Source organism: Hemicordylus capensis, chromosome 3 (assembly GCF_027244095.1).
Source record: "Hemicordylus capensis ecotype Gifberg chromosome 3, rHemCap1.1.pri, whole genome shotgun sequence".
In the NCBI taxonomy this organism is placed as follows: domain Eukaryota; kingdom Metazoa; phylum Chordata; class Lepidosauria; order Squamata; family Cordylidae; genus Hemicordylus; species Hemicordylus capensis.
The window spans coordinates 159498820-159570908 of NC_069659.1; the positions used below are offsets into that span (position 1 = coordinate 159498820).

The following is a 72089-nucleotide window of genomic DNA, read 5'->3' on the forward strand; positions in this document are numbered from 1 at the left end:
CCCAAGTCCTTGGGAAGGACTCGATGTCTGGATAAAACAAATCAGTCAATAACACCTGTCTGACTGTGTAAAATAATAATAATAATTATTATTATACAAATCAACAGCAATCAATCATCCAATCCCAATAAAATTCAGTAATCAAAAAACTTTTGGTATAAAATGAGAGTTTAGATTAGTGGTGTGCACAAATCATTTTTTGCTATTTGACTCATTAGCAAAAAAAACCTGAATTGATGCATCAAACCAGCCAGCCACAGCTGTCCGATTCCACATATTGAATTGGAAATGTGTGGAGATTTCATGAATTGCCCCATAAGGAACTATAGGAATATGAATCAACCGATTGTTCCCCATGGGTAGGCTCTAGGGACATCAAAGTTGGTTGGTTGGTAAGGCATGACCCAAGCTGCCTATCACCCAACCCACAAAATAATCGGTCATTTGGGTGATTTTTAATGAATTTTTGAATGTTATCAAGAACAGCTGGACCCTGTTGGGAATTCTCTCTGGAAAGAGAATCCCTTTTTTATTACAGCAGAGTGCACAGAGGCACAACACAGCGGAATTTGGTTAGGCATGCGTGTATGCTGAGAGTAAAGTAACTTGGAGCCAGTTCATAGTTTCAATCAATATAAGGAGTATTTATTAGAGAACTCCATTCTAGATAGGAAAGTGAGGATATAGGATCTCTAATCTACCTATCTAGCTGGATGCAGATGGATTCTGCATCACTGCACACATGGTGCAGGGGAGAGGTGCTTGCATGTTGCAAGGGAGGAGGAACAGGAAGAGAGAAGGGATTGAGGAAGTGAGTGGCTGGAAGGAAGGAAGTCCCTAAGATTAGCCATCTACCTTCCAAAGGGATAGTGTCAGAGCAGTAGAGAAGGGATGACCAATGTCTTGACCCTCCAGCCCTCTGACTCACTTGTCTGTCCTCCTATGTCACTGAGACAAGAGACAGTGCACAGTCCTTCACTTCCAACACCCAGGCTCCTTCACTGGGGAAGATCTTCTCAGTCCAGCTCAATAGCACAAGTCTGCTTTGCACTTCCAACCACTGCTGGTCTGTTGGCTACAGAAGGAGCAAATGCATGTGGTTGGACGGAGCTAGGAGTAGGGATGTGCATGGTCTGGACCGGTCTGCTCCAGCACCTAGGGGGGTCTACCTTTAAGGGCGCAGGGGTAGAACTTACCCCTCCTGCCACTCTTCCCCCTCCAGCGCTGTAGTTTAAAACGAAGTTTTGGGGGCGGCAGCGTTCCTCGCTGCCGCCCCTGCCCCCGTCATCGCCTGGAACACTCCGTAATAGCAACACGCATGCGCGCGTGGCAGTGCATGCATGCCTGCCGCCGATGTGCGCGCGTGTGCCGCCTATGTCCGCCACGCACGCATGCGTGTTGCTATTACGGAGCGTTCCAGGTGACGATGGGGGCAGGGGCGGCAGCGAGGAACGCTGCCACCCCAAAAACTTCGTTTTAACCTACAGGGGGAAGAGCGGCGGGAGAGGTAAGTTCTACCCCCCCGCCCTTAAAGGTAGACCCCCCTCAGTGCTGGACCGCCAGACTGGTCCGGCTCCGGACCTGTCTGGAGGCCTCCAACATGGCCTCCGGACCGGTTCGTGCATGTCCCTAGCTAGGAGGAGCACCTCCACCAGTAAAGCCTTTCCCAGCCAGGCTTTACCCTTTAAGTCTGTTACCTGCCTTCAGCCACACCCTGTCAGTGTTGGCTGGGGAGGGAGAACATTTATGTGGTTGGGCTGGGCTTGGAAGGGCTTTGCTGGTGAAGGCACTCCTCCCAGCCTGGGCCAACCGTGTGAGTCTGCTCCACCCCATCAGCTGCTGCTGGTCTATGTTGGCTAGGCAGGGAGCAAATGAACGTGGTTGGACCAAACTGGGAAGAGCATCTCCACTGGTTAAACCATTCCTATCCCAGCCCAATCATGCAGGTCTGCTCCCTGCCTCTAGCTGCAGCTACAGCCAGCACCAGCTATGCACAAAGCAGGGGGAGGAGAGGGCAGAAAAGGAAACAGTGGCTGTGCTCCAGGGGCTCAGCGAGGGTAACAGCCAGTTGCCATATTGTTTGTGGGCAGCGTTGTGGGCACCTAGAATGTAAAAATTACTACTGCACAAACTGTTTTCTCTTCTTAGTGTCAAAGATGCATTTTTTTCTGCCTAGAAATTAATAACTTTGGGGAGCAATTGTAAAACACCGATTCTGAAGGGCCTGGCAAGTTATATAAAGGGCACTTCTCTGGCATGCACTCTAAAGGCTGAAACTGTTGAAATGGATTACAAAATCATTTAAATGCCACTTCTTCCATCCGAATAAACATCACTAGGAGCACCTATTGAATAAAGAAATGCTTTAAACTGCTCTTTCGAAGTCATTTTTCAACAGAGCTCCACCAAATTTGTGGCGGGGTGTGTGTGTGTGTGTATGCCTCTTGTCGCCTACGTGATGTGTGCCGATGACCAGTTGGATTTCGCAAATGGTTTTGATTTTATAAGCAATAGAATGATCAGTGCTTATAATTGTGGAACATTGAAAACACTCTCCATCTTAATATACTGACACAACTGTGCCAGTATAATTCCTTTTAAACAAACAGGGAAACAAAAAACCATTACAGGCCTGTAAAGACAAAGGCCTCTAAGCTGTTAGACAGTCACAGCATACTTCCTGCTGCAGTGATCTGATTGGCATGGATGAAAGCCTAAACTGGGACTGATGTGCACATTCAAAATAATCATATGGTGCAATAAAGCTAAAACTGCATGACTTCAGGCTAGGGGCATAGCTAGGGGAGATGGGGGCCATGTTCGCCCCTCTCCCCAGTGGCCCCTTGGAGTGAGATAATGAATAAAATAGGAAGGGGTGGAGCTGGGGGCACTCCGGAGCTGTGGGACCCAGGTTTTTTTAACCCATCCACTCAATTATAGCTACACCTCTGCTTCAGGCAGAAAGTTGGGAATTGCATACCTAAATGCCCCACACAACAAATTAGCTGCCTTTATAAATCAAGCACAATTCTGAGAAGAGTTCTGGTCCAGTCCCATCCTTGACATGTTAGAGTTTTATCTCTCTCTCTGAGTCGGTTGTGGTGTGGTGTGGTGTGGGTGTATTATCTTACATTTTGTCCAACAATCATGATCAGCGCCATTATTAAAATTTTGTAGTGAATAAAATCAGCCCTCATTGAAAGATTTTTTAAAAGTTTCTAAATTCTTAGGTGCATAATTTAAAGCCATACAAATAAATGAGAGTTCATCAATCAGTGGTTTTTCCTTTATAACAAGCCTCTCAGGTTCTATTATTATTAGATTCTCAGTCTGTGAGATACCTGAGGTAGCCTCATTTTCTATAAACTTAGTCTATACTTACTTTTCTCTCCACCAAACAATTATTCAGACTTCCAGAAAAATAAAATAATTTTCCTAAGGCAATCAAATAATCTGAAGGAATGTCCAGACATTAAAACTTGGGAAACTGAGTAGAATATTGTATGAAATCATAATAATCCATCCATTCTACATATTTATTTATTTATTTATAATTGTATTTATATACCGCCCCATCCAAATGACTCTGGGCAGTGCACAACAACAAAGGGTTTTACAACATAAAGGGTTTCACCTGTTTATACTACAAGTCCCAGCCAATTGTGAATGAGGTACAATGCATATCTTTAGGACTAAACCAACTGTAGTGCACAAAAGGGTCTTGGAACAGTATATGATTGCTAATTAACTATTAACTTCACTGGTACAGCCAAAAGCAGAGAAGAAAAACAATGGAGTCTGAGACATAAAAAATTAAAGCAGTTGCTTGACATTAACAAAGTAAAGACCAAGTTATTCTGGTAAGAACAAATCTGCCTTCTTTCCTTTCACTATAATCTCAATTGATAATTACCATCTTCACAAGTTAGCTTACTTCAGCCTTAAACATTCAAACAGCCACCATCTTGAATTGGGGTGGATTACATAATCACAAACAATACCACTGAGGTGTTCCTATGTATCCCTACAGCTGTAACAAATGTGGTTCAAACTGGTTAGGCGGTTCACAAGTTATCCCTCTTGCAACTCAAATGTTCACACATCCACCATCTTGAATTGCAGTGGATGGCATCATAATAAACTAGGCTGTTGAGATGTCCCTATGTGTCCCTACAGCTCTACCAAATATGGTCCAGATTGGTTCCCACTTGCACCTCAAATGTTCATGCATCTGCCATCTTGAATTTGGGTGGATGACATCACCACAAACTATGCCATTGAGGTGTCCCAATGTGTCACTCAGTACAACTGTACCAAATTTGGTTCAAATCTGTGAGATGGTCCACAAATTATCCAAGTTATGCCTCAAAGGTTCAAGTGCCCACCATCTTGAATTGTGGTGGATGACATCATTACAAACTACACCACTGAGTATGTGTCCCTACAGCTGTAGCAAATTTGGTTCAAATTGTTTAGGCAGTTCACACATTAGCCCAATTGCTCCTCAAATGTTAAGCATCCACTATTATTAATTTGGGTGGATGATATCATCACAAATTATGCAGTTGAAGTGTCCCTATGTATCCTTACAAATTTACCAGTCTAGTTCATATTGGTCTATGCATTGCGAAGTTGATGGGTGGGGGCACACACAGATGGACAAGCAGACACGGTCAGGTGATCTCATAAGCTTATTTTCCTTAAGGAAATTAGGTTAAAAACAAATAAGAATAAGTAGTGATGTGCATAAATTGGTTTATGCGATTCAATTCAAGCTTGAATCCAATCACAAATACACAAATCAATTCATCAAAACCACTGGCCACTGCTGGCCATTTGAACAAATTAACTCATAAACTTGAAAAAAATAATGTGTGATTCACCCATAGGAAGCAATGCGGAACTTGAATACCCCACTGTTCTCCCATAGGTAGATCCTATGGACACCAGAGTGGGTTGGGTGGTAGGGCATAATGGGAGCTACCTACCACCCAACCCGCAAAAGATGTGGGCAAGCAGGAGATTTTTAAAATGTTTTAAACCTTTCAAAAAGCCCACAAAACCATAGAATCACGGGGGGGGGGGTGCTTCTTCATCATCTAGACAGGATTTCAAATCAAACAAAACTACCCCTAGAAATTTCTCACAAATTTTGCCATGAAACAGGTTTTTTCTACACTATGCCCTTGAACTAAGATAGAATATCATGAAAATGGATCATTCATATACAGTTTTGTCAATACATCAGATAAAATAAGTCTCAGTTTATCTGTTATTCAGCTGATTTAATTGAAGAGCATCAGAGAAAGCATCCCTGATGATGACAGAAAAACAAAGAGATAAAGATAATGGGTGCATAATGAGCTGCATTAGTTGTGAAGATCATCATAAAGAATTTTTACATGATAAATAATTTCAGGAAAGCTCTCAGCACAAATGGCAAAACACTTCCTCCTTCCTAATTAATAGAGAGAACTATTGCTTTGAGGATTATTATCTGTATATTCGAATTGATCTAGCTATATTTTTATCCAAGTCATCAACTTGAACTTGCTGAAAATGGATAATGAAAGTTAAGGGGAAGCAGTGGCAGGAAACAAAAGACAAAAATTGTTTTGAATAATGTAATATGCAGTTGGTGATAACACCAGTCCTTGTATGAGAGCCAAACAGTGCAGCCTGCAGTTAACATAGCACTCATTGTTATATATCACACAGCCCACCCAGCCCTCCATCAATTTTGCAGATCAAGAAGACAACAAAAAGAGGAGGTTGACTGGATCCTTTGTGGAACACCATATATGACTGTTGGACTACATACAACTTGGTGGGTCACAAACTGTGTAGAACTGTTCTTAACTGCGTATGCTAAACAACTCTCTCTCTCTCTCTCTCTCTCTCTCTCTCTCTCTCTCTCTCAATGATCATGGCCACAAGTGCATTCATTTTGATTTATAATCCTACTCGGACAGTAAGCCTCTTCACATGAGCATCTAAATCTGGGTTATCTGCTTCTAATCCAGGATTGCATGCTCATGTGAACCAGGGCAAATCCCCCAAGCTCTGATAGGCCAAACCTGGGTAAACCTGATTCTAACCCTCAGCCTTAACCCAGGTTAGTTAAGAACATGGGCCCTGGTATCTTGGGTTGTTGATCATGTGTTCACTTTCTCCACTGTTTTCAGGTCCTGTCAGTCAACTGCCATGTTTGTGAGAAAGTGCTGCAGGCTGAGGGGCTGCTAGCTGTGAATCTGCAGATCTGCATAGCACAATTTATGGTCCCATGCTAGCAATGGCCTGAGTAGGGCTAGGACTGCCTCTTGCCCCTCATGGCCAGTCAGAGCATGCCTGCTAATGACATGGAGTTTCCTGCTTCCTGGCAGCATGGTGTATTATGGGAAGGTTCTCCCAATTTTCAGCAGACTTCCCAATTTTCAGCAGCGCTTGCTGCAGCAGCTATTGTGTGTGTGTTGGACTTGCAGAGCCCAATGGAGACTCTGCTCATCTGCTCAGTAGGCAGATCATGGAGAGATCGAACCTCCTAATCATGTAAAAGAGCCCAGTATGTTGTATGAATGTTGGGGCACTCATACATGTTTCTGTGTGAATGACTGTACCTGTGTTCATTTTAAAAGTCAGCCTGGGCACAGGTCACTCAAATGCATGGCACAGACAGGCAGGGTATTGCTGTACCAACACCTTTATGTCACGTTTATTGACCTTTCATCAGCTTCTGACTATTTATAGATCTAGATTCGAGATTGTGGGCAAAGCTTAAGAGGACTGACATTGACAGACAGCTTCTCAGGTTATTGACTGCATTCTAATCTCAACAAGGATCGCTATCCAACCCGATTTTATTGAACAGAGGAGTCAAACAGGGCTATTGGCTTTAATTTTTACATGAATGATATAGTTCAGGCCATGGAGGCCAAACTTGCATGTAATGCAGAACCATGGGTCCAATGGACTCGCAGTTCCACGTCCCTCCCCTCTCACTGTAACTGTGTACACAGTATACCGTAGCCCAGTTCAGATGCTTAAGCCCGCAACTGCTCATGGTAGCAGCTCTGAAAGTAGGAATGTGCACAAACCGGGGGGGGGGGGGATAGTTCATCTCAAATCTGAACTGGATTCGAGCCAACCCAGCCTGGTCCAGTTCCATGCACCATCAAACTGGACCCAGTTAGGCTTCGAACCAAGCTGGTTTGAAAGGTCTTGGAGGTATACTGGTAAAGGGGAATCCAGTGATGGTTCCCTTTTACCTGTAAAGGGCAAGGGAAGGCAAGGGGGCTTCTCTAAAGGTAGATCAGGCAGGAGGGTAGTGCCACCAGTAGCGGCCACAGGGAAGGGGGGCAGGGTGGGCTGGCTCCCTCCACCCTCTCTGGCCTCCCCTTGAATAGCCCGGGTCAGTTCAGGCCTGGTTTGTGCCCGGTTCAGGCCTGGGAGCAGGCAAGGAGGTCACTAAAATGGCTCTGAAATCTGTGCATATATGGAGGCCATGTTAGTGACCTCCACACATACGCAGAGGCCTGAACTGGGCCTGAATCAGCCTGGACTACTCAAGAGAGGCTGGTAGAGCTGGGGGGGAGCCCCCCCACACTGTCCCATTTTAAGATACTTTTAAACTCCCCTCCTGACCAAACTATCTTGCCCCCCTCCCTTGCATTTTACTGATAAAGGGGAATCCTCGCCAGATTCCCCTTTACCCATAGTGTTCCATGCTGGCTTGGCTCGAACCAGGTCCAGTTCAGTTCAAAGTCAGACTGGCCAAGGCTGACTCAGATTGACCCTGAACCCACACACCCCTACTGAAAGCAGGTAGGAAGTCCTTAGATAGAAGGACTCCAGCGTGTGTGTGTGTGTGTGTGTGTGTGTGTGTGAGAGAGAGAGAGAGAGAGAGAGAGAGAGAGAGAATATAACTGCTCCATTTGAAAAATAAAACTAATACTGATATTATTCTGATTGCATGGTATCCAGTGGGTTGAAAATGGTATTGAATCCCTCAGCAAATTGCTAAGTATATCCTTTATAATTCAAGAGCATTCCTTTAATGCAAACATACATTTCCATGCTAATATTATAAATAATATCTGGGAAGCCTGAAATATTTTCTAAGGAGTCTGAGAAAATCACAGATCTAGAAAATGAATCATGGTTCCTACTGAAGTTGTCAACATTCTTGAAGAACTGCAGCTGTACTTTTGAATCCCACCAACAGTTAACTTCTGACAGCTCTGAATGGTTCTTTGTGACTTCCTCTCTGAATCAAAGCTGAGCTACTGGAAAAGTTCCAAATGGCAGTATCTAGTCCTCTCCAAGTGCACATTAAGAGAGACTCAGACTTATCTAGTAACAAAATCCTGCCAAAGAATGTTTGCCTCCTCCACATATTGATGCTGGTTTTCAACCACTACCACCCCTTGCTATCTGACTGATATTTAGATTAATTTGAGTTTTAGGCAATGTGATATTAGCAATGTGCATATGTTCATATTGTATCATGGGCCTCTTCCTGTCTACTGTTTCTTCCTGCAAATGTTGCTACCCCTGCGTTATATGTGTTTCTCAGACGGTAGTTTCATCCTACATGAAAAATAGAAGTTAAAAAACAAATTTCTTCTTAAAAAACACACACCTGTTTTCTCTAGCTTTTATTTGCAAATATAAAGCCTGGCATTAATCTGAGAAGATTTTATGTTGCAGATCATGTGCACACGGATACAGACTCAGCAGTATGTTAAATAGGCTTGTCAGTCTCCTGCTAACTGATAGGGATGTGCACGAAACAGTTTGGTGGCCGCTTATGGAAGCATCAAACTGGCTTGGATACCCTCATCCAAACTGGTTCGGTAGGGAGGGGAGCAGTTCCCTTAAAAGGCAGGTAAGCAGGTCCTTACTTGCTCCTGAGCTGCCCCACCGCTTTTCCGGCTGCAGCGCTCACTCTACAAAAGGCTGCACGCAGCTGTGGCCACTACTCACTACAATTGGCGCATGGTGTCGGCACACTGCATCAGCCATGTGTGTGCCAATGCTGCGTGAAGGCTGCAGGGAGCACAGGAGCATGCAGCCTTTGGTAGAGCAAGTGCTGTGCCTGGAAATGCAGTGGGGTGGCACAGAAGCAGGTAAGGACCTGCTTACCTGCTTTTTAAGGGAACCACTCCCCGCCCCGCCCACGGCTGCCCAAGCCCATTTGTCCTTATCCCTACTAACTGAGCAAGGAGGCACGATTTTAAAGTGGTGATTCTATTTATTGAACAGGGGGAAAGCAACTGGCCCTAACCAGCCCCAGCACAGCATCCCTCCAGTGGCTGTTACTGGTGTCTTATATTTCTTTTTAGATTGTGAGCCCTTTGGTGACAGGGAACCATCTTTATTTTTATTTCTCTAGGTAAACCATTTTGGAGACTTTTGTTGAAAAGCAGAATATAAATATTTATTGTCATTGTCGCCGCCAGTCCTCCAGGAATTGGCCTGGAGTCTTGAGGAATGGGCACCAATCTCCAAGTGACTCTTGTAAGTATTTGGGAGATTTTAATGGCTTTATCTTGTGAAAAAATATTGGGGGGGGGGATATCAGGGTGGGTGAGAACTGCAGGAATTGGTCACCCTAGAATTAAACTGAAGTAAAATTCTTATTCCCCACCCTCTAAGGTATTTTGGAGAATTGGCAAGATGGGATAAAACATTTCAAAGCCAGAACCCAATTCCATTGGCCAGCGTGGTGTAGTGGTTCGAGTGCTGGACTAGGATCGGGGAGACCCGAGTTCAAATCCCCATTCAGCCATGATACTAGCTGGGTGACTCTGGGCCAGTCATGTATCTCTCAGCCTAACCTACATCACAGGGTTGTTGTGAGGAGAAACCTAAGTATATAGTACACCGCTCTGGGTTCCTTGGAGGAAGAGCGGAATATAAAATGTAAAATATAGTAATAATAGAAGAACTAGAGTTACATAAACAGTACGTGGATTCAATCCATTAAATTTGATCGTGGTATATCTTGTGGGAATCTGAGAGCAAAAAGGTAACAACGTTAAAATTGCCAATGGACCATAATTAGGCAAGGCCAGTCTTCCATGTTGGTTCAAGATGGTGGCTATTTAAAAGTATAGGCAACACTCCTTTGTAACTCAAATGCAAACCAAAATGCAAACCAAATGCAAACAGTCAAATGCAAACCAAATTCACAGCACGTTTGGGGGAGGGGCTGGGTAAGTATCACTATATTAAAAGAAATGGAAAGTAGACTTCATTAGTTCTAAACAGAACTCCATGTTTAACTTAAAATGTTAGTAATTATACATTATTTTTGCTTAAAACAATGGGATGACTTTCTATTTCACTGCTACAGAGGAAATGCCACACCCAGACCTAAGTCTAGTTTATTATATCTGATACCATTTTCTTGCATGCAGATTTTACACAGTCCAAATTAATTGATTGACTCCAGTTTTAGAAGGGTCTGTCAGGGATCAGAATTATTCTGAGCTGTGTTTTCCACAAGGCCTATGAATCATTTATATTAATGTGGGCAGAAGAAGCAAAAGACAGAAAGCATTGTGAATAGAGGGATGAAGGTTTCTGAATTATTTTACTGAGAACTTGTTCAAAATGTGCCTTTGAAACTACATGTTGCTTATGACAAAACCACTTGGTAAGGTTTTTGATGATAACAAGAAGTATGAAATTGAATATTTTGCTGATTATAATGATTTGGCCCCTATGGTGTTGGCTGTTATTAGCTCCCCAGTAATACCACAGGAATGTGAATAGAGCTTTTGAAGTTCATGAGTAATATTTGCAAGGCTGAACCCTTTGACAAATCACTTTTCTTGATTTGTTTCCTGTGGAGACATTTTGTTGGTCTTGAGGCCATTTTATTGAGTTTGCCCGTATGAAAATATTTGCAAGAAAGCTTACAAAAATTGGAAAACAGTACACCATACTGAGTTGAAATTAGCAAAGGTGATGCATATGAAATTGTGTTTGAATATTTGCTTCACTTGAAGGTCTGAAGTTCTGGACTTGCATATTTTTTATGTTAATATGACTCAATAATTGGGATAGCAACGGAGAGATCCATCTTTTTGACTGATTGCCATTTAGCTCCTTTTCTTTCAGAATTCTCTCTCTCTCTCTATTTGATGCAAGTCCACCTGGCCACAGCAGAAGGAGAGGTGACACAACAAAGCCTACTTCTTATTGGCTCAACTGGAACCACTTGCTATTTGGCTCCTCCTCTCTCAAAACTGTCTCCTCAGTGGCCATTCCACCTGGTCATAATATTACTTGAAAGTCTTACTACCTGAATTGGTTTGTTTTCCTGTTCTTTCCCCATCCCTTTCCCTTTGTATGATTTCTTATTAGATTGTGGACAGGGCTTGTGTCATTTAAATCTTTGTACAGCATCTAGACAATGTTTGGGATAACAATAGTAATAATGTATTTGTGGGCCAGTTCACACAATATCAAATCTCAAAATTCTGAAATAAATTTGTTGGGCCACACATACATCCATATAATTCTTGGCTGATGTTCTTCCACATTGTCATGAAATTGTCATGATTCCCTGTTACAACACTGAAGAAATAGAAAAATGTTATATGATTTAATTGTTAGCTGACATGAAAATTGCTTATTGTGACATAAAGATGTGATAAAGATATTTCAAATATTGTTTTAAAAAGAGTTTGCTTTTAATTTTTTTAAATGATAATTTTATTTAAATAATTTTTTAAAAAAATTTAAAATTGAGCTTTCTGCTCAAAAGTTAATCACCAGTTCATGTTAGAGGATTCTGTACTCTACAAAATTCAGTCTGTGATCTCAATGTATATCCTATTCATCAAATGGGTTTTGTGGTATGAGAGAGCTCTGGATACAGATGCTAAGAGAGCTGTAGAAGAATGCTTGTGAAATCTCACCACAATCATATTAATACAATGAAGTTAAAGCCTGCAAATATTCTGATTATATACACTGAAATAACTGAATATAGTCCTGGTTGCAGCTCCATAAGGATCAGAGAGAAGGCCATAAATTGACAGAGGCAGTTTGGTCTATAAATAATGTATGCATCATGAACCAGTATGCATCCTGATTCAGATTCCAGTTCAAGCTTTTTTGAGGAAAAACATTGTAGTTGGGACTTCATAGGCGTCATAGCATATGAGTACATTTCATGGGCGTCATAGTATATGAGTACATTTTGATCTTTCAGCACTGCTGGTTTACATGTAAATCCTCATCAGAGGAAGCTGTTATCAGAGGAAGGGGTAAAGGTTCATATGAAAATTTTAACAAACACACATAAAGACTATTTTCTCTTAAGAACCCCAAGTAACACCTGTGATTACCCAGATAGGTCACAGTTCTTACAGAATAAAAGGTTCTGTTGGTTTCATAATGGTTTCACAGTTGTATTTGCCCACAGGCAGAGTCTAAATTAGTTGTTAGCGTCCAGTAATGGGATATAGGAATCATGATGGATTGTTCCCTGAAACCATAAGCTCAATGTATGTGAGCAGTTAGAAAGGCAACAATGTTGAGAAAAATAATGCAGAAGGTATCATCATACCCATCTCTTCATACCCTTAATGAGCAGCACAGCCATGCCTTAAGTTCATGAACAACGCATCTTTTTTTTAAAAGAACAGATATCTTAGAAACAAAAGAGGATACACACAAAATATCTGGAGTGCAGGAATCTGAAAACAGATGGCTAAGGGAAGAATATGACATCTTTACATAGAATCATGAATGTGGATAAATAGGGAACAGCTGTTTACTCTTTTGTGCAGAACTACAATTAGAGGATACCTAATGACTTTATTTTATAATTCTAGCTTTATGGCAAGGGGTAACTGACTATGTGTTACATGGGCACTGTTTGAAATCAAGGTCTTTTTTCATGTAGTATAACTTATTATGAATCATTTCTCTAGCAGTTTTATTACTCTCATACTATTCCCCATTTCCCTATATCTTGCTGAGTCCTGAGAATCGACTGAAGGCTTCAGATATAATTCCATCTCGGGGCTTCGCATCAGTTCCTGGAGATTGCCTAGAAATTCCATACAATTCACACAGAGTTCATGGAAGAAGATTAAAGTATGACTATGTATGTATAGAAAGCATTCTGTGTATAGAAAGTGACTATGTATAGAAAGCATTCAGTGTAGCTAGGCTTTGGGGCCTGAGTGCAGAAAACACAGGTTTAGGAGAGAAGAGCTGGTCTTGTGGTAGCAAGCATGACTTGTCCCCTTAGCTAAGCAGGGTCCAGCCTGGTTTACATTTGAATTGGAGACTAGAAGTGTGAGCACTCTAAGATATTCCTCTCAGGGGATGGAGCCACTCTGGGAAGAGCATCTAGGTTTCAAGTTCCCTCCCTGGTATCTCCAAGACAGGGCTGAGAGAGATTCTTGCCTGAAACCTTGGAGAAGCCTCTACTAGTCTGTGTAGACAATACTGAGCTAGATAGACCAATGGTCTGTCTATGTTCTTATGCAGCTTCCTATGTTCTTAAATTGAAGCTCCTCTATGAAGCTCACTCTTCTAAGATTGTAAGCCCTTTGGGGACAGGGAACTATCTTATCTCTATATAAATGGCTCTGAAACCTTTTCATTGAAAAGCATTATATAAATTGTAGTAGTTAGGGATGTGCACAGAACCATGGTAGGGTGATTCGAAGGTGGCGGGGGTGCTGCTTTAAGAGTGGGGGAGGGTGCACTCCCCCCCCCCGCCGCTGGTGTCCTTTGATAAGAAATCTGACCAGGGTGGCAGCGTACCTCCCTACCGCCTCGTTGCCCCCATTGGCTGGATATTGCCAGAAGTCCCCAACGCGCCTGCGTGTGCCGGCAGGGTGGTAGGCCAATGGGAGCAATGGGGTGGCAGGGAGGTATGGTGCAGCCCCAATCAGGTTTCTTAACATATGACAGTGGGGGGGGGGGAAGTGGCGGGAGGGGTAAGTGCACCCTTCCCCACTCTTAAAGTGGCACCCCCACAGCCTTCGAACCGTGCACATCCCTAGTAGTAGTAGTAGTTAGTAGTAGTAGCAGCAGCAGCAGCAACAACAGCATTAGTAGTTCCATGAAACCATAAAGCTCATGCTTCATGTGCAGTATATAATAATAATAATAATAATAATAATAATAATAATAATAATAATAATAATAAGTAGTAGTAGTAGTAGTAGTAGTAGTAGAAGCAGCAGCAGCAACAGTATGTGATCTTGGACAAATTGTTATTTCTCAGCCTTTTCTTTGGCACAAGGGTAGGATAAATATACCTGTATATCCAAGAAAAAAGAATAGTCATGTTTGTAAAGAGGGACAAGGCATACAAAGATACTGACCACATTCGCATATACATTATAACCGCAGTTAACCCTGATTGGGGTTAAAAATTGTAGGGGAAGAATGGCAGTTCAGTGCCCAGATAGCTGAGCAAAACCAGATTGGTGAGAAAGCAGCAAAGCAAGAGGTCTTGAGACAGTTCCTTAGTCTTGAGAAACTACAAGGATTTATTCAAAGACAAGGTTACAAACAAATGTGAAAAAGCCTGCAGCTTATTTCAGCTGTAGTTCATGGCTGAAGGGAGAAACCAAAATAAACAGCCTTCTCTGGAGAGACAAAAAGGAGACTAACACTGGAAAAATAAATAGGGGAGGAGTCCAGCACTTCTATCCATGATACTAACTACCACCCTCAGTAGTCACTATGAGACATTGCAGCTGAGAGCTGACGCTGCCAGGGTCCTAGCTCCAACAAAAATACTAACTCCAGTTAGCACCACAGATGTACAGCTAACCGCCATTAGCCTAACTGAAAGAAAGGGAAGCTCCTCCCTGCCACTCGGCCTCCTTGCTCGATTCCAGCCAGATCCGCAGCCAGACTGTGGACAAAGCATCACCATGTCAGCTGCTTGGCTGTGATTGGCTACAATCTCCACCTGGGCGTGCTGAGCAAAATTGTGCATTTCCAGAGTGTTCCACCTGCCCTCGGCAGGGGAAATGCATTGAAAGCCACTTAAATGCCCTGCAATGCCAACACTAGTTTTGCCAGACATGGCACTTCCACTCCCCAAGTGGCCCACACCCTGAAAGCACCACAAAAACTCAAATTCCCAGGGGGTTCAGGGGCCTGGGGGTATGCCTGGTCCATGCAGGCATTATCCCCACTTGCAGACTGTGAACTCATGATGTGAGCTGCCCACTTAACCACCCCCTGGTGGTTAATCCAAAGGGGTCCCTCTCTAGTGGGGGTCCTGACTATCTTTGTTGGGGGGGGAAATAACCCAAATTCCCTCTCCCCAAATCCCTCTGCAGCCTTGCATGTACCCCAGAGGACCCAATATGCCATAGCCTGGCCATGTGCACGGCTGTGGGGTGGGCCAATGGGGCAGTACTTTCACTCAAGTTTTAAAAGTCCTGGGTCTGGTCTGTTTGTTTGCCATTTGTAGATAAGCAGGCGAGGGGAATCACAAGGGCACTTTCCTCTGCTCCCCCAACCATGGAGCAGATGGGTTGACTGCAGGGGCTGCTGGTAACGTCACACCTGTGCATAGCTGTGAATGGCTAATCAGCAGACTGGTTTCTGAGGCATCTCGGCCACCATCCCTGGGAACAGGAAAGCAGTCTCCAGGATACCCTTGCCCACTTCTTCCCAACACACAACAACACAGCTCTACTTGGAGCACCAATGGCTTGACACTCTCATGAGCAGGTGTAATCTGTGTGGGCTTTGGTAACCATCTTAATCACAGAGGAAATATTGCTTCAAGAACAGGAGCGATTCTTAAACCACTGGCCCTGTTCAAGAATAAGCCAGGGCTGTAAACCCCGCCCCCTCAGGGAAAGGGCTGGGACCAACTTCCCACACTTTCTTTGTAAAAAAAATAGAGCAGATCCCCACCAAAACCTCTCCACACGCTCCCCTTGTGTGGACCTTTAAGCACCCAGAGGGCATCTAGATACCAACCTTTTCCCTTGCCCTGGTGCATGCCCAGTGTTGGTGGAGGACTGGACACCAGCACAGACCTACCCACTTATTCAAAAATCCAGGGTCCCAGTCCATCCTCCTGCCATATGCAGATCTGCAGGTGTGGGCATTAATGGGAGAGGGGAGCCTCCAATTTCTGGACACCACCAGAGAGCAGGGTGGCCATTCTGGGGTGCTGGAAAGGGTAAACCTGTGCACATGGATGTGCGGGCAGGCAGGGGGCATGGTATAGCAGAAGCTTGTCTGTGGTCCCCAAGTCTAGGAAGGTTTTCCCCAGTATAGCACTCCCCGTGGCTGTGAGCCAGAAACCATCCTCACTCTATTCAGAGCACCCATGGCTTGGAGAAGGGTATGGATTGCCTTGAATCAGTTCTGCTGTTTCTGGGCAATACTCTTCTCTCCTTTCCACTCTGATGGTCCATCTCATGAGCTGTCCAGGGGTATCCCCGTGGCCTGTCACTCTCATGCCTGGCCATGGAGCTCTGGGTTGGGTGGCTGGATCTGGATCTCAATTGACCCAAGACTGTCCTTAGTGACTGGCCCTGATAATGAACAAGCCTCTGGGGGCACAAACCCCCAAAGGGTAAGGGACCACCTCCCACTTCCTTAACCTTTCTGTGTGAAAAATAGAATTTGGGTGCTCCAGTTTCCATGCTTGGGGCTGCCTTTCAGACCCTGCCAATAGCATTCCCACACAAACCATTTGCTTGGATGGTGTGGGCAGTTGGCTGCAAAGTGGACCCTTCCACTCATTCAAAATTCCCAGGCTAGGGCCAGTGTTGCGGCATATGTAGATCAGCTGCTGCGGGGAAGCCCAGGTGAGGGGAGCTGGCATTTTCAGCAAGCCCTGCCAAGCTGCATGGGCACGGTGGGAGGAGAAATCCATGTAAAAGTGCTATGGGGCAACCTGACTACTTGTTAAGCTTTGAATTTGTTCAAAGTTTTGGTCATGAAAAGAACTGAATGGAGAGGTTAACTGTTCAAAAATAAAGTAAGATTTTATTAGAGGGTTTGAGGGTACAGAAAGAGAAAAATAATGGTTATTAATCAATAACGTATAAGTGATATAGACTAGTAATAAACCAACAAATTACAAAGACTAGGTTACAGCTCACACAAAATGAATTTTGCTTGAGTTGTTGAATTAGGTTCACTCAAGGCTGACAAGAGAGAAACAAACAGATTTTGATATTAGGAGAAATGAGAAGAAGGGAGAGTTTTAAAGATGGGGATATATACCAACTCACTCCTTCCAAGAGAAATGCGTTGAAACCTGCGGCAGGAAGGTAGGAGTAGGAGCTGGAGCAGGGGTTAGGAAAAGCCGGTATGGAGGTATAGGTCAAGGCAGGGCAAAATGCAAGTGCCGATGCCAAGACGTGGGGAAGAGAATGGCATTTCCAAGGCACGCAGATAGCACTGGTGACCCAGACACACTGATTGACAGTGTCTTCACCAATTATAGAAATATTCTTGCCTGAGGGCATGAAGCTAAACACACCTTGCAAAGGCAGACAATAGGGACAAAACACAGGATGACCCATTGTGCTATTCAAAAGTGAAGGGTGAACTTCTTGGGCAAAAGCGAGGGAAGGTCTGAAAAGACTTGTGTGGGAAGAGGCCAAATGGTCCTATCAAAGTTTATCTCTCGTGTCTGTCAGAATATCTGTGAGTAACTAAAGCAGACTTCCAGCACCTTGAACTAGTCCTTAACATGCTTGTTAGCAAGAGAAGATGACCTGTTGCTTTCTTATCTCTCCCCCCTGAGGAGGTGCTATCTTGACAATTCACTGGGCCAATGTAGGGAGAACTCTTGGCTTATTCTTTAAAGAATGGCTTTTGATGAAATCACATCTGCTTCAGCTTCCCACCTGTTGAGTAATAGGGGGTGATTGCACATGGGGAGACCCTCCTGCAGTCTTTGTGCTTTGAACTTGACCTAAGAGCTCCTTCTCCCAAGCTGCTTGCCAAAGTGACATGCCCTTTGAGTTAGCTATAGGCAAAACAAAGTGGAGATCTACAGGCTTGCAGTTCCAGATATAGAGGGGTGCTCCCCGCAAACTGGATCTTATGGTAACAGGACAGCGTGAGTGCTTTTAATCCTGCCGTCCTCCAGCCACTGAGACCAGGAAAGATGTTGCTGGGGTACCTTCTATGGGGCTTACAGGGACATAGTTTCCTGGCTGGGTGGCTGCAGCCCTCCAGTCCGCATGTGTGCCCCCATGGTCTGTCACTCTCATAAGAGAACAGTCCTGGTCTGTAATGGCAGGGCAATATCTAGATGTGACGCAGGAGAATCCTGTTTGCTGCCCTGCAGGGTTCTTCTCATGAGGAAGACTTAGGGAGCAAATATTCCCACCCATTTGCTGTGTGAAAAATAGAACTTCTGCGCCAGCTTCCCTCCTTGTGTCTTCCTCTCGGCTTCCCCCTCCCAGTGCCATGATGGGGTGCATTGCTTGTGCTTCCACTTGGGCTATTTGTGCTTGTGGGCATCCATGACTGTTGCTCCTGAGCGGCTGTGCAGCTTGACAGGCTGGCCAGTCCAGGTTGGGATGTGTCAGTGTCCCTGTAGCCTGGCAACTGACAGGAGGGGCATGGCTGATTTTTCAAGTGGCTGCCAGTGAGAAGTGCTAAAAGCATGGAGCAGCTAAAAGCATGGTGGGTCTGCGCCACCATCTCTATGACTGGGGTTTGGAAATGGGTGGTTAACCATGGTTAACCATGGCGCTGTCTGCACCAAAACTTAGAGAAAACTTCAGGTTCCAACTGGAGTTTGGAGGGGTCTCCCGACGGGGGTCTCCTCGTGTGTTGCTGCAGCGCAGAGCCGTGCCGCAGCAGCACACGAGTAACCAAACGGGGTTAGCAGAGAGCTAGCTTCGCTAACCTTGTTTAAGGGGAGGGGTACTTTAGGTGGTTTGCTGCCGGGAGCTACACAGCTCCTGTGTCAGCAGACGACCAGGAGAAATTAGACTAGGCTCCCTTAGCCCGATTTCTCCTGGTTGTGTGCATAGCTTCTTGGTTCTTAGTGGTTTGAGTCACAAGTAATGAGATCTATCTATTACTTTCTCCAGTGTAAGTGAATGGCTGTCATTCATCCTTAAATTAAAGTGATGCTCTTGGGTGCGGAGGAGCAAAAATCTGCCCACCATCCCTAATACTGATTGCCCGAGACACAATTAACTGTGGCTCGATGGGGAGGGAAGACATACCTCCTCCCCATTCCTGAAGTCAGCTCCAGATCTGTAGGGAAGGAACAATATTCTTCTCTTGCCATATTCCTTATCTCTGCCTAAGGACCTGGCCTCTGTTTTCAGTGTAAGGGTAAAGCAGGGTCAGCCCTAGGGTTTTTGGCACCCTAGGCAAAAATGACTTTGACACCTCCTCCCATTCAATTTAGAGAGGATATGCTGTACACCATCTCTGTTTGTGTGATCTAGGTGTGAGACATTAAGAACAAGGGATTAAGAAAGCTAAAGCAAGAACAGCCTTAATTAAATTACCAAGAGTTTGATTTTGGACATTATCACTGTTGGATTTGGTTCTTTTGGCGGGGGGGGGGGAGCTATAACAATTTCACCCCTTTTAACTTAGAAAGTAGTTTACTTTTCAGACATTTGATTGTAAAGAAATTTAAAAAGGTTCTATGCAGCTTGCTCTTGGAATGTTTAAAGGCAATGACCTTGGCCATAAATGGTTGTATATTTTATAGGTGCCCAAAACTAATTAATGAAGAAGCAAGGAGTATTGTGCCATTGACTTCTGTGAAATCCTTTATGAAATACTGTATTCGATAAACAACATAGATCTATATAATGATAGAATAAATTATGTTCTGTCTTGCAGACTCTCCAGTTGCAGTGTTAGGCAAACAGACAGCAGAAGTCCATCTCAGGCCATTTGCAGGGTCTGGGGAAGAGTCACTGTTGGGCCCTGCTCTTTCACTGCTGAGATCAGATCACCCCTGCCCCCGTATTTCAAGAGCTGACAGTCTTGAGACATGGCCAAGTCCTGCTTTGTAACATCATCCCCACCTCAGAAATGTCATGTATGGGGATGCATTTGACCTAACAATCCAAATCTAGAAGTTTCTGTTCAAGTAAAACATCCAATAAATTACCAGGGAAGCCAAGAGGTATTGATAAGACTAGTCACATTTCTCAAAGAGGTTATGCACAAAGAGGTTATGCACAGGTGGACCTATGGTGCCTACATAATGTCCATTCTAACCACCTTAATGCTGGTTAGGCACAGCAAACATAAAACCAGAAAAAGCTGCAAAATTCTATATGTGGTTCCTTGGCAACCAACTGCAGAAGCATCTCCTGTTGATTATCACTCTAGGAAAAAACTCATCCAGTTTGACTGGAGAGGGAAGTATGGAGGGTTCCAGTCCAATTTGACCCCCATCCTTACTTCTCCTTTACCTCTGACTAGGTAGAGCAAAGAGAAAGCCAGGCATTCATTTCCAGCACTGGCCTTTAGCCTATGGCCAGCCCACCCACTAGGAGGACCTAGGCAGTAGCTGGGTGTCTGCAGGTCACCCAGGACCCCCAACTACTGAGGGGCCCCCAGCCCCACCCTCCTTCTTTTCTTCATTATCTCCCTTACTCCAAGGGGCCACTGGGGAGAGGGGTGTACATCACCTAGCTACGCCCCTGCAGCCAGCCTGCCCACCAGAGGCCACTCTAGCTGGCCAGTCCATTGGGCTTTGCTCTCCTCCAGCCAGCCCACATGCCAGGCTCAACTCTTGCCCACATAACACAACATGGCTCTGGCCAACCCACTCACCTGGTTTGGGGCTGGAACATCTCAGCTGGAAAGTTGGCCCTGCCCCATATGGCCTTCCTGGGCCAGGTGGGCAAAGAAGCAGCATCCATGGGAACTCCACAGATGGGACTTGACTCCCAATATACCTGCTGCCATAGGTAATCAGAGTATGTGAGGTAATGTCTCTTGCCGAGGGTGGGGTGGATCAGAGAGAATTCAATGCAGCTACATCTCTCTGACTTCACAGGCTGCTTTTCAGAACAGAAAGCTTTGGGGCTTAGTTATGAGAAAGCATTGTGGAGATTTCTATGTGCCACTGGTCTTTATGAGCCGCTATAACTGAAGGCAGTAGTGACCAGTGAGGGCAATGCATGGGGGTGTGCGTGGCATGAGAGGCACCTTTAAAAATTAATCAGCATGTGCTTACCAGCATTTAGGCAGCAGCTGCAAGCTTCCTCAAGCAGCAGTGCTCTGCGCACAATCCTGTGTGGGGTGGGGTGGGGTGAGGGTTCCCGCCCTGCATCCCCTGGGGCGGCTGTGTAGCCCTAGCTTCTGCACATGTCTGGAGCATCTGCACACATGCAGAGACCAGGGCCATGCCACCACTCCACCGGTAAGTTGGGTGGAGCTCTGCCACCACACACGGGATTGCAGGTGAAGCACCGCTGCTTGAGGAAGCAGCTGCCAAAATACTGGTAAGCCCCTGCTGATTAATTTTTAAAGGTGCCTTTCACCGCCTGCCCCACAGCGCGGCCCTCACTGGCCATCACTGACTGAAGGAGATTAGTTGAAGACCAGTAGGTGATGGTTATAGGCCCTTTTCTTGGCCTTCCTATGCCATATTCCATTAATAGGAGGACAAAGGAGAACACACATAAGAAGCACTCTTGTCTTTTGTCCATGCTGGATGTACTGAATTACTTCACCTTAAGTTATGAGAAAGGAAACTTTGGGGGGGGGGGGAATCTGTTCACTCTCTACAATAATTTTATAGGACTCTATCATGTTCCCCTAAATCATCTTAATTTGAAACTACAAGGCCTTTAGCTTTATCTCACACAAAAGCTGCTTCAACCCCCTGGTCATTTAAATCACCGCCTCTCTGTGCTTCTTTCGTGCTTCTGACATACTATTTGAGATGGCAGGGGGATTGTGCACAGACAGTTCAACGAAATAATATTGGTTGTCATTTACTTTTGCTTTTCACATGTATGTCTGACAATGCAAGCCAACTTACAGAATTTTAAAATAGAAATGCTTCTCATTTACAGATGCTTCTCCGTTTGTGAAACCAACATGACTACCACTGATCTCTCGCTTAGTCTGTCCATAGATTAAGTTTAATGAAGGTAAAGTCAAATAGGCCCCCTGCATATTTAAGCAAGGTGTGGATGTGTTCCTTGTCCTGTTTTTATGTTTACATTTTTAAAAATCCTTAATTCCCCTTCCCGCTCCACTTATACGTAAGTGCTATTATACACAGTTATGTAAGCAGTTAATAGGCACAGGTGAATATAGGGACACCTAGTGGCTGTACTTCAGGGTGATGTCTCTTTGACAAGAATAAAAGGATCACCGTGAAAATAAAATAAATACAGATATCCACATTGTGTGTTAGGCCTGTGTGCATTCAGAAAATTCAGGATTAGGATTTGAATTTGATAATATTGGATTTGGAATTCAAATCAGAATTCTGACTAAAATTCAGATTTCCCCACAGTGGTCAATGTTTAGATTGGAAAAATCACCAGTTGGTCCTAGATCCTTGAAACTTGCCACACATGTGGAATAGGAGGTCAGGGACAGCTATAGTGAATTTGAAGAGAATCGGTGATTCACCTGGGTTTTGGTGAATGTTTGAAATTTTTATTAAAATGGCTAAAAATGGTGAGATCTGGCTTGTTTACCAAAAAAAAAAAAAAAAAGCTGTCTGAAACAGAAGATCCCCATTGGACCATCATCCCAACAGCATCTGGAGGAATCTTCACTTTACAACTTCATCAAAAGGGGTAACAGCATGCCCATTTTGCCCTCCCCCCTTTATATCTGCTAAATGGATGGACCATACAGTTATGAAATCTGACACACATGAAGTCCACATTGGCAGAACTCTATTATTTTTTTTCCCCAAGGCTATGAGTAACTCCTCTGATTTGAGGGAGATTTCTTTTTCTTTCTTTCTTTCTTTTTCTTTTTTCTTTTTTTTTTTTTGAGGGGGAACCACAAATAGAAAAAGGGGCTAAAACTGTCCAGAACTTTACAAAATGTTTTGGATCTTAAGCCCTCCCTAGGACCATCATTCCACCCCCATGTAGAAGGAAAAGGACATTCCTTTGATTTTATATTAATTTTTGTCTTCCCCATTGCAGAAGCATACAATCAGTAAAACTGAACGTACTTTAAATGTTTCTGTTTTTGTGGCTAGAAATAATTTATCACTTTCCCTTCTAGCCATTAAAGCATTAAAAGTAGGGATGTGCAAAACATTTCAACATTGAAATGTTTCTGTTGGAATCTGGCTGCTTTCAGTTCCTTCAGCTCAAAACAACACCCTTTAAATAAAAGGCCTGTTTTGAGCTCGGAAACAAACAATCCTGCTTCGAGTTGAAATGTTTCAACATTCTGAGTGCTGTATTAGAGGCCTGTTTTTCTTTTGCTGATTTTTTTTATGGCAATGGCTTCCAATTGGCTCGTGATCTCCTTGCTTCTTGGTTGGCTTGTTACCATACAAATCAAGTATTGTCATGGGCAATTGTGCCCTCATTGGCAGGGGAAGGGAGGAGGGAGGGAGAGCCCAAAGGAGGAAGTTGTCTAGAGCTTATGGCTATGCTTGCTGCTAAGGGTACTGCTGTGGCAGCTGTTGCAATGCTAGGAAGTAAGGAGGTATAATTGTGTGTGAGAGAGCAACTTGTGCCAATGATGTTACTGCAGCACAGGCAATGTGGCTGGCAGTGGATTCTGGGTCAGTGAGTCTTTTTTGGCCATTTTTGGACTGTGTTTGAAATGTGTGTTCTATGTTGGGAGGGACAGATTCCCTTTTACTGTATGCTTCTGCAGTATTTTTCAAGGCGGGGTTGCAAAATGCATTGCAAATTTTAATGCAAAACTTGACCCCTGCTAACTGAGCAAAGAGACATCTTTTAAAAGTGTTGATTATCTTATATTTAGCAGGGGGAGAGCAACTGGCTGTATCCAACCCCAGCATAGCATCCCTCCAGTGGCTGTTGCTGGTATCTGCCTGATTTTTTTTTTTAAATTAATTATTTTTATTTATTTCTTTATTTCTTTATTTTTAGGTTGTGTGCCCTTTCGGGACAGAGTACTATCATACTTATTTACTTTATTTTTCTATGTGAACTGCTTTAAGAACTTTGGTTGAAGAACGGTTTATAAATATTAATAGTAGCCCTTAATGGCTTGGGTCCAGGCTATTTAAGAGAGTGCCTCCTTTATCATAAATCTTGTTGCCTGGTACAGTCTTCTGGAGAGGTCTGGTTACGGTTGCCACCGGCTCGTTTGCTGGCAACCCAGGACCGAACTTTCTCTGTGGCTGCCCCACGGCTTTGAAATATGTTCCCTGCTGAAATAAGAGCATCTCCTTTTCTGTTTGTTTTCAAGAAGACCCTCAAGATTCTCCTGTTTATGCAGGCTTTTAATTAGAGTTCATTTTAATAATTTAAAAAACTTGTTTTTTATTTTTTAAATTGTCATATATTTTAATTTATGACTTTTAAATATTTTAAATTTTGTACACCGCCTAGAGATGTAAATACCAGGTGGTATAAAAATACGAGAGAGAGAGAGAGAGAGAGCGCGAGAGAGCGCATGCACTCTATGAGAGCAGCTTGTTCCGTCTATAGGGAACAATGGGGAAACTTGAAATGCCCCATTGTTCCCCATGGCTAGTTCTTAGGGACGTTAGAGTAGGTTGCATGGTATGGCATGATGGCTGATACCTACCACCCATCCCACAAAAAATGGGCAAGCTGGAGATATTTTTTTACAATTTTTTAACCTTTCTCCCAAACCCCCATAGGATCATATGGGGGGGGGAGGTTTAAGATTTGTTTAAAATTGCCCACTTGCCCATTTCTTTTGTGGGTTTGTAGCAGTGTAGGTAGTAGCACCCATGATGGGTAGTAGTACCCATGATGGGTAGCAGTACCCATCATGCCCTACCACACAACCCACTTAGATGCCCCTACCCATGGGGAACAATGGGGTGTTTTGAGTTTCCCCATTATTCACTATGGCCAAAACACTCAAAACCTTTGGAGGTTTGTTCCATTTAAAGAAACGGTTTGACCTCTGTTTTGATAATGTTTTGGGCATCTGCATTTTGTTTCTAGCTTGAAGCAAAATGCAAAATCCCTTTCTTGCATATCCCTAATTAAAAGGTGTTAAGTCCTTTTAATCCCTTCTAAAGGTCTGCTTGTTCTTGCAATAAGGAAGGAAAATAATAATATAAAATCAAAGAGCCCTGACCTCCTTACCCATGTGTGTAGCATTCCTCATGTGTGCGGTGTGTTTCAAGGCTCTAGGACCAACTGGTGATTTTTAGTGGATTTTTTTTAATTTCCCCATTGACCACTATGAGGGAAAGTCCTGTTTCATTTTGCTAATTCTGAAACTCCAAAGTATTTCCAAAGTTAATTTTGATTTTTTTTGTAATTGATTCCAACTTTACTGATCTGATTTTCAAAAAACAAATCTGATTCAGATTTTACCAATTTGTCGATTTGGGACAATTTTGGATAAAAATATGAATTTTTGAATCTGAATTTGCACAGGCCTACTGTGTGTTTCAACTGACAGCCTTCATTAAGCCATAGATATTCCATGTAGAGTAGATTGGTGTCATCAACAATTTCAAAACTAGCACTACAAATTATGTTTAGAGCAGTAACATCACCATGCATTGAATTTGTATAACTTCTGTTTCTTGTTCTTCCTTAGAAAGTTCACAGTTTCTTACAGAGAGGGCTCCTTCCTGGCACTGACTGGAGACCTCCTTAATTTGAACAACACAACCAGATCATGCCCTCAGACTATTCTCTGCACACCAGAGTTGTTATCACCTGCTTTTGTTGAGTCAAGTTGAGTGAAGTCAATTTATTGTTTACCAAAAGGTCACTACAACATGAAATGTCAAGCAAGAGGGATGAATAAAAGGGAAGGCCTAATTCAAATGCACATGTTTACCAGAAGCATACAGAGAAACTTTTCCCTTAATGTCTGAGCAGCCACAGCAAATTTTGCAATTCTTTAATGTGATCCCCCACCCCCTGATATGACAGAAGAAAAATAATCTTTACAACATCTTTGAAACTGGCTGGCTAAGTCCCCAAGTGCATTTGCCCCTAAATGCACTGTAAATAGTACAGCAACATACATAATAATCAGTTTCAATTTATGGGTCTACCTGCTCTGGTTTGTTCACCTGTAGTCCTACGTACATGTACCTGGCGTTAAATTTCTCTGAACTCAATGGGACGTATTTCTGAGTAGACATGACTGCATATGTATGATTAATAATATTGCCTAACATAATGCGCAACATCACAAATAACATCAATAACAACATAATGGCTAACATGATGCCTAGCATTATGGCTTTGACATGCTGTGTCCAAGGGTTTTTGTAGACTTCAAAGGCAGCTATGACGCTGTTCAGAAGCAGCAGTTGTAGAAGCAGCATTTCTGCAAGTTTCCCTATTTGCACCAATGAAGAAACCTGAGGAAATGCTGCTTCCACAACTGCGGTTTCTGAACATTGTTGAGGCTGCCTTAGTATCAATCAGTCAATCAATCAGTTTACAGTGGTCCCTCGACTTACGTAATTAATCCGTTCCGAACGCACGTTCGGAGGTCGAAATTTTCGTAAGTTGAAGAGCGCACCACGGAAGTCTGGAAACATTCGTAAGTCGAGGAAACCGCATCTAAAAATTCGTAGGTCGAGTAAGCTGAATCTAAACCGGCAACTACTTCCGGTCTTTTTTGTCGCTCGTAACTCGAAAACATCGGATGTCGAGTAGTTCGTAGGCCGAGGGACCACTGTATTTGTTTAGCTGTAGCCATAACAAACCCCTGCTAACTTGACAAAGAGGCACCTTTAACGCGTTGATTCTCTTTATTTAGCAGGGAGAGAGTAACTGGCCCTATCCACCCTCAGCACAGTACCTCCAGTGACTGTTGCTGGTGTCTGTCTTTTGTTTCTTTTAGATTGTGAGCCCTTTGGAGACAAGGATCGATCTTATTTATTTATTATTTCTCTGTGTAAACCGCCCTGAGCCATTTTTGGAAGTGTGGTATAGAAATTGAATAAATTAATAATAGTAGTAATAATAATAAATAAAACAAAATGTCCCAAAAATGGATAGTTAAAACAATATAACAAAATCACAGGGCAGACAAAATACAAATAATTCAGGACACATTTATATTGGCTTATCACATACCTTGATGGAAGATACATTAAAAAAACTGGCTACTTTACTTGTAACAGGGCTTGATGTCAGCCAATAAAAAGTTTGCATAAAACCCCAAAGACCTCCCAGGATGGCTGCCTTTGTAGTCCGCAGCAGCCCCAGGGCACAATATTATAGAGTCATAATGTGTGCATCATGTTAGCTATTATGTTGCTGTTGATATTTTATGTGATTTGTATCCTGCTTTTCTGTTTCCACATCGGAAGCAGCATGCAATATCACACAACTACATTATTTTGCTTGTTCCATTGGCAAAAAGTGAGAACTCTTTAAACACAAATATAACAATATCTAATCCAACAAATACATTGCATTCTGATGTGAACAGCTTCTTACTTGTGAGGAAGTCCAGTTGTCGTCAAATATATGACTCAAAACAGAGTGACTGAGGATAAGGTTTAGGGGTTATACATTTCAGCCTTAAGAAAACTAGTGTAGGTTAGAGCTAACAAACTGAGCTGTCAACCAAAAAGTTCCCCTCTCACCTCACTAAGTGGCCTGAGGCAAGTCATCCTTTCTCAGACTGCCACCCACCTACCATCTGGAGATAAAAATACTGATACACCTTACAAGGAAGTTGTAAGGATTGTGAGATGATGCCTGAAGTACTCTGAATACTCTAAAACTCCAAGCCTCTTTCTGTAGGGAGTACAGAATTATTGCTAAGGCATGTTCTGGGTGAGTGAGGGTTTTTTTATGTTGTGTTTAATATGGCAAATCTGGAGAGTGAGTTTTTTTTAACATGTTTAATAGGAAGAATGACACATTTATTCTTTATAGGTTTTGCCTATGGGTATTCAGAACAACTCCTGTAGCTGATACTAAGAAGGATACTTGATGGATTGTCTTGAGATTCTGAGCATTCTTATTTCCAAGAATTGCTTTTGGTCTGTGTATGTATGTATATATGTATGTATGTATGCATACAAACGCATCTCTCTGTGTTTCATATGTTATATGTATTATAATGTCTATTATAGTGGCTGTTTTATCATCAGGTTTTTTAATCAGAATTATGTCAGTCTATTGCAACGTATTGCTTTATCTATTATACTATAATAGGTTTAGTCCAGTATGCGATATAATCATTATTCTCAAAAACTGGGTCAGGATATTTATTTGTAACAAGAGGGCAGTTCTCAACTAATTAGTTGGTATTGCATACCCAATTGGTAGTGAATGACTTTTGCAATCTAACTGTATTTGGCAAGATATTCTTATATTGGATAAGCCAGGGCAGCCAGTTTTTTTATTGTTTTTAATTTAGATTTAAATTTGATCAGATATCCGTATCTTTTATCTTCATTATATAGTTATTGGTAGCAATTTGACTGGTTAGAATCGCTGTGATAAAACCTTCATTTTTGCTTTAGGTTATATTGCTTTAGGTTGATCTCCTTTTAGTCATTACATAGGTGAGACTACATCCACATTTCTGCTTTTAAGACTTTCTGGTTTTCTATGAATTGCTTTGAAATTCCATGTTTCAGTTCTTTTCTTTTATTGTCATTGACGCTGGCTGTAATGATGTGTCACTGAGGTTCAGAAATTTTTATTCCCTTGACCACCACTTTGAGAATCAGACAAATAGATATCTTGAAGTAGTTTATGGGCTGGTTCCTGAGGTGCACCTAGGTAATTTTGGAGCCTGGACCTAAAGGCCTTTGGAGGCCCTCCCTCCCCTGCAAATTAAGAATAATTATGCTCCACTGGGTGACCAAACCACCCAGGACAGACTAAAGAGGATTTGGAGACCCCCTGCGGTTGTGGAGGCCCTGGACTTTGGCCCCAAAGTCCAAGGGTAAGAGCACCTCTGGCTCGTTCAGATGACTTTTTAGTTGTGAACACAGCCTTAGAAATTCCTGATCCCACATATACTCTCCCTTCCTTATCTCTTCTGCTCCTATGCCAGAGGGATTGTGCTTAAAACAAACCAACAAACCACGGCTCTGATTGATCAACTGTTGTTGTTCAACTGTAATTTACAGGCCATAATTCTACCAGGATGTGAAAGCAGAGTTGAATCTTGAATTTTCACATCTTGGTTTCATCATTTTAAACAACAGTTTTAGGTTCATCCAAGCTTTTAAGACTGAATCCCAGCTGAACAAACCATGGTTTCTTAGGCCAGCTGAACTGGAGAGTGCATGTATATGTACTGTACCTCCATCACTCTCTGCAAACCCAGTTTTTTTAATCGTGAATTGCCGCGGTGCGGCTGCATGCCACAGCAACTCATGAGGAGACCCCTGACTGGGATGCTGAAAAGCAGCCTCCCGGCTCAGGGGTCTCTCCAGCATGCCCTGAATGCTCACATAGGGCATGCTGGAGCTTCCGGGGGACGTGCAGCCCCTGATCCCCCCAGCCCCTGCCGGCTCCGTGACGGAGCTGGAAGTCATGTGGGCAGCCAATCCGCCTGCCCAGGGCTGCCGCCCTGCTCATCTGCGGGGAGAGTGGGCTAAGCCTGCTCTCTCCACTAACCCCCAAGTGGCGAATCTCAATGATTGTGAGACTTGCCTCAGAGGCTATTCTCACGATGGGGAAAAACTGGGCTGGGCTCCTGGGCTACTCCCACTTTGCCTGCACAAGCCCTGCAGGCTTTCAACAGTGCTCATGTGGATAGCCTCTCAGTGTAGCAAATGAGAGTTGCCCACTTGTTTCAACATTAAACATTCCAGGGCCATGGTTTGCACTGAAGTCATGAAAATACCTGTCCCACTTGCCCAGTATATAGTCCCTCAGATGCTCTGTTGGCATCTGAGGCCCTGCTTTGTGTGCTCCTTTGGACTGAGGTTTGCTGGAGCAGGACTTTTTAATGGTGGTGTCAGCTTTCTGGAATGTTCTCCCCTTATGGAATGTCCTACGGCCTGAAACTCTCATTCGTAAGGCACCAAGTCAAAATATGGCTCTGTAGGAAGCACTTTGGGCTTGCCTGATTTGGGGTTACTGGTCTCCTGTGGAGTTTTGTAAGCCACTTGGCTTAATTTTATAAAAGTGGGATAGCAATAATAATGGCAAAACAACTGTGTCTCGGCTGTACAATTTCAGATTGCAGATGGTTGATCTATACATGATTGAAGCCTTCTATATACAATGAATTCCTTCTATAAATAAAGCTAAATGTCATGGGAAAGAAAGGACTAGGAAAAGTTTCCCTGACACCTAGCTTTCTATGTGGAAAGATGGAGAAGATATGGAGGAGTTTTCAGTCATAAGTGCTCCACCTGCAGTCTGAAATAGTACATCCCAGATGCAAGTTTACCACTTTAATGAGAACTAGGCCTACATAAGAAGAAGCCACCTTTGTGTGGTCCTCACTGTGTATACCTTGATCAATAAGGTACTATAAAACTATTTCTGGGGGGAAAATAAAAGACTTTTTTTTCTGGGGGGAAAAGAAAAGAAAAGAAAATGCAGATTAATATAAGAATTGCCTTACTAAATCAGATCAAGGTCCATCCAGTTCAGCAACCAGGAGCCACCAGCCTAGTAACTTCTCCAATAACAGAGCATGGTCAAAGGGCACACAATATATCCACCTTGCTGAAGCTAAGCAGGTCTTCGTGTTGTCAATGCCTGGATGGGAGACCCATGTACACTGCCTCTGGGGCTGGGGCCATAGCTCAGTGGCAGAGCATCTGCTTTACATGCAAAAGGATCCAGTCCCTGACATCTCCAGGGAGGGTTGGGAAAGACCTCTGCCTAAAATCTTGGAGAGCTACTGCCAGTCGTAAGAATATCACAGCCCTGCTGGATCAGGCCCAAGGCCTATCTAGTCTAATATCCTGTTTCACAGAGTCCACCAGTTGCCTCTGGGAAGTCCACAGGAAGTCTCTCTCCTGCAGTTGCTGCCCTGCAACTGGTATTTGGAGGCATTTTGCTTCTGAGGTGGAGGTTGCCTATAGACATCAGACTTGCAGCCACTGATAGACCTGTCCTCCGTACATTTGTCTAAGCCCCTTTTAAAGCCATCCAAGCTAGCGGCCATCTTCACATTCCCTGGCAGAGAATTCCATAGATTAATTATGTGCTGTGTGAAAAAAAGTACTTCTTTCTGACGGTCCTAAATTTCCTAGCCATCAATTTCATGGGGAGAACCGATTCTAGTGTTGTGAAAGCGGAAGAAAAATGTGTGGAAGCAAGGTGAGAGGAAAACCTGGGAAGCTTTTCCTCCTACCTTGTTCCGACACAATCACTTCTACCCAGGTTTTCCGCTTCCACACAACCAAAAATCAGGAGCACACACAGCTCCCCAAACCAGGTAGAACACAAATTTTGATTGTGTGAATGAACTCTCTGTGGGACCATTCACAAGACCTACCGGGCGGCTGGTGAAAGGTTTTGCAAACCTTGCCTTCCCACACAGATGATCATTTTTTGCTTGATGGGAGTGCAAAGTACACTCCCACACGACCCCCACTGCTCTATGCAGCGTGGCTGGGGCATGCTCTGAGACACTGCTCCATGCTCTCTGTGGCCCGGGCTTGTTGTCCCAGCCTCCAAGTATCCACAGTGCACCGCACACTAAGTGATCTCGGCAGCTGGTATATGAGTGCGTTTGCACCCTTAACCTCAGCTATGAGCCAGGCTTCGGTGCAGGGTTTGGTGACAAGGCACCGCGGGATCTGCCAGGATCCCGGAAGTTCTAAGACTGGGCTTGGCTGCTTATGAGAGCAGCCTCTAGGCCTTTCAAACAAACTTTGAGGCTTTTCACACAACTGAAACCTGGGTAGGACAAGTGCCCTACTCAGGTTTGGCAGCTGTGCCAATTTTCAGTTGTGTGGGTGCAAACGACTAGGTAGGAGAGGGAGAAGTGATTGTTTGTGGGGCAGGAGCTGGGTAGGACAGCCCAATCCTATCCAGCTTTCATATTTAGCATTTGACCAAGGGAGGAGGAAAAGCTGTCCAATCCAGCTCCTGTCTCGCACATAGTCACTTCTTCCTCATCCTACCTAGTTGTTTGCTCCCACACAGCCAAACATCGAGAGCACGCACAGTTCCCCGACCTGGGTAGGACACTTGTCCTACCCAGTTTTCTGTTGTGTGAACAGCGTATATTTTATTTAAATTACAACGTTTACAGAACTTTCTCTGTCTTCTCACTTTTCAAGCCAATGAGAAAGTAGGAGTTTCTCTTAGCTTGTGCTGGTTCTTCCCCAAAAGGATATCATAACGGTGTCTAGTGGTTCTTGTCATATTGCTATGATACTAGACCAGCCTACCCACTTGCCTACTCCCATCCTGCTTGCTCTATCGTCCTCCATCATGCACTCCTCCTCACAAAGCAAACAACCCAAGCCCTTGCATGCATGGAGTCTCTTGCCAGAAACAGCACATCTGCCCACTGGGCCTGGGTGCAGAAGGGAGGAGCAGAAGGCCTCAATTTCCCATGCCCTGGATGGTGTGCTCCATGTGGTAAGAGCCTCGGCACCCTGCTGTATATGGGTGGATAGGAGGATCATGCTCTACTTACCAGTCCTGAGATTTCATTGTGAGGCAGGCTATAAAATCAAATCAAATATCCCATACTTCACATTGTTAGCAGGCATACTTTCCTATACAGTTGCATAGGTTTTTCATGCTTCATTAATTAGGAAGGGCATTCTATCCTTGCCTCCTCCCACACTTAACAGTTAATTGCAGTCAGCTAAAATACTGACAATTGCAAGCAACAGAATAGCAGAGTTACAGTATTTGTACTATACACAGCTCATTCCCATTTGTACGTAATTGTTCTTCAGCACCATTTGTTACAGAATGTTGAATTTGTCAATTGAATTTTCCAGCAAAGTACTGGGTCCATGTGTAATTTATCCATTTGAGTTTGCTCCTGGCACTGACCCTAAGTAGCGTCTGTCCCTTTAAAGTCACTCAGAAGCTCTTTGCTTATGAACAATGTGAGTGTTCTCCATGTATACAGGATTCAAATTCTGTCGTATAAAAACCACCATTGTAAAGTTGCAGTTGTATGTATAGTCATCCTTCCCTCACTCTGTATATGCTACACATACATGAAAACATAGTTGTTGCCACAAGGGTTTTGTTTTTAAAGTGGTTGACATTGTTTTTCACTTGAACTGGAATGTTACTTCACAAAACTGGCAGTGAGGGCTAGTTGGTCTGCATACACATGACTTTGGTCCTAAGTTGTTTCAGGCTTTGTAGGTAACAGGTGACTTTTCAATCCAACTTTTCAAGTTCAGTAGACATTACTAGAGTAGTGGAGTGGTTAGAGTGATGGACTAGGACTGGGGAGACTCAGGTTCAAATCCCCATTCAGCCATGGAACTCACTGGGTGACTCTGGGTCAGTCGCTTAACTCTCAGCCTATTCTACCTTACAGGGTTGTTGTGAGGATAAAAATAACCATGTACTCTGGGCTCCTTCGAGGAAGAGTGGGATATAAATGTCAAAAATTAAAATTAATAACATATTCCTCCCCCCGCCTACAAATATACAACAGTTGTATACAAGAGTTGTTCCTGCTACATTTAGTCACCCGTTCTGCCTTGCTAGGCTCCACAGGTCACCTGTTTGATGCTAGTCTTGGACCTAGGTCTGTGCTCTGCCCCTACTTTCAGCCTGTTAACCTTACTGTTACTGAAATTTTCAATGATTCTAAAAATGGTATCCTGGCAAATTCCACCATTCAATGTGTCAATATTAAACTGTCCAGCATACAAGATATTTGCCTAGGAGAGCAAAATAACTTGAGTTTGCCTAAGTTATCTGACAGCACATGCCAGTCCCATGTGTGGGTATGTATATATTAACTTATAATATGAGATGAAAGGCGTCATATGTTTTATTCAATAGCAGCTGGTCAGTTTAATCCTATATCTATTTCTGAAAGAGCTGGAAATGTTATGATCCAAAACTGGCGCACCTGTGGGTGAGAAGGAAATACTGGTAGACTCAGGGTAACCCACCGTTCATTAGTTTCACAAAATCTGAAGGAAAAAACCCTAAGGGTGCCAACCCTGCCTCCTGCCCCACTGCTCCAGTGTAACTCAATGGAATGAAATGTTTGTGGATTCAGAGGGTACTTAACAGAGAACCAGGTGGGTGGAGCTCATGGAAATCTGTAGCAGGGAGGGAGAAGGAGGACTTGAACAAGAAGAGTGGGAAATTTCTCTGCCTGAAGAATACACCTTCAAGACAGTCACAACCCCTTCTGCTTCTGAGGGGGAAAAGGTGTCTCAAACGCTGTATTCTTCTCATCAGCCATTTCACAGCTTTGTGTTTCTGAGGGTAAAGGGGTTTGACACATTTAAGCTCTTGATGTGTGGGGTTAACCACGCCTGCCCCCCAGCATAGAAACAACTGTATGAGGTCATTCATACCGTCAAAAACTGTGTTCTCCCTGGGCTTGGGAGATGTGAGTACTCCCAATTTTTGGTTGTGTGGAAGCAAGGTAAGAGGAAAACCTTGGTAGAAGTGGCTTTGTGGAAGCAAGGTAGAAGAAAAACCTGCGTAGCTTTTCTTCCTAGTTTGCTTCCACACAATCACTTCTACCCAGATTTCCCTCCAACTTTGCTTCCATACAACCGAAAATTGGGAGTACACAGGTTTCCCAAACCCGGGGAGAACACAGTTTTTGATTGTGTGAATGACCTCTATGTGTTTGAACTGACTCTCCTGAGGAGTGAGAGGGAAGTTGTGCAATGAATCTGTTAATCTGCTGTTCACTGTATGTGTGCATGCACGCACACACACACACACACACACACACACACACACGTCTCACACAATAAACTAACAACATTCACCATTAGATATAACCTATTCCACGATCCCTTTCCCTCCCTACAACCTCAGCAAATATTGATGAAAACCTCAGCAAATACTGACCCATCAGCAACCATTAACTTTGAAACTCTAGGGCTGGATGTAAAGGAACTGGGACTGTGTACTACCCCCCCCCCGAAAATGGGGGGGGGTTGTATATGAAGTGAAATTTGTTAGACTCCTGTCTTCATTTCTAACTTTTGTTTTTTCCAGAAGCTCAGGTAACATACAAACACCAGATACTGCAACATTTTGTTGTGTGCCCGTACTTACTTTACTCTCTACTCTCTCTTCCCTCCCAGCACTCCCTCTTATAAAGCCTTCACTGCTTGTCTGTAGGATGTTTTGAGGACTCTGGCATGCCGTCACCATCATCTTCACAGGGAAACCTTAGAATATGTGCAAGAAATCCAGAAGCAAAGCCTTTCTGTGCATGCCTGGAGTAGATTGCAGAATCTATTCTAGATGCTATGCCTTCCACACAAACACCCCACACCCCACCGTGTTTTGGTGGAGCAGAATACATCTATTCAGCCCTCTGCTTCTCTTTTTTGAATAAATCCAATACGTTTCACTTTCTCCTTATTGACCAGTCAGATCTGTCAGCTCTATTTTTACTCACTGTATTTATCAACAAATATCCATATGATTCCAAGCATCCAGAATGAAAACCCACAAAAAAGCAACAATGAACTTCCACCTTCTGTAAATTCCCTGCACTGCTGTCAGGTGTCATACCACTGCAGAAGATAATTGGGTTCTTCTATACATGTGTTCTAGGACACTAATACCAGTAGCTAAGCTGCATAAGCACATACAGTCCCACACTTGTGTCTACATTATTTACTGGGATGTATGGTTTAAATCTGCTAATTGATCGAGCTGCCATTTGCAGAACTGAAACAAAACCTTGCACACATTCAAAATGTGAATATTTAAATAAATTAGGACCTGAATTTTCAATGCTGATGTTCAATTTAGAGGGGAACTTAAGGAAAAAATAAATGCTAAATCTTGCATACATGTAATGCAATTGTGTTAAATACTAACTTGCCATATTCAGTGTTAGTTTTGTATCCTGTAATTTTGCCAGCTGGCAAGGGATTGGGTTGGTTACTTCTTCAGCAGTAGACCTGCACGTGCCCCCTCTCTTTTCCCTGGCAGCTAAGTGTCATCCTCCCTGTACTAAGTGCCCCTGCCTGTGTAAAGCAGACAAGAAGGCTGATTCCCGTTCCTAGGAATCATCAGCATCATCATAGCTTGCGGGGCGGGGGGTGTGTGTGTGTGGAAGCGGCGGGAAGAGCCCCCCTGCTTTTGGCTTCAAGCTAAGCGAGCATTTCTGAAGAATGTCAATGTGATGCCTAAGCCTAACACTGCCATCTATTGGCCGCGAACCTGCACTAGGCGCGGCGGCCGTTCTCTCCCCCCCCCGCCCCGCCTCCCTGTCATCGCCACCTCTACTCCAACAGCTCCACTCGCAGCTTTGCTGGAACAGCCGCTCCATGCAGAATAAGTGGTTTAGCCCGCTTCTCCTTCCTTCCTTCCTTCTTTCCTTCCTTCCTTCGGAAACCCTTCTTGAATCAGCCTCAGAGCCTCTCCCCTCCCCTCCTGCTAGATTCCTTCGCCGTCTGTGAGGAGAGGGAGAGGGAGAAAAGGCATTGGAGGAGGATACAGAGGCGAAAACAAGTTGATCACACTTCTTTGTTGGGGCAGATATCTGAATCCATCCACCCGCCCGCCCCTCCATCTCAGCATCCCCCCTTCCTTACACGCTCCTGGGAAAGAGCTGTCCAGAGGCTCGTGCGGCGTCTCTGAAGCTGGGATCGGTGGATAATAGGCGAGGCTGCTGGGCTTTTTCTCCCCCAATCAGGCTACAGCGTTTCGGGGGGGGGGGTTGAAGTGGAATGTATCAGAGGGTGCCACAGCTTAGCAGCTTGGAGGACCAGCCCCAACTGGAGGGGGATCAGCGGTGGGGGCTCCCAGGGAGGAATCGGCGAAGCCAGCAGACGCCAGGGAAGACGGCTCCCGTGCGCTGTGCTCGCCGGCACGACGATGTCCGGAGCGCGCTGCAAAAAGAAGAGGAGGCTTAAAGAGGCGGCTCGCCGGATCCTGTCTTTCTGCCAAGGCTTCTCTGAGCGGGATCAGCCCGGGGCGCTGGGAAACGGGGTGAGGACGGCGGCAAGGAGGGCATCGCGGAGGAACGCGGAAGAAAGAGAGGGGAGACGAAGGGGAAGGCTCAGCGGGAGAGGCTGCCGCCGAGCTGGGAGAAAGTTGACCTCTTCTATGGAAAGCGTGAGTACCGACCGTGTGTGTGTGTGAGGGAGGGAGAGCTGCGGGCCTGTCGGCATGTGTGGAGACTCCTAGAAAGTGACTTGTCCAGCTGCCCATCCTGTTGACTGCAGGAAACAGTGACTCTGCACCCCATGCCACCATTTCTCCTCGCCTTTCCACCGCCATCCACTACTCTCGCTGCTCCCGCGGGCCTTCAGGTTCCCTCACGGCACCCCTTTGCACCACTCACTGCTCCTCTCGCCTCCCCCTTTCTCGGGTCCCTCTCCACGCTTCTTCTTCGTCTTCCCTTCCCCGCCCCTCATTAGCACCATCGCTTCTTCATGTGCCACCTGCCTCTTCCCCCATATTTCCTGATCTAGCGCCCTCCTCCCCCCCCCACACACTTCCTACCTCTTTCTCCCTCTTGGGCCCTCCTGATCCAAATGGCCCTTTCTCTTTCTCTCTCCCGCCCCCCCTCTTCGCCCCCTTCCCTCCAGTTTTGCCCTGCCCAGTCCCTCAGACATTGCATCCCACTTCCTGCCCACATCCCCTCCTTCTTCCCTCTAAGCCCCAGCCTCCCCAGATGCACCCCCACACACACTGACCCAAATCCATGCCCCGGTCCATATAGCCCATTGCTTTCTTCCTCCTTTACCCATTGCCACGGTGCCCTGCGCCTCCTTCCCAAACCATTCATCCCTCGACACCCCCCCCCCCACCCCCGGAAAACCCGGCCAGTGCTCCTTTGCCCCAGGCCCCTCCCCAGCACCACGCAGGATTTCCCACCACGGATCCCCGGGCCCTTCTAGACCACCCAAGCCCTGCCTCCCACGGCCGTCTTCTCTCTGCCCCTGCTTGTCATTCAGCACTGTACGCGCGCGCGAGCGAGCGTGGAGACACACACACACACACACCCCTTCGCTCCCGATCGCCCACCCCCGCTTTCCCATATCTCCCCCCTGCACATTGCACTCGCCAGCTCCTTCTCCCCCCCTTCTCTGGCTCGCCCCTCCCTGTCTCTCCAGCCCCCCCCCCCCCCGCCCCGGTCCATTCTCCGCTACTGGGGAGAGGAGCTTCGGGAAGCAGCCCCTGGCACCGCTGTTCTGTCTGTGTGAACGTGTGTGTGTGTGAGAGAGAGAGGCGCGCGGGGGGGGGGGGGATGCGCGCCTCAGCGGCGTGTGCAAGGCTGTAGTGTGTGTGCACTGCTAGCCAGGCAGCCTTCCCAACTGCAATTCCCCACCGCCTTCCTCCTCTCCTCTGCCTGGGCGGTTTGCAACACACCAGAGCAAGCGAACGAGGCTGCTTTATGGCTTGCAACAATGCTCGGGCCCTGGAGATTTCAGCCTCCGTAAGTAGCGAGGGGGTGGAGATGGAGCGGGGTGGGGGTGGGGGGGTTGATCCGTGTCTCCTTGTTGCTCTTGGCTCCCCTCCCCCTCCTCTGCCCCCCCCCCACCACCACCCCGCTTTTAACCTAACAACACCATTGCTCCCAACTCCCACTGCTGGAGCAATTGGGAGAGGAGCTTCTGCTTGCAAGCCGAAGCGGCTGCTTCAGTGCGGTAATCTTAGGGGTGGAACTCATTTTTCGGGGGAGGAGAGAAGAGATGGGCATTGAAGGAAATGCAACCCCTTCCCTTTAAATGAAAAAAAGAAATCTAAAACACACGACAGCTAGCTGCTTCGCCTTCCTTTCTTCAGTCTTTGCAGCCCAATCGATCTCTTAGCAATCCTCTCTCTATGCCACATTCAACTTTATTTGCCTCAGTGCATGCCCTCTCTACCCATCCAGCATGTGTGTGTGTCCCTGTGTGTGTGTGGGGGGGGGGTTGCTGGGAGGAGAGCATCCCAGTTTTTATTGCTGTTGTACCTATCATTGAAGAAATACAGATGATTTTTTTTTAACCAAGCAACCAAAAAAAAAAAAAAAAAGTCCTAGAGGATTTATTTCTCTCTCTCTATCTGAAGAGCAGCCAGTTCATGCATGAATAGCACTCCTAGAGCTGGGAGTTGTGATAGAAGTGGAAGATCTAACACCCCCCTCCCCTAATTCCATACTTGATGCAGAGAGAGAGAGAGAGAGAGAGAGAGAGAGAGAGAGAGATGCCTTCAGTTGGCCCCAAACCACTCCACTGGAGAGCCAAGGACTTCCAGTCTAGCCTGCTTGTGTTTTGCTGCAAAATACTTGAACCCATACAGATACCTGGCAGTCTTTGAGCCATGTTTAGGAAGAAGTGTGGTGTTGTTTTTTAAATGACCAATGATTTTCAGAAATAAAAGCTCTTGGTGTTTCTAAAAATGTTTGACCTGAGCAAACGCAGCCTTCTCTCTCTCTCTCTTTAAAAAAGCAACAAACAATCCAAAACTCATTGTTTAAGGCTGGATGACTCCTTAATCCATTTGGATCCCCCCCCTGCCCTTCCCCTACGTCCCCATGCCTTCCATCTTCTGCCTCAGTATTACATTCAGACAAGTAGAAGTACAAGGAACCTTAAAGGGAAGAGAGAAAGGAGATGAGGGGAAAGGAAAGGGGATTTCGCTTCCATCTGGATGTAATTTAGACTCAACTAGACGCAGGTCACAGAGCAGGAATGGATGAGCTGGGTAGTATTCCCCCATTCGTTTGTCTCAGGTGCCTTCCTCTCAGAAGGATAGAAGGTGCTTACAGCCATGGCAGCTGAGAATCAGCAACTTCACTGCTCCTAGATTCGATGATGAGCTGCCTCTCTAAGACCCACTTAGCTTGCTCCCTTTCAATTAGACTAGTTTTGCAAAGCTTGGGGAAGAAGCGATGTGGCTGAGACTGCGGGCAATCCTCAGGTTTAGCATGTTTGCCAGATTCTGGGTGAGTGGCTAAGGATGATGTTTTTCACTCTGTGTGTGTGTGTGTGTGTGTGTGTGTGTGTTGCATTGCTGCCTTTTGACCAGTGCCCTTGTGAAAATAACTCATTTAGGAGCTGATCAATCCAAAAGCAAGTGGCAATTATGACTTTTCTAAGAAAATCTGCTTCTAATAAGAATTCATAAATATTCCACCAGCGGCTAGCACTCTCATTTGAAAAAAAGCCTGTGAAATGACGAGGGGGTGTATATTGAATTACTCTGCCAGAGAATTCCATCACTTCTGCTCTCACTCGTTCTCTTGCTCACTCTCTCCTCACCACTCAAATGAAGAAATTTATTGGTATTTTTCCATAAGCTTATAGAGTAAAAAGCTATTTTAGGAAATCAGGTATTTGGGGATTCACCAGCTTCAAGGCTTAACCCCCCCCTCCGAAATACTACTTCTGTATGTTGTTCCAGTTGTTCTTCAGATAGACCCCTGCAGTGGCATTTCAAGCTATGGTTTTCTGGGTGTGTGTGTGTGTGTGTGTGTGTGTGTGTTTTTTAAAACAACCATCAAGAGAGCTGCATGCCTTGGCAAAAATGGGGGAAGACCTTTCTTTTCAGGTCGCTGTTCATTCCAAAGGTTCTGAAATGGAGAGGGAAGGGGGTGCTGTGTGGGCAATAGGTGAGTTAGAAAACCTTGTAAAATGGTGCTTCTGTTGATGCTTCTGTTCTCTGAAATTAGAACCAAGTAACTAAACTGACAGCCATTTTATGTAAATTTATGGACAGCATGTGTGTGTTATGGGGGGGAGGTGTAAGCAAACTGTAAAAATAAAGGAAAAATTGAAATGCACTTCTAATATTAGGAACAGAATTGATGGCCATTGTACTCTTACCTGTGAAAATACAGCAATCTGGTAATTTTTGATATTATTTAACAGCAGTTCCATGGCTAATCTTTTAATCAAAACTCTTGGCAATTAGAAGCAAATTTGATTTCTCCAAGCATTCATTTCCCCTGTTTCTTACTTTGTCATTATTGGGTTTCAGTTTCTGCACTTGTGTCACAATGGTCTGTTTTCTTTTCTTGCCCTCCGCAGGAGATAACATGTATGCTTGCTGCTCTACAGTGACTTGGGAGCAGGATCTCAACAGGAAAATGCATATCTGGATGGTGCAAACCATAGCCTTTGCTTTAACATCTCTAGTCCTTGCGTGGGCAGAGAGCATTGAATATTATGGGGAGATCTGTGACACTGACAAAGGATGTCCTTGTGAGGAGAAAGATGGCATATTAATGGTGAACTGTGAAAACCGAGGGATCATCAGCATCTTGGACATCAGCCCTCCAAAATTCCCAATCTACCACCTCCTGCTGTCTGGAAATCTACTCAATCGGCTCTACTCTAATCAGCTGGTCAATTATAGTGGGGCTTCGATATTGCATCTGGGCAGTAACGACATCCAGGACATCGAGACCGGAGCCTTCCATGGACTGAGGGCTTTAAGGAGACTGCACTTGAACAACAACAAGCTGGAAATTCTGAGGGATGACACTTTTGTGGGACTGGAGAACTTGGAGTATCTCCAAGTTGATTATAATTATATCAGTGCCATCGAACCCAATGCTTTCAGCAAGTTGCACCTGCTGCAGGTGCTGATTCTGAATGACAATCTCCTCTCTTCATTGCCCAACAACTTGTTCCGTTTTGTGCCCTTGACTCACCTAGATTTGAGGGGCAACCGACTGAAACTGCTCCCCTACCTGGGGCTTCTGCAGCATATGGATAAGGTGGTGGAGCTGCAGCTGGAGGAAAATCTGTGGAATTGCTCCTGTGAGCTGATTGCACTCAAAGATTGGTTGGACAGTATCTCCTATTCAGCCCTGGTGGGGGACGTGGTTTGTGAAACTCCTTTCCGTTTACATGGGAGGGATTTGGATGAGGTCTCCAAGCAGGAGCTTTGCCCTAGGAGACTCATCTCAGATTATGAGATGAGACCACAGACCCCACTGAGCACCACAGGGTATTTCCACACCACTCCAGCCTCTGTGAACTCTGTGGCTACTTCTTCCTCAGCTGTTTACAAATCAAAGCCCCCCAAAGGGACCCGCCAGCCCAACAAACCTAGGGTGCGCCCAACCTCTCGTCTGCCCTCCAAGGATCCAGGATACAGCAACTATGGCCCCAGCATTGCATACCAGACCAAATCCCCGGTGCCTTTGGAGTGTCCAACAGCTTGCACATGCAACCTGCAGATCTCCGATTTGGGCCTCAATGTCAACTGCCAAGAGAGGAAGATTGAGAGCATCTCAGAGCTGCAACCCAAGCCGTACAACCCCAAGAAGATGTACCTAACTGAGAACTACATTGCGCTGGTGCGCAGGTCAGATTTCCTGGATGCTACTGGGTTGGATTTGCTCCACCTGGGCAATAACCGCATCTCAGTAATTCAGGATCGAGCCTTTGGGGATCTAACTAACTTGCGTAGGCTCTATCTGAATGGAAACAGGATTGAGAAGCTGAACCCGGAGCTATTCTATGGGCTTCAGAGTTTGCAGTACCTCTTCCTGCAATATAACGTGATCCGGGAGATTGAGGCGGGCACTTTTGATCCTGTACCCAATTTGCAGCTCTTGTTTCTTAACAACAACCTGCTGAGATCATTACCTGGTGGTATTTTTTCTGGTTTAACTCTCTACAGGTTGAACCTGAGGAGCAATCATTTCTCCTACCTTCCTGTCAGTGGAGTGCTTGATCAGTTGAAATCCCTGCTGCAGATTGATCTCCATGAGAACCCATGGGATTGTACATGTGATGTGGTGGGCATGAAGTTATGGCTCGAGCAACTCAACACAGGTGTCCTTGTGGACCAGGTAATCTGTGAATCCCCTAAGAAATTTGCCCAGAATTACATGAGGAGCATCAAACCGGAACTGCTGTGCCCAGACTATTCTGACATCATTGTTTCCACTCCCACTCCATCATCCATGCAGGGACCAGCCAGGACCACCCCTTTCTCCAACTCTGGGCAATTCAATAGCACCTTGGAGGAGGAGGACTCAGTATCACCTTCTGGTGGCTCTTCTTCCTCCTCCTCTTCTTCCACGGTGCCTTTGTCAGTTCTGATTCTCAGCCTGCTGCTGGTCTTCATCATGTCTGTGTTTGTGGCTGCAGGTCTCTTTGTGCTGGTCATGAAGCGTAGGAAGAAAGTCCAAGGTGACCATGCCAGCACCAACAACTCAGATGTGAGCTCTTTCAACATGCAGTACAGTGTATACACGGGAGGGGGAGCTCCACATTCTCATGCCCATGCCCATCACCAGCAACACCCACAGCATCTTCACTGTGGAGGAGGGGGTGGAGGAGGAGGAGGAGGTCCAGCTTTGCCCAAGGTAAAAACGCCTGCAGGACACGTCTATGAATACATCCCTCACCCCTTGGGCCACATGTGCAAGAACCCCATCTACCGCTCCAGGGAAGGCAATGCGGGTGAGGATTACAAAGATCTCCATGAGCTCAAGGTGACCTACAGCAACCATCATCTTCAGCCTCAACCCCCACCACCCCCACAGGTCTTGGGGCAGCCCCCAATAGCTCCGGGAGGCCAAGAGGAGACTCTGCGGAGCCCCACATACACTGTGAGCACCATTGAGCCTCGGGACGAGTTGCTTTCCCCTGTTCAGGATGCTGATCGTTTTTACAGGGGCATTTTGGAGCCCGACAAACACCCTTCTTCTACCTTGGGAGGCAGTAACCTTCCCGAGTACCCTAAGTTTCCCCCAACTGCCTACACTTACTCCCCTAACTATGACCTTAGGCGCCCCCCTCACCCATATTTGCATCCTGGCCCGGGGGACACCAGGCTCCGGGAAACGTTGCTCTACAACCCCCCAAGCACTGTTTATGTAGAGCCCAACAGGAACGAATACCTGGAGCTAAAAGCAAAGCTAAATGCAGAGCCGGACTACCTCGAAGTATTGGAAAAACAGACCACATTCAGTCAGTTTTGAGACCCCTCCTCTTCCATTCTCTCTCCAGAGCATTTGTATTTAACAACCACACACAAAGAAACACAGTGTTGATTCTCCCTTTCCACATCCCTTTCCTCCCCTTTCCTTGCTTCATTGTGTTGGAAGGTGAAGTGCCTTGGCACAGGAATTTCCAGCTTCGGGGAAAGCTACTGAAAGGGTGTGCTGATTCCATAGTTAAAGTTCTGGTTTTTTTGTGTTTTTTTTTTACAGCCAGTAGGAAGTGATTGGGTGAACCAGGCAGAGAATTTATTTTCTCACCCCTTTCTGTGGTATGTGTTGTGCTAAGGGAGGCATGGGGTGTGAAGAAAGAATGGGCTTCGTACAGCCAGATGTCAAAAAGGTTGTAGAAATCAATTTATCTTTTCTTTTATGTCGGATATGCACTACTTATGATTTGTTTTCTCTAGGTTGAAAAGTGCAGGGCACCGGATTCCCTTTTTTAGCCATGAATGGGTGTAAATGGCTGTTTGGGGGGCTGGGGGGAGATTAGCACACCCTGACTTTAATACAAGGTTGTTTGTTTTTCCCCTCCCTTTTTTAAGGAAAAAAAAGGATGTATTTGTATGTTTCTGGACTTTTGAATTAAAACAAATATTATGATCTTTAAAAGGATCACCATAGATGTGGACAAATCAATAAAGAGTTCAGAGATATATGATCTTTAACTGCTTAGTAAAAATAACTTATTGAAGTATATACAAAAGATATTTTATTGTAGCTCCTATTTTTATATATGCAGTAGCACTTCCTTCAGTATTTGAGAGTCATCCTGAATGTTTGTTTTTTTGCACACAGTTTAGCCTCGCTCTGGAACATCTAACTGGGCCCCTTCACACATTATAGGTTATTTAGGTGGATACTTCAAAGTGTAATGTGTGAATGTGACGACAGGTGTTGCATAATGTGCATCATCTAGATCCAACTCGTAAAGAACTATGGCTCCCTGTTGAGTATACATTCAGTGGCAACCCCTAACTTGTTGCTGTGTTATGTGTGCAATGGCACTATGGTGCTGGTGGTATGCGAAACCATACTGCAAACCCTCAGGCTGCCATCCTGCCCAAAGTTAGGTTCCTGTTGACTTTAGTACCATTTAACAGACCAACTGAGCACAGACTTGCAGCCTCTGGTATAGGTTAAACTTTAATGTAAAGTTCCGCCCATGGTCCATGTCTCTATAGTTGCAGGAGCAGGTCCTTATTTGGATGTAGTACTGGGAATTTCTCCAGAGTGCAGAGGAGTGTTCAGGATGAGGCCCAGAGTCTGTGATTTGCTCATAAGTGTTGCATTGCATTCTAACTGAGCTGTATTTCCAAAGCTGCAATGGTCCCTGGAGAACGTCAGAAGTCACTGAAATTAATCATCATCATCATGACCAAAACCTATCAGACAATCCAAGACAATCGGGTCAGGGGAAAGAAATATCTATATCTATATAAATATGATATATTTTGTTGTTGCTGTTCATGAACTATTAGTCTTAGGATGACTAATTGGGCTAAATAAGGAGGGACGCATAGAAATTGTTTATTTTAGCAGGGGTGGTAGTGGTAGTTTATTTTCATAATGCACCCAACATCCGAGTTTGACTACTACTGTAGCCAATTTTGGATTGTTCAGTCAAATTCAATTGTCCTTGTACAGATCCATATGTGTACTGCTACCTTGAAAGGCCAAATGATGGACTGTACATTTTATTTATGAAGTACTGATTCTTATCCCTTTGGGCATCAGGCAGTGGCAAAGCTGTCCATAAATACAGCATCACTGTACAGTGGGCCAGGGTGTGGTCTCATATGTATCCCAGTACATGTAATTTTTAAAAATAGTTTATGAATAAACACTTGATAATGATTTCAATGGAAGGAAATGAAAGAGTCTTTACCTGAAGTTCAGTGATTTATTTCCAGTGCCATATATTGTTCATGAACCAAAGTACTTTCCCCCTTAATAAGATCATGAATTTAATAATAGCAGACTCATGCCAATACTGCAAATTCTTTAGGGTGTTTTTTGTACTCTATACATAATAATTCCCAAGGTACATAACCAATTTAAACTAGACCTCTATTGTGTGCTACTATAGTTTCACCTTTAACATTTGTCTCCATTCTGTAGTTTTTGTTTTATATAGGTGAAATTTGGTATGTGATATTTCATGTGGATTTCTGTCTTTGTATTCCATTGAAGGTTTTCTGTTTTGAGAAAGGGGGAATGAATTGTTTTGTTAATGATTTCCCCTAAAACACTGTCTATCTTGCTTTTCTTACATGTGCAAAGTATGTTATTTTCTTTATTTAAAAAGCAACACGGGTTGTATACTTTCCCTTCTACAAAATAATTTTGGTAGCCTCATCCTCTCCCTACCCTTTTACACAAAGAAGAAAGCGGTATATTTGGAAGTATATTATGAAAGTATATTTGGGGAAATATATTTGATTCTGAATTTTCAATAAGATCATGGAAATATTTTTATTTGATTTTTTAAAAAACTAGAAAGGGGATAAAATTCAGTTATATTACAACTAAACAAAACTCAAATAGTCATTAATTGTCTACCAAATCCAGTTACAAGGACTATAAATACTCCTTTAGTTAAATGATTTAAGACATCCATTTCAATGGAGAATATGTCTAATTTCATATAGGATATCAAGGGTCAAATACTTATTTGGACTGTGTCAAATGCCAATAGCATATGTTCTTAAATTTGATGGGTTTATCTTAAGAACGGACTGGAAGAGGTTTTAGGAAATGATTTATTTTTGAAGTGTAGATTTTATTGGCTAGTAGAGTGTCCATGGTATACATTAATATCCTGATCAAGAAAATTCTATAATTGAGTTTAGATGACCATGTAACTCATATGATGACTGAAGTCATTGCTACGATTGTGTTTTCTGCCAGCAGTAGCTGTGTGATGGGCACAGAATAAATAGGTGCATCTTTCCTCAGCAACTTCTTGTCATATAGCTCAAGCCCACCAGGGGTGGTGGTGGTCTAGTGGCAATTATTTATTTATTTAAAAGATGGTGTGTGTGTATATACTGCCATTCTTAGCAAGTGAATTCATAGTGACGTACAACAAGATTTTAAGACACAGTATATAACACAGTAAAAGTATTAAAGCATCAATATTCAATTACCATATTTATAGCTGGAACTCACAGATAGTGGTATTATCATTTCCTAAGAATAGTAGCTGTCAGTAGGGATTTTTTTTACATGTGATATGATCATCACCTTGAAATTGCTTGTTAAAAGTTTGTCTGAATGCACCAGATCTTTTAAGTATTCAAGAATGTGTGGCAGAAGCACCTGTTCTCATATTAGGTGACTAATGAACTATCCCTTCAGTAGTTATATCTTTAGGACCTCTTGGTTAATAGAATTCAGGGAAATTTCAGTAAGGTCTAGGCTATATGTTACATTTACCATAGTGATAGGGGTCCTTCTGACAATGTTTGCATACATTCATCATGGCACAATGTGTACAAACAACCACCACATGATGTGGCATCATTCAACTGTGCATTCCGCTCCCCCACCATTGATGATGATCCATTATGTTCCAAATGTTTGTAAATATTATGCCAGTGTGTGCATGGAAATCTCAGCAATGAATTGTTTTGGAAATCCCCTTCTTTCCTTCCATCAGTATTTGCTATGGGGAGTATTTAATATAACATTCTGTTAAGCTAAGTTTATTTCACATACAAGTAAATGTATTGTAACATAAACAATGGGCAATAGGCACACATAAGCAATAGATTTGTTTAGAACACTTATCTTCCCTGGTGATATCTTAGCACCTGTCTTCATGTTCTCTGCATACTTATTTGCTGTAGGATCAGATTGGAAACTGCAGTGGACTTTGTAATGTGATGTGAGGGAAATAAAGGCAAATTGTCATTTCCCCACTGAACTTATAGTTTGAAAACTGCAGGCTACATAGACCAGAGGAACCCCTCAAAGTGCACAAACTTCTGGGAATGCTTCTTGAATAAATCCTTTTGGAATGAATGATACTTTTGCAAGATTATACCTTCCTAGGTCTAAGCTCTCATTGGCCTAAACTGGTCAGAATTGCACCTGGAATACCCATGTGTTGGAAGCAGAATAATTAATGTAATTGCTTTAAGGTTCCATCACCATTAGCAAGCTAAGTATAGGACATGCATTTGCCTAACCTGTTCATCCTTAGAACAAGATAGATAATGGGTATTCCAGTTTTACATATTATAGAGCTTAGAGTGAAATGGTATGATTTAGCCACCAAATAGATGAACGGAATTTTACAACCAGGTCCAAATCCATCCATCAAATTTTGTCTAGTAGGTTACACTGGCTTCAAAGGACTTCACAATGTAGTATAAGCTGGGCTGTTTGATACCTCTCAGAAATGCAAAGCATGATTCTTTTTTCAATCTGTGTGCTTGTTTTTCCATTCTTTTTAGGGCTACAAGTTTTTATTAGTCTAATCAGTTGAGGAATCAGCTAAACATTTAATTGATTCAATGGAGGCAGCTAATTTTAATTAGTGAGGGCAAATTTTTAATGAATTAGACTGAGAGTTAAGGTACAGCTGTATAGTTTTTAAAAATTATTTTGGTTCTTGATTGCAATCTATTGATTAATGATTGAAAGACAGATTATTAATCAAATAAATGTATTTAATTGGTGGACAGTCCACCAAATACAATCACTACTTGTATTGATGAGATAAAATTGATGAGATAAAATGCTGAGCTAGTGCTAATAAATGGAGCAAAGACTGACCATTTGAAAATAATGTTGAAAACATTTTGGTGAGGCTTTGTGTTTATTAGATCATTTGAAAGTGCCCCCACCCCGGGCATCTCTTTCAAAGCCTTCTTGACACATGATTTTGCTAAAATGAATGTACCATCTAACTATGTATTTTCTTTGACAAGAGTCTGGGGGGGAAAATCTATAAGGGGAGTGATTCCTGAGAGGAATGGGTTGCCTGGTTGTAAAAACATATGGGCCTGAATGCCATGTTCACTTTGAGGTTGGAATTGCAGGTTAATTTTACCTTGTCAGTTTCACATGGCGAAATAATCCTTAGGACTGTGCTGGTATGGGGACAACTGGTATTTACTAAATCCGGGGGGCGGGGGGAGGGATGACGGGACTTGCAAACTGACGTGGTAAATACCAGCTGTCACCACGTGGGGGTGCATTCATAAGAAATACTCACCATGTGAAACTGACAAGGCAGAAACATTTTTGCAATGATTCTGCCTCATCGTCCGGGGAGGAACATGAATCCAGCCATGAATCCAGCCATGGATCAGAGAGAGTCTATTTTTTGATCTCATGAACATGAGAACAGCAGATGAGAAAGCCCATTTAGAGACCTATTTACATATGAGAAATACTTATGTTGGATTCCTGGATTCTACCGGTTTCTTCTGGATCTACTTGATCTGCTGTATAATACTGCTGGGATTCTCTGGAGAAGAGAACATACAGCATTTCATTGCCTTTTCTGGTTTTAACGGTGGATGTTACTTTGAACAGAATTTCTTGATGTGCCACACGATCCTATGCATACTTACTTAGAAGTAAGTCCCCACCGAGTTCAGTACAATACATGTATATGGATTTAAAACCAAAAGGAATTTAATCAGAATATATACAGTCTGTAGCAGGAATGGGTGTTAGGAAGCTTGGGAACTACTGGTAGCTTTCAGCCTCATTAGAGGTAGCTCTCTAGGTGTTGGGATTTTTGTCTCCCCACTCTTCCCTGCTAGTCAATATTGCAAGTGTAATTGGATGGCTGACAGGGAGCATGGCCATGTCTATTTAAATCTTTCTTTAGGTTATCAGGCCTGCTTTTTCTCTCCTATTAATTTATCTCCACTCCCCCTCCCCCCAAAGCATCATTTCTTCACTTTATCCTGTAGCAAAATACTCTTGGGATGCAGGGGATTTTGATGTTTCCCTTATTCTGTTGATGTAAATTTTTGTGCAAGGTACCATGTTGCATCTGGTTCTGCCTTTCCAAGCCACTCGGGGAAGAGTGTCTTCATGCTTGCATGCAGAAGGTTCTACACTCCCTCCCTGGCATCTCCAAGATAGGGCTGAGAGAGATTCTTGCCTGCCACCTTTTAGAAGCCACAGCCAGGCTGTGTAGACCAGGGATTCTCAACGTTGGGTCTCCAGATGTTATTGGACTTCAACTCCCATAATCCCCAGCCCCTAAGGCCTTTGGTTGGGGATTATGGGAGTTGAAGTCCAATAACATCTGGGGACCCAACGTTGAGAATCCCTGGTGTAGACAATACTAAGTGAGATGGATCTGTGGTCTGGCTTGGTATAAGGCAGCTTCCTATGTTCCACAAGCCACTATTTCATACAGGTAGCTACCAAGGTTCTGGGAGGGGGAAAGAGTAGCTCCTGGACTCCATAAAACTGCCCACTGCTGGTCTACAGCACAGTAAATCAGTGAAATTACTGGGACTTCTCTAAAAGGTATGGTGTGAGGTGTGGTGGTATTATGGTCTAAAGGTTAGTTCAAACATTGAGGGTCCCATGATAGAAATATGAAATCTCATAAAGGAAATTGTAATGTCTGAAACCTCTTGGGGAGGGGCTATAGCTGAGTGGTAGAGCACATGCTTTGCATACAGATGACCCCACATTCAATGCTTGGCATCTCCAGGTAGAATTGAAAACATCCCTGGATGAAATTCTAGTGAGAAGCATTGACAGTACTGAGCTAGTGGGACCAATGGTCCGAGTCAGTAACTTCGTATGTTTATATGAAACAATTTTTAAAAATCATAAAATAATAGTATATTTCCACCTTTAGGTTTTGTACACAAAGCTGATGAAATGCATTCATTGGGTCACATGTTGTAAAGGCCTTTTGCTATACAATCTAGTTGAACTGTGTGAGTATGGTGTGTGTGTCCGTGTGTGTGTGTCCGAGTGTGCGCACACGCGGTTCTTGCCTTGGAAGGAATTGTTTGCATTTCCAGGACCTCTGGATCAATTTACTACTCATGTCCATTTGTTTGTAGTCAGTGAGAATCCCCTTCATATGTTATGGCAGCACTGTGGGAGTCTTTAGCCATGGCTCAACTCATGCCATAATGGTTAGTGGTTAAACCATGTGCTGCTGTTTTTCCTTGCTTGCCTGCCTGCCTGAAAGGGAGAATCATTAGTTATGAATTGTTCATCTATAGTGAAAGATCTTTTTCTCCAAGAAAGAGCTTATGATGCTCAAACTCAGATGTGTTGTATTGTGTTCCCTAAGTGACTTTTGAAAAATATCCAGGAAGAAACTTGTGATGAGGGAGAAGACCACAGTATCGTTCATTTGGCTAAGGGCTCATTTTTTGAAGCTAGAGTTTATTTGAACACATTGTGCTTTTTTACTAGAAAGATTCAGGGGACAGTTGTCAAGATGGTTGACTGGCAGATGGTGGGCCAATTGATATAGAAGGCATTTTGCAGGAGCAGTTTGGAACTGGGATCCATTTTAACCTTTTTCCTCACTGCTGTAGCTTTTTGCTGTTGTCTTGTTAAGATCACTTGTCTTGTGAGTGATTCAATATGTGTTCTTATGGCATACCAGTATAGATCTAGCAGATCTGATATTTGAATCTTGATAAATTAGATTTAGTCAATAATCTGAATGTGTGTTGAATTATTCAGAAGACTGGGATCTACATCTATTCCATGCAGTAGCAACAGCAAAAGGTCACCTGATGCAGAAAACAAACAAAACAAAACCCTGGTACATTATTTCATTCCATGTTTGAACAGCTTCTAGAATACTTTTGGCTACAAAAGTAATTAAAGAGAATAGAATAATAATAATAAAAGACATGCTTCTATCTACTTAATTATTTTCCATCATTCTTTGCATATTGGCCATGTTCCTTCACCTTTAACAATGAAATTCGAAATTAACACAGTGAAATTAAGCAGGTGAAGCTTAGTTTCACCTCCTAAATTTCTGAATGTCAGATTGATATTCATGGCACAAGAGGAGGGACAATTAAAAGTAAGGGAGGGGGAGAGAGAGAGAGTGTGTGAAAAAATATATATTGGTATATATCAAATAAATAATAATAATAATAATATTTATACTGCAACATATGTGAGATTTATGTATTATTATGCATCACCGACATATCGAAATGTATTATAGTGCAAAGTCTGTGAAATGTATGCATAGAGTCACCACTTCTAAAGGCAACTGAAAGGATATAAACACATTTAGGATTATGGCCTATTTATTTATTTATTTATTACATTTTATATCCCGCTCTAAGAGCCCAGAGCGGTGTACTACATACTTAGGTTTCTCCTCACAACAACAACCCTGTGAAGTAGGTTAGGCTGAGAGAGAGTTACTGGCCCAGAGTCACCCAGCTAGTTTCGTGGCTGAATGGGGATTTGAACTCAGATCTCCCCGGTCCTAGTCCGGCTCTCTAGCCACTACACCATGCTGGCTTTTTGTCCTAAGCATTTCAGCACTCACATCCAAATGGAATTCTTATTACTGTCTTTGAAGTTTCCTTCCAAGCTTATATTTCTCTCTGTGTGTAATACATTAGAGAGAAATCAAGTATACAGCTCATATATTTAGTAATATATTTATATTATTATATAGTCATTTTTTATTATTCATATGAATCTCATAAGAATAACTATTTAAGCAATAATACTGCAGAGGCACTGAGAAGAGCTGGCCTGGATTCTATTTATAGTAAGGTCTCTTTCCTTCCCTCCAGGCAGTGGAAAGGTAAATTACATTTACAACACCTGAAGGTCTCCTACATTCCCAGAGAAGTGGAGAGGGAGTTTAGTATAAAAGCGACTGCCCATCTGCTTTAGAACGAGAGCTTCCCCCCTCAACCTTTAAACTGCTGATCAGGAACAGTGCTGGGAGGAAAACTACAGAAAAAAGTGCTTTTGGATATTAAAAACTAGAAACATTTAGATTTGTTGGAATGTATAGGGAATAAAGTGAATTAAAGGTAGTAGTTAAATGGTTATCAGATTAACTAAATATACTTTACAATTAATGGTTTGCATACTTACAAAGGAGTAAATCTAGAGTAATTTTAGAAGATACTGCTATTATGCCAGTGTAACTGGATGCAGCTTAGATTAGTCACTTCAAACATATAATTTGTTAAGGAAACTATATTTCACTGTTTAAAAGCATAATGCTCAATAATATAATACAACACCTCTCTGTTTTCTCATATAACATATTGGCATGGAGGTCATTTATCAGAAAATTAATTTGAAGTGACTGAAGACAACATTTTAAGTGAGAATAGCTCACTTGATGGTAGAACACAAGCTTTGCATGCACAAGGGTTCAATCTTAATATCTTAGATAATAGCTGATGAAATCTGTCTATGAGAGCTTTGAGAGCTATGTTAATATGAGTCCAAGTGGCATAGAAATTTCTCTCAAGTAGAAATTTTCTCAAAATTCCAGGGGTTTTCAGGATTCCACCAAGGAGAAATTGAAATATTCCTCAAATTAAAGAGTTCTTCTCAAGGAGAATTGTTATGGAATTTTCTCAGAGAGTTTCTCCACATCCTTACCAGTGGGGAAGAGAATCCAATTGTTTAATTCAGCAAAAAGGAATTTCTTTATGTATGATCTAGGGTCACATCAATATTATTAAATAGAATTTTCTGCAGGGACTTCTGGTTAATTTCTTTGTACAATGAGTTTTAACTGGTTTTATTGATTTTGTGTGTTTTAATTTAGCTATGTTAAAATGCATGACAGAAGAATCTTTTTTTAAAACAATCAGTGAAGTTAAAAATAACATTTATTAATTACATTACTTTAATGAGAATTTACTCTTAATGAGAATTTTTTTCAGTGCTTGCTGAGAGTCCATGAATCTCATGGAGCAATGGAGCTCCCGTGACAAATGCTAATTCTCACTTTCCCTGCACAAAAGTGGCAATAAAGATATTCCTATGCCTAGCTTGTAGAGCTTCTACCAGTCAGTGTAGATAATGTTGAGCTAGATGGACCAATGGTCCTAAGGCAACTTCCTATGTTGCACTGGAACATACATGTTGTACACCGCCCAAAGCCTTTGGATGGGATGCTTTATAAATGTAATAAATAAATAATAAATAAAATACATGCTCATAATACATATAATGAAAAACCAAAATATGCATATTTTTTGAAGAATGCATTGCAGGCATTCCCTATAGGCTGGTTTGCTTGCTGCCATGCTAGATGATACTATTATAATTGTTTTATTTATTTAGATTCTCATTTTGAGCCATGGTAAATTAATTTGTGGTTGATGTTTTACATTTTTACCATAAATTTCACTGAGAATATTTTATATTAAAAGCAACTAAGCAGATTTATTATTTTTATATAATATACTCCAAGACTTGTTGAAGATGGCTTGTTAAATCTTTTCATGGGATTGATAATCTTGTGAAGAGAAGTGCATCATTCAAATTGTCTTGGATATTTGTTTTTGGAAAATAAATTTTTCAAGAACTTACAGTTTTGAGGGGGTTTTCTTCGTTGGGTTTTTGGTTTGTTTGTTTCTTAGTAATATCGCTACTATGACATTTTCTGAATGTTCAAAGCATATAAGGCCATTTCACATGTCATGGACATCAGCTGTGCTCACACTTACAACTGCAAAAATGGGGAGGATGTCCCACCGCACGCTGTCACTTACCCGCTCCAGCTGGCCTGCTCACGCTTACAGCCTGTTTTCTGAAGGGGGAAATGCTGCAAGCATGATGGCCAGTGCTTCTATGAGCTGCAGTCTAGATTGCTGGAGACAACCAGACCACAGGTGTGAATGGGCCAGCTGGAAGGCGGGGAGGGAGTGACAGCATGGGGCAGGACTTCCTCCCCATCTTTGTTGTTGTAAGCATGGGCACGACTGGCACTCATAATGTCTGAAGAGGGTAGTAGTTTCTCAGTAATTCTTAGAACAGTTCTGTAAACTCAATCAGTAAGTCAGTATTATTACCCTCCATATTGCAGACTGGAGACTGAGAATCGCTTGTGAAAGGTCACCTAATGAATTCATGACAGAGGTGAACATTGATTTTAGGATTCTCTGCCTCACACTCTGAGGGCAACTGTATAATTTTATTTGTAATTTTTTTTTGTATAATTGGTTGTCTTAACTGTGCACATGGCCATGCAAGTGTGAAAGCAACCAGCTTACATTTGCAAATGTGTGTAGCATACAGATATATTCATTAGGGAATTAGGACTGGTTGAGCCCTGTTGAGTGCCCAACCAGTGGCAAACCTAGGTTTGCTCTTATTTAAGAGCTCTATAAATCATTTCAAACTCTGGGTTACGGATTTCAGGTTATTTGAAACAAGTAGGTTAGAAGAAGCTGAGATTGGTGGGTTTGGACCACATAACCAAACTTGGCTTATTTAAAACTAGATCAGAAGTAGATGCTTGTGCAGGAATTGAGGGAAGATCATGCATTCCCAAGGCTCAGGGACATAATGCAGAGTCCAGTTCTAACTGAGGTTCCGTGTGACATCTGAACCAGCCTAATATTTAAAGTGACTCTTGACTGTTGCATATACAAGAGCAGTACTCTTCATCTGTGATGGTTGACTGGCCCTATTGTTCTGTGCTTCTGCACACTTACTAACAGAAAAAATCGTGCAACAAGCCAATAATGCAGCAATTGGAATTAATATTTAAGGGGTATGAACTATAACAGTTTTATGTGATTTGGAGCATCCTTCATATTGTTTTTGTTTTCCCTTTTTGAATCATGGAATTACTCTGGATACTAGTGTAAATACAAGATGCAGATTTGCTAGATGAGTGAAATGATTGCTTTGCTACTAGTGCAGCCAAAAGCAGTTTGAACAGATGAAGGAAACTGTTCATTGAGAATATATTATGAGTCCCAAAGTGTTTTAAGCTCTAATTGAATTGTTTGTCATCAGGAGAATATTAATCTATTTCAAAAGACTCCCTTCATGTTCTCCAAGAGGAGCTGGATATGATGCATGTCTTGCAAGGAACTTCTTTCAGTTCACACATCTTTGGCAGCATCTATTGGACTGTGAAGGGAGGCTCTTGAAATAAGTCAATGTGCCACTAAAGAAGCATAATTGACACTCATAGTATTGTGGAATCTGTCTTGTACTTCCCAAAGAAACTGTTTCCTATAGTCATTATAATTATTTTTTGCTGAATTAGGCTTTGTGGTGCTACCTCTTTGTGATATTTCTACCAGCACATAAATACCATTGCTCCATTTGTAAATGTGCAGTGTTTGAGTAGATAAGGAAGGAATTAATGTGTCTTAACAGATTCACAATTTTCATTTCCAAGGGGACCTAGATAGACAGTCACAAAGAGTTGTGATCTTGTTGCAAGCTAATAGAATGTGTGAATTGACCCTTGGATAGAGTTTTGTCTGTATTTACTGACTCACAAATAGTCCAGTCAAGTTAAGTGGGCCCACAGATGAATACAAATCTTCAGATTGCAGGTTGAATGTATTAACATCTGTTTGAAAACAAAGGAGAACTTGATTAGCAATGCATTATTTTTCTGCTTGAAGTAGGAGATCCTGCCACTCTTAACATTATGAATTCCTTTCCTTATTTTTAAGTGATATAAACCTGATTGAGTTCTAGATTATACAGGTAGGACATAGATTCAGATTTCAAATCAAGTATCAAGATAATTCCAAGTTGTAATACAGGCTAAAACTAGACATTATTTTGCAAAAGGCAAGATTAGAGAAAGTTTAATAGAGTACAGGAGAGGCTCTGTTTAGTGTCTCCTCTGCTATATTGCCATTTCATCATTTCTTTTTCCCTTTTCATTACTAGCCTGGCATGAGGAATGTAGGAAGGGTGTGCATTGGGCCAGGAGGTGGATGTGGGTGCTCATGTGCTCTATTTATGTATGCCCTGTTTGCAAGGAAATTCTGGCCATCACAGCATGGCTGGGAGTGGCTCTCCCAGCTTTAAAAGGCAGGGAGACAGGTTCCGGCCAGTCTGGGAAGCCAGCATTGGCTAAGCTTCTCAAAAACAGAGAGCCACTCCCGGCTGTGCTGCGAATGTGGTGCTGGCTGGAATTTCCTCGCAAACAGGGCATGTGGCCTCATTTGTGAGCAAAACCATGCCCCCTGCACCTGATGTCAGATTCAGGGTGCGTGGCTGGGGGGGCCCACTGGTGACGGGATGAACTGGGGCCACCACTGGCCTCCCTATGCTATTGGGAGGCTGCTACGGCCACACACACAAAATAGGAGGGGAGGTAGCATTTGCAAATCTGCCTCTGGTGTACCATAATTGTGGGTGATAATTGTAGGATCACAAGTGAACTCAAATTGGTTTTTGCTTAAGTTTGCCGACTTATGTCATACTTGGTATGATTTTGTTTACATCAATATGAATGTTTCACTTTAAAACAAGTGAACAAACAAACAGTAACAAACAGAACATCATAACTTTATCTTTGGTCATTAGAATTGCCAGCCCTCCAGGACCAGCCGAGAGTCTCCACAAATCAGCATCATTTTCTCAGAGTCTATTGAAAGCAATCTGGAGACTTTAATGGTATGATAGTTTAAAAAAAAACTGGGGGGAAACCTCAAGAAATAGTGTCAGAGTTGTCAACTCTTATTAGCCATAAACTTTTCTAAGTCTATTTACGATACAGAACCTTTCAACCTGTTACCATTTTGTAGACAAACTTCAACTCCAGAGAACCTCTTAGCTCAAGGGCAACCATTAGGCCTCCAGTTTTCTTAATTAATATCACTCCCTTTTCCACAATCTAATATGTGATTTTGTTTGCTTCTTTTTCATAAGCGGTAAACATAGTGTCTTAGTTTTTCCAACATCCCCATATTTACTCTTCTAGCAGTCAGGAAGGTCATGCACATGACCTGACCTGACCTGGCCAGGAGAGGGCTCAGGGGAAGGCAGGGGCCACACTATTCAAGCCACTCTTGGGCTTGCCAGCACCACGCATCCACATGAATGGCACATGGTGGCTCTGAGAGTGGCTGGGGAGTGAATGGAAAGCAGGCTGTGGCCTCCCACATCCCATAATACACTGCATGATGAGCTCAGTGCATTGGGGGAGTCCCCCATAATCTGGGCTCTTTAGGCTTCAGACACATGACCGGGGACCTGGGTAAAAGGGCATGCCCTTCTACCAAGGCAAAAACCCTGGGGGAAATTCCTGGGCTACCTGGTGAGGCAGAGGCAGCACCTGGATCAGCCACAATCCTGGTGCTTCACATGAGGACCCTACCCCAGTAGGGCTGCTCAAGCTGGTGGGTCTGCTCATGTGACAGGGTGACGTGTGACAGACTCAGTGTGTCTCATCTTTCTATCTGATCTGGGACTCAATCATTTGAGGAGAGAGTTCATGCTTCAGTTCTGAGGGAATGCTGAGCAAAATATGTCTCTGACTATATGTGTATAGTTAGGACTCTGACTCAGATGGAAGTACCCTGGCAGTTTCAGCATCTGAGTGTGTGAGGCCCAAGCATTGTTATATAGCAATGCCACAATCCAGCATAGTTAAGATACACATAAGCCCACTGTTTTCGATGTCAAGCAGCATGTCTAGCTATATACTGTGAATTTAATGTACATGCAAAAACATAAAATGTCTCCTTCCTGAAACCAGCCTGCCATAAATGATAGCCACATACATTTCTCTGTCTTTTATTGGGAGTGTGTACTTTTAAAAAAGAGTTTATTGTTCCCTTGGTATGTGTATCTAATATTAATAGGACATGTGGATATATGCAGGTGTATCAAAGAGAAAATGTACCCATGGTGGTAGTGACTAAACTGTATGCAGACAGCATGAGACAGTTTGAAATTGATCTGTCTGCTTTTTGTTTTTGTTGCTGTCAGCTGGATTCCATTTGGAATTTACAAATCAGTGATATATTGCAGGAGGGGAAGAAACCTCAAGTATACATTTGAATGTCTCATACATACACATCTCATTTTTTCATCAAATCCATTTTGAATGAATGTATTCATTTCATCCTAAATTTAGTAGATAGGTGACATGAGTAGGATCAGTGCTTGGAGTCAGGCTGAAGCAAAATCCTTGGTGGCAGACCCAGCTGGGTCTCTGAATGGTTATAAAGCGCTGAGTCAATGTTTCTTAAAATTTGGTCCCTAGAGGTTGCAGTCCCACAACATCTAGGGTCCAAAGTTTAAGAACCACCCCTGTACTAAACTGAAGATCTAATTTGCAGTTGAGATGTGGGGGTGTGAGCTTAGCCTTTCATACAAGTTGCTTTGCCCCAGTTTCAGATGCATATTTGCTACATCACACAACTCATGTTCAAACATTACATTATATGTGTCTGTACACATATACATATTTTTGTGTACATGACTGTATATGGATTCATTGTACAAGGGAACCCGAGTACAGACTTTCTCAAATGCAAGATTCACAGAGCGAGAGTTTTGCTGTATGTGCATGGAGCATACTGTGTGAACAGGACTGAGGGAGAAGCCTGCAGAAACTGGTAGGAAAATGCAGAGTTAATCAGCCTCCTCCCATTTGTCACTTCTCCACTGTAAATCACACCCTCACTTCACTGCATTGCAGAAACCTAGCAACAGTAAGATTCTATTGCCAAACATGTAGCTCCAGTCTCTCTGTTCTGAAATCTCACTTCTGTCTCTTGCACAAGTCACTTGATGTCCTTGTTTGCTCACATAGGCAGAGAAGCAAAGATGATGGGGCTTGTATTGTTGGGAATCCTTGGGCACGGTCCTGTTCAGACACTGTTAGCCTACTTTCCTAAGGAAAGTTAGCTTATGAGATTACCCAGCTTTCTTTGTGATTGTGTGTGTCCCTATCAACTTTGCTATGCCTGGACCAATTTGGACCAAATTTGGTAGAGTTGTAGGGACACATAGGAGCACCTCATTGGCACAGTTCATCATGATATAATCCACACCAATTCAAGATGGTGGATGCATAAATATTTGAGGCACAAGTGGGCTAACTTATGAACTGCCCAACCAATTTGGACTAAATTTGGTACTGTTGTAGTGATACATAGGGGCACTTCAACAGCATAGTTTGTGAAGATGTTATTCACCCCAATTCAAGATGATGGACATGTGAATGTTTGAGCCAGAAGTGGCCTAACTTATGAACTGCCTAATCTATTTAGATCACATCTGATACAGTTGTAGGGACACACAGGGACCCTCAATGCCATAGTTTTTGATGATGTCAACCACCTCAGTTCAAAATGGCATACATGTGAATGTTTGAGGTCCAAATGGTCTAACTTGTGAACTGCTTATGAGATTTGGACCAAATATGGTACACATAGGGACACCTCAACAATGTAGTTTTTGATGATATCATCCAACCCAATTAAAGATGACAGGTGCATGAACTTTTGAGACCAAAGTGGGCTAATTTATGAAGATGGTAATTATGAATTAAGATTATAGTGAATGGAAAGTAGGCAGATTAGTCTTTCCAAAACATCTTGAGTTGTATACAGATGTCAGTAACAACACCTTAACAGCTTAGAGTCACATGTTAAAAATTATTCTTACACATTGCTGTAACAGAAATCCCCAGTTTTGCTGTTGCCACTAGCCAATCAAGTAGTGGACTGGAGCATGGAGGACCTGGCCAAATTGTGTTTCTGTGGTTATGGTTTCATAGGAAAATACAATGAGGCTATTCCCACGATTGACGGAAAACGGGCTAAGGGAGCTTATCCCACTTTCCGTTGATAGTGGGAACCACTGGGCTTGCAGTCAAACCTGGTGCTCCCAAGGCAGCTAGCTTGCCTAGAACATCCTCCCCTTAAATGAGGTTAATGGAGCTAATGCTCCGTTAACCTCATTTCTTTGCTCGTGTGTCACCATGGCGCGTGGCGACACACAAGTAGACCCCCGACTGGGAGGCTGCAGCCACCTCGCGGGCTTGGGGGTCTCTCCAGGATGCTCGCACGGGGCATCCTTGAACTTGATCCCCACAGCCCCCTCCAGCTGCGTGACAGAGCCAGCAACCATGTGGGTGACCGATCCGGCCACCCAGCTATGAGCGGCTGTTCATCTTTGGGGAGAGTGGGCTAATCCCGCTCTACCCACAGAACCCCATCAGGCGCTTTGCACGTGACATGTGAAGCGCCTGCATATCTCAGACTGGACATTAGGTCTCATGCTCCCATGGTGTGAAAATCACAGACCATTGAATTTCCTTGCTCTTTGGAGGTATGGCAGTTAAAGTTGCCACATCCGTGACTATCCCTGTAAACCAAAGGGTTTGAGGTTTTGTTTTTGTTTTTGTTTTTTGCTTTAATTGCATTTCATTGCTTTTTAAAATCGAGGATCCCATATGTGGCACACTTAATATAAGTGTGTTTAGTACAAGGAAAGTGAAAATACTGCTTTAGCATTATAAAGGCATAATAGACAGGCATGAATGCTTGTGTTTAAAATAAGCCATAACTTTATTTAACAAACATAGTAAATATAGCAAGCTGCTAAACCAGTACAGAGGGGAACAAAAATCATTGCTAAGTTAGATGCCCCAAATGGGCTGGTGTGGATGCCCAGCCAAAATACCCAATGGGACATCTGAACTGAACCTGATGGCATAAAACATATTAAGCAGGGGTCAGGATGTTATCATTGTTTCCACTTTCAGAACTGTTGGCATTCCCATTGTCTTATGTTGCAAACAGCAGTGCATTCTGTGGTCAAGAAGCTCTCTGAATTCCCTGCCATCTATCATCCCACAAGGTGACCTTTACTGGCTTAACCTTCACCTGCAAATATTTGCATGATTAAGTCCACATCCACACTGGTCCTCCTACCAAAGCTGTAGCAAAAATTACAATGAAACCAAGCCAAATTGGATCAAATAAGCCAAATCGAACTCCATTCATGCTAACCAACCACATAAAATCCAAATTGGACCAAATCTAAACCAATTGGAAATCTCAACCAAACTGGGCAAAATCCAAATAATTAAAACCAAATTTGGGTCAGATCAAACAAAATTAAGCCTAAATGGGGCCAAATATGTTAGAGTAAAAAGAACTATATTTTGCCTATGCTCATTTCACGTCAGAAAACCTTTCTTTTTCACTGAGAAGCTTGACAGATTGATACGCGTATGTGAAGATTAATGGAAGATTCATTTCTTAAGTTACTTGTGAAGTAGAAGATTACTATTTCAAATGTTTTCTTGTGTACAATGCTGTCCTAATGAGTCAGTATTTTTTATGAGAGGTATAGTGAAATAAACTAGTGCCTAAGTCAACAGAAAAATTATTTGCTGGCTGGACTCCATTACAGGATGCATGAGAACTAGAGAAGTAAACTATAGAACTGTGGATTCCTTTTTAATCACTTAAGAATTGTGATTAAATTCTTGCACCTTTATTTGCTGGGCAAAGTTGCTCCTGTTGAATATTTGCCCTTAATGAAACTGTTAAAAGCCCTAGACCCTCTGGCCCTTACAAGTAATTTAACAAGCCTTCCCACTTATAAGTTACAGGGTTGGAGGGTAGTAAAAGCTAGGGATGTGTACAGAACAGGTATGAACAGCGGGCAGTTCCACCAGTTCAAAGGTGGGGGGTACTGCTTTAAAGGCGGGGAGGGTGCACTTACCCCTCCCTCCACTCCCCCCCCACTGCTTTTCCAAAGTCCATCGGGGAGGCAGTGTACCTCCCTGCCACCCCATTGCCCCCTTTACCGGAAGTAACCAGAAGTATCTGATGTGCCTGCATCCAGTGGGCCCATGGGTGTGCAGTGGGCACAATATGTGCATGCCTGTGTATGTTCCCGCATGCAGGTGCACCGGATACTTCTGGTTACTTCTGGTAAAGGTGCCAATGGGGCAGCAGGGAGGTACGCTGCCTATCCCTGGAAAAATGGAACTCCGGTGGGGGGAAAGCAGAGGGAGGGGTATGTTCACCCTCTCTGCCCTTAAAGCAGTACCCTCTGCCTTTGAGCCTCACCTGCCCAGTTCTGTGCACATCTCTAGTAAAAGCCAAAGGAGAAATGAGATCAAGCAGTTCTGAGGTAAAATGAAGCAAAATGAAGGACGAGGCCCTGTTGGGTAGAAGCAGTAACAACTAAGGAGCTAAGGCCTATGTGATTGAGCCTGTTTGTCTGTTTACTTCAGAGACATGAGTTAAACCATCCAAGTGTAATGGTTGCCCTTTATTTTCAAGAAATTTCTTCTTCCCTGAAAGGGGAAAAATATTTTGGCAGTTCTGATTGAGGCCCTTCTCAGTTGTTCCCAGGGCTAAAGAGAACAAGAGCAGAGGACTCATAAAATAAAAATAATGTTTCCTTGTACTAAAAAACCATATAAGAGGGTAGTCTGTCTGTCTGTCTATCTATCTATCTAGAGAGATCAGCTCTACTGATAATCTTGCGGTCTTCATTTCCCTCCTCCACTTATATGTAATCTGCATTGCTAGTGAAGAAACATGTTATCATGGAGGAGTCTACAAGTGGTAGATTTTATAAATTTCCTTTGACAAACTATTTCCCTTTCTCTCTCATCTCAAATGTTCTGTATTGTTAACTGACTTCAGCTGAGCACATGTGAATCTGACTGTAGAACCTAATGAGAGCAACTTTCTTAATTTGTTGAAATCCAGAACAAATTCCTGAAAAACCCTTGTTCAGAAGACAGACTATTGAAAGACTTGCCAAAGAATTTGAGTCAGTGTGGGCTTCAATATTAGCAAATCTCCAATTGTAAATATGCCCAGGGGAGGGGATGTGGGGCAGGCAGGAGTCCTGATATATGGTGTTGCAGTTTCATATGTGGTTTTCATCTTCTGCTCCTCATAACTTAGCTATTTTCCCATGGATTCATTTAAAAACTGACACATTTGTTAAGCAGGTGATTCTGAGCTTTAAAATGTCTTTTCTAGCACAAATAGTGTAAAGGGAAATCTTTGAGAAAGCTTTCAGTACTATGAGATGTTGGGGAGAGGTTGGCTGAAATAACATGAAAGAATAATGTTTTGCCTCTCCACCCATAATGCACAGGTGCCCCCATGCCTGTGGAATATAGGAGCAAGTAAGTGGGCTTCAGTTGCAGGTGCAGCTGAAGTCAGAGAAACCCATTGTTATCTACATGCATTGGCAACTCCAGTGTCTCAGGCACAGAATGCAGGCCTTCCTTTGTTTCATAAAACTCTTGAGTTTTATGTGCCTATCCCTGCCTGGGTTTCATTTCTTGACCATGATGTAGTGTGACAAACAATAGTTTTGAATGCCCAAGAAATAACTTGGGAATTGTCTTTCCTATCCCCCACTTTTCTTAGTAACTTACAAAGGGGAACTTTCTATATCCTCCCCCTTAGAATCAAATGCACAAACTTCAGATATGAGGATAGCCTGAGAATTGCCTCATGAAGAAAGATGAAAATGTTTCACTTAGTACATTACAAAGTGGTACAGGGAACAAAACAGACACTTAAAGTTGTTCAGCCTGTTATATTCTCTGTGGTTGATTCTCTTTTTCCATAGTTTAGAAATTATTTTGGCTGATCTTCACCTAAAAAGCATGTGCAAGTTGACCAGTTATATTACAAATATGTTTGCAATCACATTGATGCAAATATGTAATGAAGTCTGACAAAACTGGTGGTATCACATACCTAATATATATTTTTAAAGATAGCACCTTTTGTTTCCATTAGCACCACACAGCAAGTAGGTCTATGTTAGAATAATAAAATGTAAACATGGGTCTTCATATTTCAGTTTTCCTTTATATATTTATGTGTACTCTTCGTTTTCAACAGAGAGGTAATCTGGAGCCTAGGCCAAAACAGTCTTGAGGCCTTCCTCCTGCACCCCTCCCCCATACAGTCAGTAGATAACAATAGTAAAAACATGTTGTGGTGCTCTGGGGCAGCTCCCCCCCACCCTTTGCCCCCTTTCTTTGGATTCCTGGCTGTGGATATACTAAGTGAGGTAAAAAAATGTAATGTCTTGGGTCCAAAATGCTCTACGGACGGACTTCAGGCTCTGTGGGTATCTATGTCTGACTACAGAACCTTGGGATGTGTTGCATGCTGTAAGTGAGGGTTCCCACCCTATGGGGTGTCTGTTTGACAGGAACTGCAAGTGTGTGTGGGGAGACCCCAAGTCCTGCTACATGTGTGCACATGACCTCAGTTCTTGGAGCCTCAACCCCAATAAATTAAAAACAAACCATTCAATTTGCTATATGGTATGACTCCAAACCTTAGCTTATGAAAAAGGTAAAACTGTGCAGAATCAGATGTGCAGCCACTCATTATTACTGCCTCAACCCATGTCATTACTACTGCCAGTCATTATTACTGCCATGTGATTTAATTCTGTGCTGGTGCACCATGTGCATTTTTAAACTTTCTACAGTTAGAAACCAAATATGAAACTGCTAAATTTCCAGGTAGTCTAAAAGTAATAGTTTAGTAAATGCATATTTTGGAAGTAGTCATTTCTTACTGCTGTTGATTCCTTGGGGAAATATTTTTAAGATATTTAATATATTAGGTACTGCATTCTTTCTCATGTAACCTTTTTACTCTCAAGATTTCTCTGAATGCACAGAATCTATCGCTTTTTCATGAGATACAATTTTTAAGATCAAGGGATTACTTTACCTTTTTTGTTTTGTTTCCCAACCATACAACATTAATAAAAGAATACAGAGTTAATAATTATTGTTACATATCTGTAAAGTGTATTACAGTGAATTTACAGAATTTTGATGGACATTATCATTTATATGTGAATGGTGACATTTCTCTTCATGAATGTCCCAAACTAAGAGTCACAGTCTGTCATCATTGGCTTGAATATTTTCAGAAAGTAGGGAAATCTGTTAACTGTTTTTCAGTTATTCACAACATTTTTTTATTGTCAGCATTCACATGTGAATATCAACTAAATTTTAGGCATCACTGTTGCATACATGTTAGTGAATTATGCCAGAAGCTTAGTGAATTTTGACAGCTGTAATTCATGTGCTAGTTCTCCACTTGAAAGTTGATTGTTGCTGATATCCTATCAGAGTTCCTCGTCCGTCTGGGCAGAAATACTTGAAAGATTATTGCTGCATGCATCAGATACTCACTTGGGTTGAGGACAGAATTATACTATATTTCTTTTATTAGTGCACATATCACTTGTTTACCATGTGGAAGTTCAAGAATCCACCACTTCCACTGATAATCATCATTAGCAAAATGTCAGAGTTTATAATTCATCTTCGGAATGACACTGTCTAATTTTAGTGTGCCATTATCTGATGAAATCCTCTTCCTCTTCCATTTTGTTTTACATTTTTAGCTGCTCTTATCTTCCACTCTTCTTGTCATTGTAAGGCCTTCCTGTAATCCACTTAATAAATCATGATGGCTCATTTTGTTCTGAACTGTAATAGTCTTCAAATTTTTCATAGTGATGGAGACAGAAATGCAAGTCTTAGGCCTATAAATACTTAGGCATGTGAATAGGTTTGCTTATGCTGATAATCAAACTAGACAGAACGTGGTTTCAGACAATGAAATTACTTACATGTTAAAATTAAAGCATAGGAAACCTGGGAAACATGGCAAATATATAGGATCTGTTTTATGTGAAGCTGTGAAGCTAAGGTTTGACAAAAAGTAAGATATGTTAGAATCTTGCTTTCAGGGAGGCCTGTTTTATGCAAGCAAGGAAGATCTAAATATCATTATCATTATTGCTAATTGTTTTTTATTTCACAGACAGTTCTTTAACATAAAAGACTGCTATTTGTGTCTAAATGCAGAGCTTTTCTCGTTCAACCAGCATGTATGAGAATGAATGCTGTCAGGGTTCGTCTCTAATGCCCCTCTCAATTCCAGGGAGGTGATTTGTTTTTATTGTTCTATGACAATTTAGTCTCCAGGTTCTGGGAGTTCATTCAGCTTTTACTTCCCCTCGCTTCCACCATATAAATTCTAGTTACCCTTCTCTCGCTACTCAACACCCTTGGCTGCGTAGCCTTGTGAGCTCAGGATAGGTGTATATGCTCAGGATATAAAATGAAACAAAACTTGAGGTATAAAATGAAAACAAGAATAAGTTTATTATTTACTCACTAGAATAAAGATGTCTGCAAAGCTCTCTACCAGGGGTGGAACCACCATTGGGCGGGTTCAAAGAATGTGGGCTGCTACCCAGATTGCCCCCCACACCTGTTTTCTACCAAGTTACTAGGTACATCAGCTGTTCCACTTTCGAAGTGGTTCCTTCCTTCTGGATAAAATGTAACATATTGGGAGGTGAGATCAGTGGAACAAAGATCATTAAAACTGGGTTTGTAAACTTAGTGAATTCTTCCATACCTTCTTGTCTGTTACTAGGAGCTGCCCAGTACACTGCTGGTTCCCCAGCCTCCACACATTCACCATTCAGGTTCCACACAACGCCCCCCCCCCATCTCTCCTGTTCCGAACACACACCCCAAACTCTCAGCCCTCAGCTCAAATCAGTTCCTACTCCAATGCAACTAACTCCAGCTCTCCTCTCCTCTCTCTGTCTCAACTGCCTTAATTTTAGATCCCTCCCCCTCTGAACCGTCCATGCCTGGTTGCTAGGGCAACACACACACACACACACACACACACAAACACACATACTCACCAGCTCCGCCTCCTACATATACCTTCCATCGCAAATGCTAATGCCTCTTGAAACGGAACTATAAAAAGGTCAAGGCAGTAATGAACTTTTTATCCTGCCTAATATATACAGCAGACCCAGGGGCGTAGCAAGGTTGGAGTGGGCCCAGAGACAAGATTTTAAAATGCCCCCCCCCCAAAGTCCAGGGCCTCCGCACACCCCAGGCCCCCAAGGATTTAAGTCTGATATTCCAAAATAAGTATGCTGCCTGCAAATACATTTCACTGAATACACACACACACATCACAATATATAGTGATATACATTGAGTACTATACATTTGTATTACTTTTAATGCCTAGAACACACTAGAAAGATGAATTATTAAAATGGGCCCCTCGCTGCAGATTAGCAAAGGAGACTTTCAACCATGCAGGGTGAGCCTATGTTTGTTTTCCCAGAATTCTGAACAAATTCAGTCAAGTTTGATTGCAGGAGGTTTTTCACACGAGGCTTTTAAAGCCCTTTAACACACATCTCCTCTGGAATGGAGGTGCTGCATTCACATGTTGGCCAGATTGACCCTGAAGTCCCTGCAAGTTATTGGGGAGCAGTTCACACACAAGAAAAATAAAATAAAAGCACCACACATGCTTCACAGTTCTCACTCAGACCTTCTGGGTTGCAAAACGACTTGAACATAAGTGCATTTACAAATGAATGAATGAATAAATAAAATTAATAAAATACTGTTCCAGAAGTTTTTGCAATTTTCTGCCATGAAACAAGCCACTTATAGGACTTTTTAGATAGTTTTTTTCAAGTCAGCAAATTTTCCAAGCCGTTTCAAAATAAATATTCAGAGACTTCTCGGTCCCTCCCCCCCCCATATCCAAGCCCTATGGCAAGCAGATCCCTATATATGGGGGGTGGGTGGGAAAGGTAACCACAAAAAGGAGTTCACACTCTACCTGGCAAATGCTGGTCTGGGTTAAGCAGGGCAGCAAGGGGTCTTCTGCTGCAGAGAACACTCTGGCTGCCTCCTCCTTCCTGGCTGGCTTGGGCCCTACTCGAGTTCAGGCTTCACTGCGGCCTACACGGAGGCCTCCGTGGAAGCCCCGCCCACCCGCCGATCAGCTGAGAGGCGGGAGAAAAGGAGCTCTTTGCAGCTTGTGTGCTGCCTGGATTGCCGGCCAGGAGAACAAGCTGGAGAGACGGCGAAGAGGGCAAGTGGCTGAGAGGCTATGGGGCTGGGCAGGGGGCAATGGGGAGTCACGTGAGGTGCCTCTGGGGGGCCCCTCCAGGCAGTGGGGCCCCCAGACAACTGTCTCCCCTTGCCCTATCATTGTTACGCACCTGAGCAGACCAATTTCAGTCTAGAATAGAAATATGATTTGAGAGAGAAAGAGTGGGAGGAAGTGGGGTGTGTGTTTGTGTGTGCGTGTGCACACGTGCATGTTGGAGCTGGCGACAGTGGGTGGACTGGCTTCCTCTACCTTTAATAGCTCTATAGAAGAGGACATTTTGGCAGACCCTTTTCATACCTGAATAACAACCTCTTTTCTACAAAATTATTAAAGATGCAGGTGACCTGCTCTTTGTTGCACCTGGTCACCCTGGGGAAACAGGATGCTGTCAGTTCTGTTTTTCTTCTAACACTTCCAATGCTTTCTAGCAGGGTTTTTTGTTTGCCTTTTCATCTCCAGACTATCTAGTTATGGACCACAATGCTTGCTTAAGTTCTGTCTAAAAAAAAAAAAAGCCAAACATGCAGCACCATCTTATACATGTATACTTTGAAGTAAGTCCCATGCTTTCAATGGGTAATTGAAATCCTAAGTAACTGTACACATGCACTTGGGAATAAGTTCCTTTGAATTCATCAGGACTGCTTCTTAGTAAATGTACACAAGTTCAGGTTGCAAGCATATTTTCATATTTTCTTACTCCTAATTGGCAGGGCAGGTTTTAGAAATGGGGGATATTACCCGTCCCCTGTTTTTCAGACTATGTTTGGTTATTCTGCAGTTACACCTCTATTTTGGGCCAACACATTAAGTGGTGATTCTTGTACATGATGGATCTTTGTACTAAACATGCATGCCACAGGCTTTGCTATTATTATTATTTTATTATTTTATTATTTTCTCATTCTCTGTTCATTCATGATGTGATGAAGCTTGAATAGTTGGGAGGGTTTCAGTGCAAATTGCAGATTTATGAACATTTGTTTATGTTGAGGGTTAGAGTTGACTGATGGAGAAACCTCCAATTCACTAATTGAATCATGCACTGCAGTGGTAGCCCATCCAGGTGGATGGGGTGTGTGTGAAAAATGAGCCACAGGTGTAGCTCATTCCCACGCTTCTCACCCTGCCTCAGCTGCCTTGCTTTCTCTTGCCTCGCCCCATTGTGATGTTAATGCCAAGCATGCGGACTGGTCATTCACCAGGTTGGGGAACTGGTTGAATAATTAGTCTGCACACCCAAGATTAACACTGTGGTGGGTGAGGCAAGAGAGAGAGCGAAGCAGCCAGGATGGGGCAAGAATGAGGATCAGCCACACTTCCTCTTCTGCCCTCCCCCACCCCAATCCTCCTGAACAGGCTGCCACTGATACATGGTTTGACATGGTGTTGAGAAGGCAAAAGGATGAAGAAAGGCTGTTTGACAAATACCATCATACTTTAAATTCATTCATATGGTGCATTCTAACCATTTTGCAGAAAAGAAGCCCTGATGCTGCTCTGCATGAAGCAGCAAACACAACAGATCTGTGAATCAGTCACACCAAGCGGATTCACAGATACATGTTTGACCCTCATTTTCAATGAACTGAATGTGTGAATGGATTCCACTGAAAAGCACAGGGTTTGAGTGGATGAGACACAGGACCTCTTCCCGGGCTCCTTCCTGCCTCCCCACACACGATCTCCCTTCCTACTTCATTCTGCCACTTGATGCAGCACACGAGCAGCACTGCGGTGAGTGGAAGAGCAGGGAGCAGGAGGAGGAAGTCCTCCAGCATCCCTCAACGCACTGCACCAGGAGTGCAGCCTGAGCATACGCATGACCCCAGCACCCAGGTTAAGGCTAAAAGCCGAGGCAAAAAGAAGGGGTAGGCAGGGTGGGAGCACCAGGATGAGGAGCAATCCCGGTGCTCTACCCAAGCAGCCTAACCCAGGCTGGGCTGCCCTAGTCTGCATTAGGCTGCTCATGAGAATAGCTTCAAAGAAAAGCCTATCCATTTTGTTTAATCTGTAATGTTAATTCTTGATGTTTCACTCATCAAAAGATAAACATATATGTGAATCAGCCCGCCACAGCCTAGCTTTTCCTCTACCACCTTCCTGGGGGAAGTGGTATTATATTGCTTTGGAAGTTTGGCTGCCATAAGCTTTGGGTGGGCAAAGAGTGGGAAGAGCTTGCTCTTCCCATGGTAGGACAATGGGGCCGGTGGAAAGCTGGTGTGGACTTTTATTTTGACTTATTCACCATATCTAAATGAAAATGAATTTAGCAAATACTGATCTGACAGCACTTTTTGTTTACTTTTTATGTCTAGGTTTTCAGGTAAGTACAGGATTTGCCAAGGTTAAATAAGACCTTAGAGAAAAATGTCCTGACTTTGTGATGTATGAAATGGAGTGCAAAGTTCTTTGTGTAGTTTGTTATACTGAAAGGCCAGCTCATAGAAGAATGATGTACAGGTACTACTTGAGTATGTAGTGCTTGATAACTAGTAGCTAAATGTGGGGAAAGGCTCTGCTGAAAAACATGGTATTGGAGGTGTTGCAGAAATCCAGCCTCTGATGCGTATTCTGTGATGTCGCATTAAAAAATGATTTCCTAAGGCGGTGAAATCAAATCCCCCATAGGTTTGTGTGTGTGTGCATGTGCGCATGCACGAGAGAGAGAGAAAGAGTTTGCACTCATTGCCAAGGCTAGCCAGCTGCTTGAAGCTAGAATTGGTCACACACATCTGTACACCTGCGTTTTGCCTAGGAATGGTTGCCAATGCAGGCTTGCTGCTGCTGCATTTGATTGTTTCATGCTTCAGCTGTCAATTGCAGACCAGCTTTCTGTTGCACATTCTGATTTTTCTATATAACTGTCAGATCACGGCTTCAGGAATGGAAAGGTTACCTGTAAAGGCCAAAACAAAATGAGTGTCAGGCTCTATATGCTTTTTTACAAGTATGTATGTATGTATGTATTTATTTATTCAATTTCTATACCACCCT

General features: G+C 43.2%; 1 protein-coding gene and 3 long non-coding RNA genes across 9 annotated transcripts; 2 read left to right on the forward strand and 2 right to left on the reverse strand.

The window, feature by feature from the left end:
• The first annotated feature begins 10177 nt into the window (after positions 1 to 10177).
• On the forward strand, positions 10178 to 35621 carry LOC128350131 (uncharacterized). Of its 4 annotated transcripts, none has more exons than XR_008319169.1 (6): positions 10178 to 13123; positions 19843 to 20924; positions 22038 to 22115; positions 25723 to 25862; positions 28035 to 28151; positions 35345 to 35621. It is a non-coding gene; the product is annotated as an uncharacterized LOC128350131 (long non-coding RNA). The 4 variants fall into 4 exon arrangements; XR_008319170.1 differs by having other exon boundaries at positions 28035 to 28147; XR_008319167.1 differs by lacking the exon at positions 35345 to 35621 and having other exon boundaries at positions 28035 to 29503.
• Positions 35622 to 35642: 21 nt separating this feature from the next.
• On the reverse strand, positions 35643 to 37628 carry LOC128350133 (uncharacterized). The gene is made up of 2 exons (XR_008319172.1): positions 37564 to 37628; positions 35643 to 37108 (listed from the first exon to the last, which is right to left on the reverse strand). It is a non-coding gene; the product is annotated as an uncharacterized LOC128350133 (long non-coding RNA).
• Positions 37101 to 44837, forward strand: SLITRK5 (SLIT and NTRK like family member 5). Of its 3 annotated transcripts, none has more exons than XM_053307838.1 (2): positions 37101 to 37334; positions 41240 to 44837. In XM_053307838.1, the coding sequence occupies exon 2, from the start codon at positions 41248 to 41250 to the stop codon at positions 44149 to 44151; it is 2904 nt and encodes a 967-aa protein (XP_053163813.1). In that variant the 5' UTR covers positions 37101 to 37334; positions 41240 to 41247; the 3' UTR covers positions 44152 to 44837. The 3 variants fall into 3 exon arrangements, with proteins under 3 accessions (XP_053163813.1, XP_053163814.1, XP_053163812.1); XM_053307839.1 differs by lacking the exon at positions 37101 to 37334 and adding an exon at positions 38402 to 38661; XM_053307837.1 differs by lacking the exon at positions 37101 to 37334 and adding an exon at positions 39286 to 40821.
• Positions 44838 to 63194: 18357 nt separating this feature from the next.
• On the reverse strand, positions 63195 to 68878 carry LOC128350132 (uncharacterized). Its single transcript, XR_008319171.1, has 3 exons — positions 68817 to 68878; positions 67323 to 67924; positions 63195 to 66638 (listed from the first exon to the last, which is right to left on the reverse strand). It is a non-coding gene; the product is annotated as an uncharacterized LOC128350132 (long non-coding RNA).
• Between the last annotated feature and the right edge of the window lie 3211 nt (positions 68879 to 72089).

What these genes read in the sequence shown, in the direction of transcription:
- SLITRK5 (XM_053307837.1), top strand. Translation starts at nt 40,653, where the DNA reads ATGGTTTTCTGGGTGTGTGTGTGTGTGTGTGTGTGTGTGTGTTTTTTA. An exon ending in GGGTGCTGTGTGGGCAATAG is followed by an intron (nt 40,822 to 41,239) that starts GTGAGTTAGAAA and finishes TGCCCTCCGCAG; the next exon opens with GAGATAACATGTATGCTTGC.